Below are 62,126 nucleotides of genomic sequence, written 5' to 3'. Positions count from 1 at the left end.
GGTTGGGGCTGCTTCAGATATGATTGGTACTGAAGCACAACTTATTTTAGAGCCTTGACTACTGGTGCTAAATTGGATGTTTAAAGGGAAGGTCCTCTCCTCGCACTGTGGTACTTGGAGTATGTGGATTGCATTGATTACGTAGTGGGCTTGGATGGGGAACACTAATCATTCAGGAATCTTGGAAGTGATCATGGACTGGCCTGAAAGTAAGAACTTTGAAATACCATCAGGGGAAGAGGTGAGGTGTGGAAGAGGCCCCCACCGTACAACGAATTACCAGAGATTGAAAAAGAGGTATGACTTATTCTCTGATGAGTTTTGCCATATAGTGGGAAAGTATTGAAGGTGGAAAGCTGCTATGTGGAGTCCTTTAAGATGAGGAGACCGTCATCACTATCTGAGCTATAAAAATGGATGAGATTCAAGATGTGAAAGACTGCACAATGTCCAAATGAGAACATTGTCACCTGGACGCTCTGGTGTTGGGATGCTGGGACCAGTAATGTGGATTTAGATTGCAAAGAAGCCCTCTGGCTAGTAGGTATTATTAGGGATCCAGCCAATATCAGAGGAATTAGTAGAAAACAGAATTGAGATTACACCCTCTGAAACTGAATTTTAACAGCCCTAAGGGAGAGAGATCCCTTCAAGGAAGACTTGATGTTTCATCAAAGTAAATGGACATCTATGGAAAGATATATCCACTATCTAAGGGAATTACCCTTCTACCTAAATATAATTGTTAGTCTGAAGAAAACCTAAATCATTAAGTCCTGATGTTAGCACTTTGGTAATAAGACCTAAATTTGTGAGTAACAAAACTTCAAGTTATTAGCAATGCTACATATGTTTACATGAAATGCAACTCCTATGGTTACATACATTTTGAAATACATGACTATCTTGGTCTCAGCTTTTTGATGACATTTTTAGTCTGTTATGCTGAACTTCAGAAATGACATTTAAGAAATAGTAATGCCTTCTTAAGTAGCTCTTTCTTTAGCATGATTAACTTAATGTTCTTGAAAAACTAAAAATCAATTGCTACTAATGTGTGCAAGACAAGGGGAGTCCCTGCACTCAATTTGAATTGACAGCTGCCAGACAATCTGTAAGACTGCGTTAGTTCTGACTCTAGTCAGTTCATTGCAACCAAAAAGATTCAAACTAGTTATAAGCAAGTGATCAAAGTACACTTCCTAGATTTAGAAGGTTGCCTAGTGTGATCACTCTCCTGCTCTGCTTTAAATAATGAATTGAATTCTTCAAAGAAATTAACAGTCTCTGACCTTTCCAGCCTGAAAGCCAAGCCTTTTAAAAATTCTCTTTAATTTCACCATCCACACATAAAAATATGGACATAGAGCTGTACGTGTTTTGAAACTGATAGAGTGACTTAAGAATCCAGAATGTAAAAGAAATTAAAAAATGCGTCCTTTCAAGTTTTGTCAAGTTTTTTTCAAGACAACTGTTTTTTGCTTTACCCATGCTTCAGGCTGCATTAGCATGTCAACATCTGACTGAGATTATTTGGTTGCCTTAAAATGAAGATGAAGCAAGTTGTGTGTTCTGCTGCAATGGTGGACTATGTGAGGTGGAATTTGTGTAATAATAAAGACAATTTCCACATGCCATCTTTATCCTGAGAATGGTGAACCTGTGCTACAGAAGATAAGAAAATCCTTCTTTCCTTCATTGCCATGCTCGTCAGTTTCAGGCCATTGCTTCTATGGCTCGCTTTAATTTATAACAATATATAACAATGATTCATAACAAACCTTTCAACCACTCTTTCCTGGACATTCCAAGTTACAGCTACATGTCTTTTAAGGATGTCTTGCTTTCTTTTGTTATACCTTGTGAAGTCAGAACACTGAAGGGAAGCCTATTAAAACCTGTCTTGTAAGTAACTATTAGGTATCTGATAATATTTGAGAACTTTCATTACTTGCAGGCACAGGCATTGCTTCCAAAGTATGTTAGTGTACCTGTTTACTGTCTGTAGCTAAATAATTAATTGTGGCAAACATTTTTAAAGCATATGTTATTTAGTAACAAGCAGAAAACATTTTTTAAATTTTAATGAGAATCTATAATAAGAATGTAGTTTCTTATCTATACCAACTATATTCATTTCAATTTATGCAATTTTGCTGCTTTTAGATTCTGAAAGTTGTGTTGGCAAAATGAATACAAGGTGATGATGCAGGTTTTGAGTGCAACATAACATGTTTTAGAATTGCATGTTATTCCTAATATATGGATTTAGTGAAGTGGGGGGGGGGAAAAAAAGTAACTCTGATCTCTAACCTATTTCTGCAAGAGTGCAGAGTAGTCAGTTGTCTTAAATGTGTGTCCTTCCTTAAAAGAGTTGTTACACTTTTTATGGACTGTGAAGTGTTTATGTTCAAATGTATGTTTTACCTAAATACAGTTTGTTTGTTACTAAGGTAGCAAGATGTGATATTTGAGCCTCAAGAGAATGACTTGCAGCAGCCACCAAGCCCAGACAGTGTCTAGCTGGGTTTGAACATCTCATAAGAACCTCTTCCTAAATACCAGCGAGAATTAGACTGTCCTGAAAGAGGCATAAGATAAGTAAGTCCCATGAGGTGCCTTACTCACAAACATAGTCCATGGTTGCATATTGCGCGTTTCTCACAGTTTGACATAAAGAGCTCAGTAATAATAATAGGAGATGGATAGTATCTGCATTCCAAGTGCAGTGTTCTTTGCTAGGGTCTGGGCAAGCACAAATACAGACTGCACAGTGAATGGCTTGAAAGCAGCCCTGAGAAGGATTTGGGGATGTCAGTGGATGAAAGACCCAACATGAGCTGGTGATGTGTGCTTGCAGCCTAGGCAGCCAACTGTATCCTCAGTTGCATGAAGAGAAGCATAACCAGCAGCTTGAGAGAGGTGATTCTGCTCTTGTGGGACACCACCTGGAGTACAGCATCCAGTTCTGAAGTCCCCAGCACAAGAAAAACATAGAGTTGTTGAAGCTGGTCCAAAGGAGGGCTGTGAAGATGATCAGAGGGCTGGAGCACCTCCCCTAGGAGGGTGGGCTGAGGGAGCTGGGACAGTCTGGAGAAGAGAAGGCTCAAAGGAGACCTTATAGCAGCCTTCCAGTACCATAGGTTCCTATCTGTCCGTACTGACTTTGAAGTTCACTGGGACGTGAGTTTCTTATTTATCTTTACAGATCTGCTATCAGAGAGGATCTAAGGGAAAGATATGAAGAGGGCAACATGGATGGGGAATGCTGAGGTCCCTGAGTTTCTGCAGCCCAGAGCAGAGGAGCTGAGGGGAGGCCTGACGGCGGCTGCAGCTCCTCACGGGGAGCGGAGGGGCAGCGCTGAGCTCTGTTCTGTGTGACAGCGACAGGGCCCGAGGGAACGGCATGGAGCTGCGTCAGGGGAGGGAGGGTGGCGGTCAGGGACAGGGGCTGCACCGGAGGGCGCTGGGCACGGAACGGGCTGCACGGGGCAGTGGGCACGGCCCCAGTGCCGGAGTTCAGGGAGCGTTTGGGCAGCGCTCTCAGACACCGGGTCTGAATTTTGGGTGGTCCTGCAGGGAGCCAAGAATGGGATTCCATAATTCTCGTGGGTCCCTTCTGACTCAGAATATTATTATTATTATTATTATTATTTTTTTTTTTGTTAATGCTGATAACATTCACATAATAAGGTCAGTGAAGCACAAATTTTTAACTTAATCCATGGAGCAATTTTGTGTTGTAGAGAGTAAATTTGGAATGTCACTCCAGCCCAAGTAAAAATCCCAGTCTTTCTTGTGATAATTTAATGTGCATTAAAATAAAATGATCTTTGGGATTTCAGTGCTTTGCCTGCTTTTAATTGGTGCAGAAGAGCTTCAGTTAATTTCAGAGGGGTTTGGGAATGCTCCACAATACAGAAATTCAGGCCACATATATTTAGGTGCCCATGTATGGATTCTGAACCTTCTTGTTGACATTGCAAGTATGTGTGGATTTTGCTACACCTCAGCTACCAGTGACTACATCTAGCGATTGCAGTGTGGGCTTAATATGAATACACAAGATAACAAATGGAAATTAATCACAAAATGCTAATGTTGCTTAATGGAATAAACAATCCTAGTGAATGCAGAGTTCTAGCAGCAGTGTATTGGTATTCTGTGAGATGAGGGTCATTTTGTGTAAAAGCGCTGCTGGCTCTGATCTCTATTTGACATGTCCACAGTGTGGAATATGCTGCTGAGAACCTTCTGAAACTTGCTAGGGTATTCTTTGCAAAGATGTGTGGTTTCCTAATTTGCGATCTATGGCAATTAGACCACAGCAGTGATGCTATGAATGTGATTTTTTTCAGGATAGAAATGTGCAGCAGAGAAGAAAAGCTAAATCGCTTGCTTCAAAGCCTGTGTTTGTTCTTGACAAAATCATCAGTAAAACTTCTCTTGCTCTTCTCTATAACGGGCAGTGAGTTATATCAAAGCTTCAGTGGTCGATGACTTGCAATCAGGTGAGACACTCTGAGGTGTGCTAATGGGACATCTGGATACTGTTAAAGTTTGCATTAGCAGATGCGGCATTTATAATGTCCAAGGTTTTTTAAAAGGCCAAATGGTTACTGGATTTTTGTTTTCTTTGAGAATTAGGAAACTTTTACTGCCTTCTACTGTAAAATGATTAGAAAATCTGTTTTACTGAATGCTTGCCAGAAGAAAGAAGCTTGCAGTCTTTCTCAGTGTCGCCTCTCTTATTGACCTAATCCTTGTTCAGCCTCAACCCTGGCAGTTCTGAGAGCTCTGTCCTGGATCACTGAAGAGATTTGAAAGCATGGAGACCTTACAGCAGACTTAGCTGTATTTGCTATAAACTTAGCTGTTCGTTGGTAGAATAGTCATCTTTTTTAGAATGGTGTTGTTAAATCATTGTCTTTTATTCACGAGAACATACTGGAAGAAATATTCGCTCTGCAGGTAGCTTTGTTGTATGGAGGGAGAAAATTGCAAACAGTGGTAGGAGCAGCATGGCTTCAGAACAAGCAACTTTGCTCATGCTCAGGAACGCATATCTCAGTTTCTGTGATGACTTTTTGTCAAAACGCTTTACCTTATCTTTCACTGTAATGCTTTCAGCAAACAGTCATGTTACATCATATTTTGCATACAATTTTTTTTTTTAACATTTACACTGTTAAAATGTTAAAATAAGGCAAAATTCAGGATTTCAACTGCACAAGATGAACAATATCAATCATTTATTGTACTGATAGGCAGATAATCTTTTCACTATTCCTTCGCTTTACATATACAATTGTATTTCACATTGCATAGAGTGAACAAGCAGGTGAGAAGTTAAATCACTGTGTGGAGTGGGAGTAAAGCCATGGGAATGAGCTAAATTAATCTCACTTCAGTTTTTGTGCCTTTCTTCAGCAAGGCCCCATCCTGCACTCCATAACATGTCAAGGCTGAGGGAGTCTGGGGCCTTAAGGCTGTTTCTGAAATGGCATTTAGTTGCCTGACTTCACCTGAGGTCACGGATTAATTTCAGTTGGATTTGAGTGCCAAAATAATCTTGGAGGATCTGCTCCTCATTGCTTGAGATACATTTCAAATAAAATGCATTTCCTACTGCTTGTTAAGTAAGTGATGCATTTGAGAAGTTATATAAAGCTAATCAGCTAATCTTCTAACCTGCTTCTGAAACAGCTTTCTGTGTATGGAAGTAACACAGATTTAATGTGTTGCTTTCTTAACTTTAAGACACAGCCCAATTTCCTTCCTACACCAGTATATACTGGCCTGGATGTTCGTAGAGGTGCTGGTACAAAGGTGGTGTAAAGTAAAACAGCCAGGCCAAAAAAGAAAACAAAATAAATAAAAAAAAAAAAAAAAAAAAAAGGAAGAGGAAAGAGCTTGTTCCATATTATATTTCACATTTTAAAAAAATACTTCTCTAGCTTAATAAAAAGCAGAGCATGGGTAAACTGAATTACTAAACTGTTATAAAATCTTTACTAGGTCTTATATTTATTTTAGTGTTAACTTTTATTAGTATTATTACAGATTAATAAGTCAGTGTAAGATCCAAGGAGGCACAATTTTTCAAAATAATTGTTTTGTCCTTTACATGGTACAGAAAAGAACATCCAGGAGAGAGACAAACTAGACAACAGTAGTCTTAGGATATTAAATTTAATCATAGATTACACAGAATATGATGTAAAAACAGCAATTTACTAGAATAATATAACCTGCAAAATGTGAAAATAGTTTAGAAAATGGATTGTCATATTCTCTGACACAGCAATAGTCATGAAAGGTACACTTATAATATCATATGTTAATCTGTGTATTAACTATGCTATCTGTCATTTAATCAGGATTCCAAGACAGATTAAAGGCATTTGTTTCTGAAGTGCCTATGTTTAAATTCAGTAAAGTTAAACAGCAAGATTGAGAACAGCATATTTTTGACAACTACTGTGTGGAGATCTATCACAGATAAATGCTTCCTCTATATACTTGGAGTTCATAATGAGAAGAGTAGTTTTTCAACTGCAGAGAGCACAGACCTGTAAGTGGTGGTTTGACAACTGGAAATATTTCTTGGAGTGTAGTTTTGGAGTGTAGACATGCCTACTTCTTTTTCCTTTTCCAGCCTAAATCATATTTCTTCTGAATTTGTATCTTAAAACAAAACAAAACAAAAAAACAACAACAAAAAAAAACAAAAACAAAAAAACAACAACCCAAACAAAAAACCCAAACGTGTAGTTGTAAGTGGAAGAGAAATTTCTAGACCTTTTGTTATGTAGATCAACAAGGAAAAATGTTGCAAGTGTCAAAGGATATGGTAACCACAACAACATCAGCAGGTGTAATTTTTTTTCAGGCATGTTCATGAAAGCAAAAAAAAAAAAAAAAAAAAAAAAAAAGCCAAAAAAAAAATCCAACCCCAACATGTTTTTTAGTTTCTTTTGAATATACAGACTGGCCCAAACATAGACATTCTCTTTATCAATCTTATTGTTACAAAAACTGTACATTACCAACACTATAGAAACAAACTTAAAGGAATGTGCCACACATCCTGTTTAATTTTCTATATGCAGTTTAAAAATACAGCCTACTCCCTTATAGTGCACAGTTATCGTGTAGATAGAATACATCACTAGTTAAGTGGACATGAGAGAAGAGTTTTAATTTTCCTCAGCACAAAGAATGAGAGCCAGTTCTGCTCGGTAAAGCTTTCCTCCATCAGACAAGGCCATGATGCTTTTCTTGTATGTCGCAAGGTTGTTAATGTCTAATTCCTATTTAAAGAACAGATAATGCTTTATAATCCTGTTTAGTTACCAGCATGAACAAGTTTGCTGCCAATAGCAGAAAATAAGGAGGGGAAAAAAAAAAAAAATGATGTTCTCAGCCTTTCTAACAGTAACACATTGAAAATGTTGTTGTATATTTACATGATCCATGTTATAGGCATATGTTAGACTGCTGCTAGCTGATGCCTAATAAGCAAGCTTTTGACAGTGTTGCTGTGTAATCACAATTCCCTTAGTTAAGGCTTTACACTGCTATGACTTCTGCCAAGATTTTTAGTTTTGCCTTGACTTCAGGAATTATGACTTAGAAGTTCTATATTTATCTTAATTGGGTGGATTAAAGTGTCCTTAAAATCCAAATTAAATCTAATCTCTAAGGGGAAAAAAGCCCTCTGGGATTACCTTTTTGTTCTTTTCACAGAGATCCTTCAGTAGTGCATCAAGTTCATTTTCATCTATATATCCATTGCCATCCTGAAAAATAGCATTAAAGAGAACATCAAGCATTTATTCTTCTTTTCAGAGGTTTTCCCCAAATTCTGAAAACAAGTGCCATTAAACTAATCAATTAATAAAAAGGCTTTCTAAAGACTTACTTGATCATACATCTCGAAGGCTTTATTGAACTCTTTTGCACACATTTTGACACCCTAAACACCAAAAAGAAAAAAAAAATATCCATTTATGACACTGAATATGTGTAATATTAACAGTTTAACCATAAGACAATGAATTCTTACCTGAAATTTAATAAGAAAATTTTCCTGTACTGGGAGTAGCCTTTGGACATAAAAAACAAAGGTCAACATATTTACTGTAATTAGTATATAATATTTGTTCTGAAAGGAGACAGGAGGCATACCTGGCTAGTTCAGTAAGCTCCAACTTTCCATCATTGTTTGCATCAAACATCCTGAGCTGAAAGAGTACATGTTTTTACATTACTAATTGCAATTAATTAACATAGTAAAGAAGACACTTATTTGGAAAACAAACTTAATGAAATTTAGCCTTTGTTTAACACTGAAGTGATGGCCCCAAGTTTTAACTGTCTCATTTACCATGTAATACATGTCTTTAATGTGCGGAAGAAATAATTTATAGTCATTAATTGTACTGCAAAAGCCTGATAAGAAACCAGATGAACAATTTTGATTAACCTACTCAAAGGTAGGTCTTAACCTGCCTAGAGTGATGAATGTCCCATATAAGAAATGTGTGTAAATTATTTATAAGATAGAAATGTTGACATGATAACATTTTACTTTTTACTTCATGTCATATAATAATAGCATCATTATTCTTCCTTCATAGAGCTGGAACAATAGTCAGGTAAAGTTCAACAGAATTCCAGACATTCAATTTCTTAGGAAATTATAGACATTTCATTCAATTGGCTGCTGGGCTTAAATATGTAAAGATTGCATTCTTTTTCTGTGATATATTTCAATAAAAGACTGAAGAGGTGCAGTAGACATTTTATTGGTAGTATAAAAATGGGAAATAAAGTGTCTTCAAATAATTCTAATCAAATTGTAGGAATAAAAATATATAAAATTTGACAAAATAGGCAAATACTACTTCTAATCACTCTTAATCATCATATTGCTTTAGAGTGCTTTCCATTTAGCCCTTGAAAAGATGAGCTCCTGCTGCATATATTTGTTATTAGAAGTAGCTGGAGATATTATCCCTGCATGGAACTTCCTCTCCCATTTTTTCTGTCTATATAGTTCAGTTTTTCTACTTTCAAATAGTATTTTGCCTTTGCTGTATAAGAGACACAAAAGCAGCAAACTGTACAAAGCATTTTTAGGCATTGTACTGAAAACAAATACTACCACCCACACTCATTCCATCACTTTCAATCACAGTAATTCCAGATGTAATTTTTAGCTAAGAGGAAAATTTGAGCTGTGTATCAAGGTAAGTGAACATCCTTTCAAATGCCATGAAAGAAGACTCATTTTCATTTTTCTAAGATACAGCGAATGGCAATGGAGAACAGAAAAGAGACCAATTCTATAAACATTTCTGTATAACACCCTAGCTCCTTCTAACACCTCCCTTCCTTGTGTAAAAGCATCTGCTTTGTGTGCATTTCACATGAAGGAGTTATATTTAGAGGAGGTAAGCAGTGGGAGCTGTAAAGTCAATTGTTTTAACAGGTTGTTAGTAACTGTGCCTGCCTGCAGGTTCTAGATGCTGTGTGTTTTCCATCAGCCTTAGTTCTGAGTTTCTGGGGAGATTATGGAAGTGTTGGCTTTAAAAGTTCTTCCTTATTGCTCTTAATTCTTTGTCAATGTGTCTCTCTGCAGAGGCCCTTTAATACGAAGGTCCAAAACTAAATGAATAGGATATGTGTTTTATCTTCACTGGGGAATAAACAGTGACAATTGCTAAATGTAAATTTAGGTAAATGACTTGTACAACAAACCAGCAGACTTCTGTCAGGAAAGAAACAAGTTTTGATCAACCGTTCTGACTTCAGGCCACTTCGAGTGCTTGCATCAAAAACCTAGCATGTTTTTGATGGCTAAAAATATTTTGGGATGAAACCAAAGTAGGAAAACCAAAGTACAGTGTTAGAAATTTCATGAAAACAAGAGTTCTGAGTCTTTTTCGTCTTGAAATTTCCATTCAGATGCCAGTAGTGTCTATACCATGTAGCACAGTAGTGGTGGATAGAAGGAATGCTCGAAGGAAATAGTTGATTTAAGGCCAGAGAAGGAAATAGTTGATTTAAGGCAAGAGAAATGACAGTTTGGTTATAGTGCATATTAGGAATATTATTCTTTTATAATTACACACAAGAAGTGAGAAGAGTGTGGTGCTTGTAAATCTATTAAGAATTCATCATGCATTGATGGCTTTTAGGACAAGAGACAAACACTGCAAACAGGGAAAATATACAGAGTGATCAAAGTATGATAATGTAATTATGACTAGCACAGTTTTTCTCCTTTGAACTCTGAAGTCTTTGATTTTATCCCTAACTTTGATTTTACCCCTAACGGAATGGGGAAGTAAAACAGGGGAACATTCTTTGCACCACACTATGACAGGATCTACTGTTTAATAAGCACCGTGAAGGTTCAAAATTCCTGATCCACTTTTTGTAGCAGCTCTGAAAAGTACACAGCTACTGGGGTACTTGCAGTGCTTGATGTCATCTCAGCGCTGCAATGACACAGCAGCCTCATTTGGCCTGATTATGACGTAGTGGGGCCCAAGTAATTTGGAACCTTCTAGCAGCTGAAGCTAAACACAGTCTTGACAAAATATGCCGTTATAGATTCTTACCATTATTTCTGTATATTCTGTTAGCTTTGAGTCTTCAATCTGCTTATTTGCTTTCTGTAATAAATCTTTCAAGAAACTCTGTTGAAATAAAGAGAGTGTAACAGGTGAATTTTTATCTATGGTATAAAATGCTTGACTTGCTAACTTCAAATTAAAGTAATGGGAAATACTACTTCCAATTTAATTTTTATTGTTGCAGTTCAAAATAAGTAAGAAAAGGCATAGCAATTAACAGTTATGTCTGTAACAGTTTCTTTATGATCATTTCAACTATACTACACAGTTTCATAAAGCGCTGTACATTGAATGACATTTGTTGTAATGTGAATTTGGAAGAAATGGCTTGACAAACCTCTTCATAATCAGTTCTATCAGTAAATTAAACCAATTAACCTTGAGACTCCTTGGAAAACTTGGATGCCAACACAGGAACAATTTTACAGAAAAGATCAATGATTAATCATTTTCCTCCTTGCCTGTGGCAGTAACTGATGCTAGAAGTGAACATGTTAACCTATGTCACTCCCTCTCTCCTCATACTTTAAATCTGTGTGGCCAATTTTGCTAGATTTATTTATTTATTTTTTTAATGAGAATTGGATGCAGCATCCTGTGGCTTTCTAATCAGATATTTTGAATGACAGCCATTTTTACTTAACAAAAATACTACCGATTCTACCCATGCAGAGGTTGAAATTTCTGTTACAAGACTGTTACAAAATTTCAGCTGTACTCTTTGTAAATGGACATTACTACAGAAATATGTTTAATCTTATGTGCTCTCATGGAAAATAGGGCTAACCTGTCCATCAGAATGTCTTGTGACAAGATAATTTACACTTAAACTTTCCTTTGTCACTGTCTGATCTGAGCTGTTACCAAAACATTTCCAAATATGCAGTGATGGAGTGTCTGACTCCTCCTGAGACAACATATTCCACTGCCAGAATTGTTGATGGAAAGTTTTGCTCACTTCCAACCTAAATTGCTCGCTGAAAGTAATTAAGTAGGTATATTCCTTACTCAGCAAATATTTAAAATGTTTGGGCATGGCAAAAAATATAAATTATTCCTAAAATTAAAATTTCACATTTATGTCTTATTTTCAGAGACTTTTTTCTCTGAGATCTCATAGCACTTGAGAGATAGGACCATTAGGGGTCCAGTTAAAATTTCTTAGTTCTTCAACTATTCCTAAGTTAGCCCTGCCTTTTTAAAGTCTATTTTAAATTATAGCAGCTGGCAACAGTCTGTAAAGAACTGTCTAACAACTGGAGAGTAATCAATAGCTGCATGTTTGGCCTCCTCCTGCTTGTGACAACTTCTGATACATAAATGTGCTGTGAGCAGGCAGCAGAAGAATGGGCTTGTCTGTCTGCGGGCTACATTGAGGAGGATTCCTTGGTAAGTGCCATACACGTACAAAATTCAAAAAAGGGAAAAGGAATAAATTGAAAAAAATAGTCCAAACTAGATGGATAGACACTGCTAAATCTCTTACTACGAATGGTTTTGACTTCTCTGAATATAATCTACAGCAACCGAACTGTGGAAAAAAGCTCCTTTCTACTCAATCTGCTGTATATGGCAGCTCTCCTATGGGGAAAGGCTGAGAGAGCTCAAATTATTCAGCCTGAAAAAGAGGATACACAGGGGAATTTCATCAGTGTCTATAAATATGTGAAGGAAGGGTGCAAAGAGGACAAGAGGCAATGGGCACAAATTGGAGCACAGGAGGTCCCTCTGGGCAGCAGGTAGAACTTCTGTGCTGTGCATTGCTGGAGCACTGGCACAGGTTGCCCAGAGGCTGTGGGTAATCCTCCCTGGAGACCTTCAGAAGCCACCTGGCCATGGGCCTGGGCCCCCTGCTCTGGGTGTCTCTGCTGGAGCACGAGTGGGCCAGATGGACCCAGAGAGCCCTGCCAGCTTCAGCCATTCTGTGATCCTGCAACAATGATTCAGCACCTACAAATTTATGTTAGTTTTATGACAAGAGTAAATCATTCCAGTTTCAAGTTTTGTTAATTCTCTAAGACTGAGATGATTAGTGGAATGATTCTGCCCTTTTTATGCATTTTAAAACTGATAGATACCTCCCACCAAGTTAGCTGAGCATGGGCAAGACAATTCCAGCTGTGTTAACAGTAGTGCAGTGGAAACTGAACAAGTTGATGATACTTGAGAGAGCACAAGCAGCCCAGTAGGATAATGATTAATAGTAATTATGCCCATAGGAAAACAAAAACACACACAAAACAAACAACATCACAAAATCAGCCTCTACCCTAAACAGCCTCTGAGAAGAACAGTGTGTCTTACTCAGAGCTGTCTGGTTTCCCAGGGCAGAAATAATCTTTCCTACTTCTCAGTGAGAGCATCAGCCATCTCAAGTCGCTTGAGACAAATATTCATCTGAGTTAAACCACATTTTTAGAAACATTTATCAGATTAGAGATGCACTTTAAATGATTTACTGGTGATAAAAACACCATCTAATCATATTGCTTTCAGTTGTGTCTGAAATGCAAAAATATGCACCAATGAGTACGAACAAACAGATCCAGTGTCCATAATCCAATCTCGAATCTCATTTTGTGCACACTCATTAGTATCAGCTTACCTTAAGTTCCTCAGAATCAATGAAGCCACTGTGGTCACTGTCATATTTTCTCCATGTCTGCAATCAGATGATTTGATAATGAATTTATGGCAATCAGGTCTCGGATGACTTTACAGAAGGAAAAATTTCACAGTGTACCTGCATGAAATCTTCACTCGACTTTAGCTGCTGGCACCTAAAGAACAACAGGAAATTCTCCTCCGTCGGCAACACCTGAGCAAGCTGTGACAGATTTTAAAAAATTAAATTAAGTTCTGATTTTCCATTAGGCCAGATGAGCTTTTGAATGAGTATGGCACTTTTGAAAGCGTGTGAAATTCTGCATGGTCCTACTGTCTTAGTATACTCTCACAAGAACCTTCATCCCATAAGCCCAAACATCAGGATGATGCCTCTGAAAGGCTTCTGGCTTGCAGCTTTTCCATATTCATCCAAGTCAAACAGAAGTGAGGACTGAGGTAAGGCAATGAAACAGCAGTTTACTGAAGGAAAAAGGAAAAAAGTTGACCTATTCAAAGTCAGGATCTGTAATAAAAACCTCACAATCAGTGAGAAAGGGAAAGCATGAAACAAAGATATTTAATGGATGAGTTTGAAGGACCATGAAAATTAAGAAAATGAGGAAGAAAAATCACTAATAGATACCGAATATGAGGAAGAAGAGGCAAGAACATGTGTGTAAGGAAAGCAGAAAAATAAACCAGAAAAAAAAAAAAAAAAAGAGTATATAAAGGTTGGCAGGGCAAGGAAATGGCAAATAGCTGTCATTTGTCAGATACAGAAACATTTTCAAGAAGAGCTATAACTATCAGAAGGAAATCAAAACTACTTTTAGCCCTACAGAATCAGGGGTGGTGTTTTTTTCCAATGTCTGTGTTACAAAAAGCTTTTTTAAAATCAGACATTATTGTACTGATTTTTTGAAAATGTTCATTTACTATAACTCAATTTTGACAAGTGACAAATGTAGAAGATGGAGAGTATGCTATATAATTAAAAGTAAAATCATGATTTGTTTTTAACAAAAGCCCAATATTTCTTTTTCTGTTCTTAAAATGTATGAAATATTTTTTGATTAGAGAAAACTTTTAACTTGAAGAATAGACCAGCTGTGCTTACTAGGAAGAGAAAACAGGGAAAAAAAGATATCTTAGCTGCATTATTTATGAAAAATGACATCTGCAGACTTCCTGTATCTCCATCTTAAAATTTGTATTCACATTTTTGCTTCATTCATTTCACATGCTCAGATTTCTTGTTTTGCTATTGCCTTATTTAGTGCTTTCACCCAACTGCTCAGGTTTTTTGGGGGGTTCCCATGGTGCTGTAGGTGACTTCAGCTCTCCCTGTCATTGTATAGCCACAACATAGTTTCTCTAAAATTATCTGCTCAAGAAGTCAGTCATATTCATCAAGTGCTTGTACAACTGAAAACACAAGTCAAAGTACTCTTCTTACAGAACAGAGCCACTGATTACAGACTGCCAAGCATCAGTGTTTTGAGTGTTTTTGCTAAATGGCTGAATTGAAAACCTAATCAACTTAAACAATGTGTTTTTGTCAGCAGCTTTTGAAATCTACTCCATTATAAATAGCAAATAATGTGTGGATAAGTATGCATTCATATAGGTGTAGCAGCTAAATGTGTGGAATTTAGTACCAGTTTATGGAAAATTTTCCTTATTTCTCCGATGAGAGGAAGCTCTGACTTTTGGAGTAGACCAGCTGTGCTGCTCAACAGCAAACACTGAATGGAAGAATTGATAAAAAAAAACACAGTCTGGGGAAGAGATTGCTTATCACAATGGGACCTTTCCAAAGAATCATGAACAGCTTACTAGCAGTACCAAACTGTGTATGAGGCACAAATAGCAATAGCAACTTAGTGCTTCTGTGCACCCTACTGCTTTCATGAGTAAGCGAGGACAGCATCAAAGCCCAGGCTCGATTTAACTCTCCCTACTCAGCTGCAGACTGAGGTAGATCTTTGTACGCTACCTAGCAGGAAAAAATACTCTCAGTTATTAAGACAATATAAGAACTATTTTCTAGAAATCATTCTTTAAATAAATGTCGGTAATTAAGATTCCTTTTGTATAATTCAGCGAATTTTCTTCTCAAAATCCTATAATGGAGAATGGGAGTAAAAATCGTTTATAGTAGTCAGTGGTTATTTTTATGGCAGAAGCAATTGTCAAAGGATGTGAATGTGGAATTACTACTGTCCTGAGTCTCAAAAATCCATGTTCCACATCTACATTTTAGTCCAAGCATTAGCCTGAATGAACACAGAAAGTGAAAGAAAGGGCTCTTACAAAATGATAAGCAAGTATAGAGGTCTGGCTCTGCATTTGACTTGTGAATGCTGGCTAAGATCTAGACGACTAAGTGCAGTGTGCTTCCAAAGACAAAGCTGACATTTAATCTGAGCACCAAACTGAAAATCCACTCCTTCCTCTATGAAGCCACCCAGGTCTCCTCTTTATCTCAGCCCACAAAACTTATTATGTGAAAGACATTTTCCTTCAGCTGCTGGGGTATCCGGTCTGATGGCTGGGAATCCAAATGCATTCACATATAAATTTTTTTAAACAACATTCATACTTCTTTATTTCAGAAAAAAAAGTGTTTACTGTATTATGTAAATTGGGAGCAATCTGGAATTACTGGGCATTCTTATTTATAAGGAAGGAGAATCAAGTTCAAATACCAACTTTAAAATCATACTGCTTGTAAAACTTAGGCTGAGTCCCATCAGCACTTTCCAAATCAAGCTTCGTGCTGATGTCAGTGAAATAAAATATAGATCTTGGGTTAGGAAACTGCTATATTAAGGGAGAGTCCCTTCAGTCACTGGACTGAGTGCTGTCATTATTCAGTGGCTTCAGTGGATGCTGAGTATGCTTGGCAGCTCACTGGAGGTGGTAAGCACCTTACCGTATTAGGCCCTGTGGGATTTGCTCACCTTTATGCATTAAGTCAATAGTACAATCAGAAATAGAACTTGAAAGGCAAAACTCTCCTTTATCTTCCCTAAGTAAAGAACAACAGTCACTGCAGGCACTGTCTGCTTATTCTTCTTGCATAATGCTTGCTATTACACAATTCAAAAGTACTGAATTAAGTGGGATTATTCAATAATAAATGAATAAGCAGTTGTTAGCACAAAAATAATTTGTAATGCTAAGTATTGTCAAAAGACGTATTTTAAAATTGCTTACAGCCGCAAGTGAAAGAAACTGTGTTTCCATAATTTAGTCATAGCTAGGTTTTCATATACATAAGTATTTTCAATTCAAACATATGACTGAGGAGGAAAAATATCTTCAAATGATGTATTATATCACTAGTGATACATCCTACTGAGTTTTACAGACTCTAATCACTCTTCTATTTTAAAAATAGCTACTGACCCAAAGTTGGTCACTGTAGAAATTTTGCAGACCTGGCTTGCTTTCAGCTGTTTCTTAATTAGCTATCTTAGATCATATTTCACACTATCAGAAAAAAATAATAATCATATTTAATAATAAAACTGCAGTCTGTACTGCACTCAGTGTGATATAAATGAGTTGTAGATTTAGGCTTGAAATAGTGCTTTCTCAAGCTGTAACCCAATGACCTCTCCTTTCTGATTTGCAGCACTGAACAATGAAAGTATGAGAAAATACAGTGGTTCCCTACTTCCCAGAAAGTCATCTAAATTATACAATTGTTGAGAGTCTGCAAGTGTAGAAAAGGTTGGCTGACTGCACCTTTATCCTCTTTAGAGAGTGGTAGAAAGGAATGGAAATATTCTGCCTCAGGTTTGGTTAAAGAAAAGGCTGGATTACAACTACTCTTAAAATTCTGCTTAAGTTTGCCATGATTAACATCCTATTTTGCCATATATGTGCATTGACTACCTATAGCGACTGCCCAATTACATTCACTTGCAAGTTACCTTACTACAGGAGCGGTGATGGAGTGTTAGTTCAAAATCATATGTAGAGATTAATCATATTTACCTTTCACAATTTAAATTTCTAAAATAGAGTTTTTAGCTGCTTTACAGGAAAACTGCATTGTGTTGATGCTTATTTATACTGAATCAAGTATGCAAATCTAAATGAAGTGTAGTGAAATATCTGGCAAAGGCTAAGGAATATTTTGCTTTTGGGTAAGGAAAAAAATCATTAGTGAAAAAAACACTAAAGATTCTCAGAGAAAGAAATTTTCTGTTTTAGTAAAAATCCAAACTATTTACTATCTTACTATATAACTATCTTACCTCAACAATTCCTATTTTTCCATCAGTAGCCTTGCCATACTGGTCCACGAATGCTTTCATTTCAGGTGTTAAGTCCTGTAAAGTTATAATGAAAGAATCAATATTTTTCAGATGCAGAGAAATGTATGCAAAGTACTTAAATATTCCATCAGTTGTCAATAAATTTACTATATTTGATTAAATATTCACACTTAATTATAGTTAGATTTCTCAAATTGAAGTGAAAATGAGTAATTTTTTTAGGATAGATAACATCACTGTGATAAGTTGTATTTCCTAAGGGGTGATATTATAGTCAACGTTAGTGATTGGTTTCTAAATTTTTAGAACTCCTATTTTAGTTTACAGAATAAAGAAACTGAGAAGACAGATGTGTTGGAAGATACATATAACAGCTCTTCTGTTTGAAGAGGATGACAGTGAAGTTCATTCTTAATCTGTTTTCTCAGTTTTCATTATTAAATGACTAAATTGAAGGCAGCGCAAAATCCTTCAAAATAAGAAACATTTCAGTACAATACCTCTGCATACCAATATGGCCTTTCCGCATCTGTGAGCTGGTTTTACCTGAACAATGGATGCTATTTTAGCTCTGAAAGAACTAACCATAATATCATATTCCTCACTGTCAAGTATATAGTTATCACGAAAACAGAATCCAAATGTCACTGCTGTAATTTAGAGAGAGAAGGCTTGGGAGAGAGATGCTTTGAGCAGCACCTTAAATCTGACATAACAAAGCCAGCAAATTGTTTTTTTGTATAAATTATGCCTCTTACTATACATTTGTACTCAAATACTATCTTCAGCCTAAGTTACAGCAAAGGTGCCAGCCTCAGGATGAATATTTATACACCTGATTTGACACTTCAACTGGACTTGCTTTGCCTTGCTATGAGCTGCCATCAACTTTCATTACTGATTAAACTTCTATTTTTCCTTGTATTTCTTATCAGACCGAGACAGTAAAACCATGCAGCAAGAATCAGGACTACAGCTATATTAAACTAATGGAAAATTCTATGCTTATAGATGAAGATATAGCTGTCATTAGAAATTAAAGTTTTAGTTGCTATAATAGTTCTGGTTATACAGGACCTAGGTGAATTTCTCACTGGAGACATGGGAACTATCAGCTGTACAAAGTCTGTTGAAGTTTGTCCCAAATTTCAACTTCAAATGCTAACTTAAATGTCAGTTCTTTATAGATGATACAATCGTGGCCTAGTATCCTATTTATGTCAAAGTCATCCATGGCAGGTTAGTAATTTGCCACAGCTTTAATTAGAGATGTAGTTATTAATACAGTGCAGTTCAATGTCACCTCTCATCTAATGATCCCAAAGTGGGCACAGATTTGTTTAGCAGTTGGAATGGAGAATTTAGACACCTGGATTTTAATTAGTGCTTGTTAAATATTTTGCTAATTCTTCTAGTATCACCTCCACAGTGCCAAACAGTGGTCAACCACTACAGGAGACATAGCTGCTTAGAGGCTACATGAAACAGGATGCTCATGCTAGTCCAGAAAGAGTCTTTTTTCTTTTTCTTGGTGCTTACTTCAGCTGCTTCTGAGGTAGCTGACAAGTCATGTTATTCAAATACATGTTCAGTCAAAAAACTTGTTTAAACTTAATCAAGTGTAGTTGCTTAATGCTTGAAATTAAGAAACTTCGCACCTTCATCTCCCCTCCTAAAGCTTAAGAGTCACTTACTCAACCAAGAGGAGTTGTAGAAAAAACAGCTCTGTTTTGGGATGATTTTTGAAATGTAAGGATAGATGGCACTACAGAAGCGCTTACATGACTGCATTGATAAACATCTATTAAATATTGGAATTAATGTTGGAATATTGAGAAATACTGTCCTCATCTGTATATGCAGAGCAAGTGAGTTAACAAATGTGGAGTAACTTTCCAAGATCCACTCTACTGACCTCTGTGTCACTCATTTACACTCCACAGGTTCTTCTCGTAACTTGCACACTTAGAGAACATATTGCATAAAAAGTAGGGCACAGCAAATGGAAGCTCTGTCTATACATTTATACAGTTTTTATCTTTAAAAAACTGTCAGTTCTTTCATAATGTCTGAAAGTATGCTAGGTCAAATCATTATCTATCACAATGCATGAAGTGAAAACACATAGTGTGACCAGAGAAAAGCCCAGGCCCTTAAACCCAGTACACGTCTATCCTTTGGAGCACTGGCAGTTCCAGCAATGGGGCTAACAGCAACCAAGCTGCATGCTATAGCTCCATCTTAGGAAAAGCAACTGTGAAAGTAGTACAGGCTTATTGTGTGGATTAATAAAAAGATTAGAATTAGAACATAATTAGAACAGCTCTCTGTAGCTGGGAATAATACTTAGAAATCTTAAACCATCCTGTTCAGTGACAGAATCAATGTGATTCTTTAATGCATACGGCATGACTGATGTAAAATCCAGCTATGAAGAATGCATAATTGAATATTTCAAAAATAGTGAGCAGGAAAGTGACTTGAAATGCAAAAGTTAATGATGACAAAGAAGCTTTGGCGTGTTAAGGGAAGGACAGATGAGGAAATGACATATAACTTACACTAGTTTCTCAATGTGTCCCTTCTGGCAAAAGAAAAGAAATTTAAAGCTACTGAACTAGCATCCCACGAGACAAGACTTGAACTAATGAGATGCTTGTTTGGCAAATGAACCTTCAAATCCAAGAATCAGCTTAGATTTGAAAGCTAAAATGACATACATCCATAATCCAGAAAAAAAAAAATCAAAGGTCAAGGTAACATCTACCAAAGGCAGAGTCAATAAACCATGTACCAAATTTGATGTTGCTACCGTGAATTGTTCTTCTCAAAAGAACACCCCAAAACCAGGCTTGATTCAGAGAAATGGCAAAAGAAAGCTTAATTAAGCTCCTGAGTGTTTTCAAAACAGAATGTGAGATACAAGGAAAGGTTACTCAAAAAATAGAATGAATGGTGAAGTGAAGCAGATAAGAAGAGTTCTGCAAAGTTCTTCTGTGTTACTTTGAGCAAGCTCTATTTTTAAGAGATGCACACTTCTTTTGAGAGAGAAAAGATTCTGATTTTGAAGTAACTAGCGTTTTTCTTTCAAGCTTCTAATTCGTTTTTCAAATTCCTAAATATCATCAGCACTTCTACTGACAATGTCATTGATACTAAATATAAACAGGCTTTAGTATCTTCTTTCTAACAAACAAACAGGAGTTTCCTTCACTTCTCCACAGAAAAGAGATATTTTCTGTTATAATATCTGACAGGCACAGAAGTTGTACTTATTTTTTTCTGTGCAAAAAAAGAAAGAACAAAACCACCTATTCTCTCTGAAAACCAATTTTTTGTATGGGTTTTTGAGGCTTTTTGAAATTTTAGTTTGTTCTTATTAACACTCATGAAAATGAGTGTCTACAGCAATTGCTATAAGAATTGACTGATACTTAGACTTAAAAATGAGGCATTGCTGGGAGACAGATTTTCAAGTGTGTGAAGTCTGCACTCATAGGATTACTAAGAAGCTAACCACAAGAAGATTTTCCACAAAATTTAAGAGTATGATTGTTTTTTTCTTTTTTTAAATTTGCTTCTAAAATCTACAGCAATATTAAAGTAAGTTATAGAAAGGTTATTGCTCAGTTCAGAGTTTGTTTTGTTTTGTTTTTAATGTTAAGTAATAACTTATTTCCACAAAGCACACATGCTAATTGGCTTTTTTTTTTTTTTTTTCCTTTCTGTTACTTTGGAAGTGTTTTAGCATAGATTGACTTGAGTAGACTTGGTAATGTTAGATATTTGAACATGGTGCTAAGTAGCCTGTTTTAGAAACTGATGACCCATAATTTATTTGTTAAAAAGATTCACTGCTATTTAAATTCAGATCTTTTCACGGAACCGTTCCTCTCTCTTTCTCCCTCTCTCCTTCTCTCCACACTCTCTTTTTTTTTTTTTTCTTTTTTTTTTTTTTTTTTTTTTTTCCCCAAGTGGGAATAGTTTGGAGGAAATTTGTAATTAAAAAATTAATAGCTGGCATTTGACAACAGCGTCAAAAACGTTGATGTCTCTGCTAGCAATCTGAACTACCAGGATTTGGTACTCATATTCCTGGTGTGCAACATTGGCAAAGGGCAAAAAGTGTTTAGCAGTCATCTGCAGATCTATTTACTGACCACCAAGGGGCAGGAATGCATTTCAGCCCATACTGTCCATTAAGCATGATATTAAAAGAGCCCAACTAACTTGAAGAGTTGGGTTTTCTTTTCTATTTTCTCTCTCTTTTTAAAATAAATTTATTTATTTTTTTAAGTATCAGTGCATATCTGGATCAGGTTGCAACAGGACAAAGTCTACCCATGAAAAAAGGATAATGTCCACGCATTTCTGAATTTTCTTGTTAAGCCCTTTGAGAAGTCCCAGCTCACAGACTGGTGAGATGTGAACAAGACTTGCTCACCAGCTGAATGGACACCCCTGACACCACCCTTCCAAATCAGAGGGCATGTTTCATTTAAAACCTGCTTATTTCTAACCCATCTACTTCTCTGCCTCGTGAGGCTGCTGGATGAACTGTGTGAAAGCAACAAGGAACAGAAGGAACAAAGGCACTGGGGTTTGCTCAAGAAAACTCTTCTTTCCCAGAGGGGATGGAAAAAGTGGGGCAAAAGGTTAACCTACCAAGCCTGCCTTCTTCCGTGCCTGCTGCAGCTCCTGGATGAAGTTTTGTAGCTCCTTCCCATCCATGTACCCATTGCCTACAACAAAAAGAGTTAGGCTTGTGGTCACCGCTCCCTCCAAACTCTCTCCGCTCTTCAGCGCTGCCAGGGATGTCTCTAGCCCGCGTTCTCCCTGCGGAGCTGCTCCCGCACTCCTTGCCCGACCTCCACCCCAGCCGTGCTGTCGTGCCAGCTGCGGGATGGCGGCCAGGGAGTGGTGGGACCCCCAGCCTCCCCCTCGCACACCCCCCGCCGGCCGCCCCCCGCCAACCCGGGAAGGGGAAAGGAGTCACCGTCGGAGTCGTAGTGGTGCCAGATCTCGAAGAACTGGGCGGCCGAGATCTCCACGCCCTGCAGGTGCGTCTCCGCCGTCATGGTGGGGGTGCGGAGGGGCTCAGTGGGGGCGCTGTCCGCGGTGCTGACTGTGCCCGCTGCCGGAGCGGCGACGGCGGCAGCTGCGGCGGCGACGACTCCGAGGGCTCCTCCCGCCGCCGCCCCGCCGAGGGCTATTTATGGGGCTGGCCCGGCACGGCCACTCCCCCCCCCCAGCGCTCCCCTCCCTCTCCGTGGGCCTCGGCGCTGCCTCCCGCCCTGGGCGGGGGTAGCCGGAGTTCTCCCGCCGGTGGCAGGGGCCCCGAGTTCTCGCCAAACATCCCTGCCCCCAGGCAGCTGCCTCTCAGTGCGAGGTGAGGGGTACTCGTTTGGGGCCCCGGGCAGAGACAGAAGTTGTTATGGGCCCCTCACCGTGGTAGAGTGCTCATGAGATGCAGAGGATCTCCCTGTTCAGCCATTGGGCTTCTGCCTGGGTAAGAGTCCTGTGTGTCCGAGCTCTGCAGGATGTCCCAGTGCAACAAAAAAACCCACATGAAACAGTATGTGGAAGCAAGGAATCTGCTTTGATCACACCATTTTTGGCTCCATAGTCTGGGAACAGAGATGGTGTATTTAAATATTTGGTCCTAATGTCATCCTAGCAGGTAGGAATGGAATACCACATAAGCTTACTCTTTCTCACTGCAGATGCTACCACAGCCTCTTCTAAATGCTAAGAGTTATTTTGGTACACAATCTTTGAATATTTACCCTCCTCTAGCAGTCGATTGGCGTGAGGAGACGGAGTAACTTATCAAAGATCTTCCTTCTATCACAGGATAGCATGGTGTTCGACCAGTAATAATGATTAGGTTCCCTTTGGGATGGATCATTTCAGTCTTTAGATTTACTTGGGTGCTCTTAGATGCTAAACCTGCCTTTCTTTCTCCTACAGTGTCCCTCGCACGCTACATTGAGTTAGCAGAGTTGAATGGCCAAGAGGGTTGGCTGACAGAACATTGCCAAATACGATAGGTAGCAGTTAAGATGGGGGATGAGAACAGCTGGGAAGCTTGGGAATCTCCTTGTGTTAAGTAACTGACATAAGCAGCAGTAAGTAGTATGTTAAGTCTCATATGTAATGTGAGGACCAAAACTGATGGGATAATGCATAACAGAAGATGGCAAAAAGCCAAGGGGAATGGATAACCCAGCAGGATGAGAGGAGGATGCTTAGTTAAAGTCTGACATGTCCTGAGAGAGATTTCAGTAGATTGGGTGGCTGAAATCTTGTATGCATTATGGAACAAGGTGTGGGCATAGCAATTAAGTAATCATGAGACCTTGTACTTGATTCCCTTCATCTTTCCATTCTCCTGTTTCTCCACCTGTTATGTGCAGCTTTCACTCATTCTCTTGCTATTTGGCTCTTCAAGGAGATATATCATGTAGGTCTGTGTTTTGTGATCTGCTGAACAAAGCATAGGTAAAATGAAGGGCACAAGTATTTGATAATTCATCTCTTTAGTTCGAAATATTTGTAAGTATTAGTGAAAAATGTTCACAAGGACTTTACAGCCACAAATACCTTTATGCACTTTTGAAATGGCTACAGTAACTTTAAATATTTACTTTCTATCTGTTTTTGTGCTGCCTTGTAAGAAATAAATAAATAAAAAATCATGGCTATATCAATTTCCCATATAGGTATTCTTTTTCAGAAACAGCTTTCTCAGAGAAGTAGACTTCAATGGGAGCCAGATCCTGAAACTTCTGTGCCTCTACATCTTGCCTTGAAATGAAAAATCGCATGCTAATGCATTTCAAGAAAGTAACAGTGATGACAAGAAAACAGAGCATTCATGAGGCTTTTTTTTTTCTTTGCTTTTTTTTTTTTTTTTTAACAAGAGCAAGTACCTGGCAGGGCCCTGGCCATGACAGCGGAAGTACAGAGAATTGAGCCTGGGACTATCCTTTTACCTGGGAAAGACAACAGGGTGCTAGTGACGCAAGGACACTGGAAGGAGACAAAGGTGGAATTGGCATTTCCATCATTTTTACACAGAAGAGATCTGTGCCAATGAGGCAACCTCTTGTATTTGCCAAGCATATTGAATTACTAAGTTCAGTGCAGAATTTCAGCTTCCAACAGCATGCTCAAATGGAAAGTGAGTGTTTCAACAGTTCTTTGACTTGCATTTTATGTTGATTTGCTCCTTGCTGTGCACCATTTTCAAATGGTGCATCAAACCTTGTCCTTGTTACCTGTCACTGACCCAGAAGTCTGTTTCTGGATGATAGAGAAGAATTCAGCATTGTTTGGAGCCAGCCCAACCTTTCTTATCTGATTTCTCAGACTTTTAAGAGAAAAGGAGCTGTAATATTTACATTTTCAAAAGTTCTCAGAATAAAATATTTTGCATAGGTCACATGTGGCCAAGATGGCTTGGAAAGGTCTCATAGAAACTTTGAAAATACTCTGCTTCCTCTGACCAGGAACGTGCATAATCATATGCTGGTAGGATACTTGGATGCACTGTTGTGCTAACAACTACAAAATCACTGCTGTCTACAGAGCATTTATGTATTATTGTGCATTGTGTCTGAAATAGTGTATTGAAATGAGTGGGTTTGTATGTTCCTGCTTCAGCACTTGAAGTGATTCTGCACAGACATAAAAGTAGCAGACATTTCCATGCAAAAATAACCACTTATATAACTAACTGCACATCATATTTTCATGATTAATGAATTACCAAGCCACCATTCATATTTAATCCTACTGGACTCTGCTTCTTATGCAAAACTAAATCAGAAACTGGTCATTTCAATTCCATGAAGCTATTAATTTCCATTGGAAGAGAAAGCACTAGAAAAGGTCTAAAAATGCAGATATATACAGGATGTGATCCATAACCCAATGAAGTCCATGCAAATTTTTGCAATGACTCTAGAGGGCTTTATACAAGGACAAAGTTCTTCATATTTTCAGAAATTATATGTGTGGTAATGTGCATATTCCACACACTAATTAATGAATTACTTCACCAAGGAGCATAAGCTTTGTCATTCATTTTAGCTAGAGCTACTTGAAGTTCTCATTACAAAAAAATGAGCCAGATCCATATCCAGCAGAAATCATGGAAGCTACAGTGAAGCCAGCTGGGAACTTAACCCAGAATCTAAGTGGATATGATTTTCTTTGAAAGCATTTGTTGTTCATAGATGTTCATCAAATGCTTTTAATTAATATATTTTGCATTTAGACTTTCTGAAACTTTCTAGTTATAACTACCAGACTTCTGTCTTCAGTCTCTGAAGAGGTTCTAGATATAATATCCCAACGGTTTCTCAAGATGTGTAGAAATCAAATACACTACTCACAACAGCAACTCAATCTAAAATATGCCCAAATAAAAAGCAAGGAATGGCAAGGTCAGACATTTAGAACAAGAAGCATCAATGGAGAAGGAGAAAAACACAAAAATATTTCATCATGGCTTGAAGCATCACAAATTTGAATTTTGACAAGCATACAGTACAAGAGACACCCAAATTTAAGTATTTTCAAATGAGAATATCCTACATGAGAAATGCACCTTTTCATCAGAGAAAAAGGATATAAATGATGTCAATACTGAACAAAGACAAATACTTCTATGTGTACAAAGTCTTGCTAATGCTAGTCTTAATGGTGACAGATGCACAGATAGATAACTTTATCCTGGGAAACCAATACATTGGGAAAACTTCTTTCTCTGGCAGATCTTTGATCCAGATACTCAGATAAAATTTCCAAGCTTACTTGTGACACATCGACCAGACAGAAAAGCTGGAACAGTGTTGGTACCTGGTTTGGACTGTGGCAGAGTTTGCCAAGTAGCACTGTGCTCAGAAAGGCAGCTAGTTGCCAGCACATGTGGCTTGCCATGGGTTGAGGAATGTGTTATTCTCACAATATTTCCATAATACTACTGGACAGTGTATCTCTTACCTAAGTGAGATCACATCTGGAGTACTGGGTTCCAGTTCTGGGGTCCAATTTGAGAAAGACACAGAATGGCTGGAGACAGTTCATCTGCTATCCTGTATGATCCTTGAGGCCATCGGAGCATTTCTTTCTTTTCAACTCACTTCCTTCAAGGACAACATGGATGTTCAATACGGCTCCATCCAGCACAGCTCCTTCCAGCCCAACAAATGCCAAGGGCAGGGAATGTGAGCCCACAGCTCCTGCCCTGGGGGTACAGCCTGTTGATTGAAGGAATCCATCAATATGTTAGCTCTACAAATGCACAAAAAGCTGTAATGGAGAGCTGGCATCCCAGTGCCACCAGGAAAGGACCCTGAGGTAGGTGAGATCAGTTTGATGCTCAATACTATAGAAAATCTGGGAAACGACAGCAATTCTTCACAGTGAAACTTAAATTATACTCCTGAATCAAATCTTATCTGTTCCAAGGTGATGTTTACTGGTGTTTTTTCTTTTACTCTGTAGGCCTAATTATGAAATTTAAAAGATGCTCCAAGATGACCCAACCCTTGCTCTCTCTTATCTCCCACGGTATCTTAATACTGAGGGAGTGTGTGGTCTTTTATATTTGCAAGGAAAGCTACCCCTGGCATTAATAAATCTTCAGCTGGTGCCTTGAGTTCCCTGCACCAGGGAGCACTTCTAAGGGGAGATGGGCTGTTGCTCATGGACAGAGTGCTTTTCTGCTAGTCAGATTCAATACTTATTAAAATCAGTATCTGTCTTTTTCTTGATTTCATAGAATCATAGAATCAGAAAACTGCTCAGGTTGGAAAAGACCTTCAAGATCATCACATCCAACCAGTATATAACCGTACTGCCCTAGGTCTAACAACTCTACACTAAATCATGTCCGTGAGCACCACATCCAAAGGATTTTTAAACACATTCAGGGATGGTGATTCAACCACCTTTCCAGCAAGTTTCTGCAGGATTTTTTTTTTTTTTTTTGTGGCTTATGTTGCATTATGCAAGACTGTATTTTTATTATCTTTTACTTCATTATGGATAATGTGTACTTTCACATAATCCCAAGCAAATATGGCACAATGTAATAGTCCAGCAAACAGTTAACTGGAGAGTTTGTGCTACTAACCTGCTACGTGGTTGGTTACTGAATCTTTCAGAGCCTCATCTTTGTGAATGATCTTACCAGGAGACTGCTAGAAACTTAGTTACCTGATTTTGGAGGGTTTCCTCTGTGGAGGATTTTGCAGTGCCTTTTGAATACTTAGGACTGTGTGCAGTTCACAGCACAGTATGCTTGCTCTGGCTTAGCAATTAGGCTCTGCAATGGGAAACAGAGTGGGATGTGTGTCACTGTCTGCTATTCCCAGAGTCCTTGGCTTCTGAGCACCAATTTTTGGGGAAAAGAAACATTAAACGGTATTTGGGATCAGTCCCCAACAAACAGAAGGGGATTGGAAAGCTTCTCCTCTCTGTATGTTCCCTTAACTAAAGTTAATGTGAAGAGAACGAATCAAGAGAAACACAAACTGTCCTAGAGCAGCTGTGTAGGATAAAAGCATACTGTTAATTTGTAACTAGGAAATGCAATGTTCTCTGGAAAAACTGAATTAAAAATAATAAACTGGAATATTTTCTTGCTTGTGCTCAGAAGCTCACAATTTCTGTCCTGTCCAGTCTTTGTGCTGTAAGGGTCTATCACAACCTTGTTGCTGCTTGAAAATTTAGACATTTTAACAGGACTATGGACTGTGGAAGTGTTCAATAGGCAACCTCAACCTTTTGTAAATAATGGAAAAACTTGCATTATCTCATTCCAAATTCTTTTATTATAGTTATAACTCAACCCATGCAACTTCAAAGTCATAAAATTACATGACGAGAGTCTCAAAGTGTAATATGGAAAAAACAATAAGTAAAGCAAACAATATTATAAGGTGAACAAGTTCATCTTTCAGGTCTAGTGAACTCAAAACTAGCTCAGCAAAAATGTCATAAGTGCCACTGTAATAAAGATCTCAGTAACTGCATGCTGATACACAGCAGTGTGAGTTCTTGGTATTGGCAGAAATCGATTCAGCCTCTGGCTGTAAGGCTGCAGAAATAGGCACGTAACTATTTATTTATTTTCTGTGCAAACTGCCAACTGTAGTTCTGCTGCATGGTCCATTCTTACAGTTCTCACTGAAGATCAATGGCTGCTAAACTTGCATATCAAAGGGAAAACAACTCTTCCACATGCTACTATTTATCTCCCAAATGATGTGAACTCTTTTTACAAAGATTGATGAATTCTTTTTTTTTTTTTCTTTCATGTTTTTACCAGCTTCTCTCCCTTCTTTCTCCCAGACTGGGAAAAAAAAATGTGGTTTTATCAACATTACATTGGGAACTCAGACTTGCTGAGTATTTTCCATCTCTCTGATGTACAAAAATGTTTAGTGTTCTTTAAAAATGTAAATAATTTTCTTTGTAGATGAGTTCAATATCAGAAAAGAGAAGTTTAGTAAGTAATCTCTGTATTAAATCTCCAAGGCGTTTTGATGAGAATTGACAGCTATTTCTTAGTAACTCATGGATATTATATCAGTGTCTGGTAAGTATAGCTGCTTCTTGGAAGCTTGTAAAAGATACTTTAAAAAGCATTTATTTTACTTTATTTTGTCTACCTGCTTTCTCTAGGGTTCAAGATTAGAAGCTTTCCTTCCAACACTTCAAAATATAAACACTTAAAAAAACCGTCCAAGGTTTGCAGCAATTATTTGTTTTGATGGAGGAGCTAGAGTCATTTCTGAGCAAAGATCAGGGCCTCTCCTCATGATCATGGAAAGAAATGCCATTTACAACAGCCAGAGAATGGAAAATGTTAGCAAGTCAGAGCAAACAGAAGATAAACACTAGGCTTTCACAACACAACAGTGCAGTGTGTCCAACTTGTTATCAGTTTACAACTTCAGACTCAAAACCCTCTTTCCGAACTGACGAAGTTCTTTGTTCCTCCTTTATTGAGCTGTGCCTGTGCTGCTGTACTGTTCCCACAGTGCCTCCTGCAACACTGGTGCTGTGCAGCTAGCAGCTAGCAGAAGTTTAAAAGCTGTACAGTCCAACTTATGCTGAGTGAGGGGTTTTAGTACCTACCAACATTACATTAATGACAAAGTTCTTTCTGTCTTTTCAGGCATGGAAGTAGCTACAGGTGAGGCTGCTGGTTAGACTGGATGGAAGCAATGATTCCAAGTGAAAGCAATGTAAATTGGGAAGAGTTCATCCTATATTTAAATAGCTATAAACTAACCAGATCAATGAAATGTGATGGTTCACATTGCAAACATACCAATTCACCAGGTTTAGCATTCAGACATGAGAACATGTGTCACGAAAACAACCACTCTCCTGCCACAACACAAACTTACTTGTCTGTGCTTTTCCCTCAGTCTCTCCTAATTGCAGCGCAAGACTGATCTCAGCTCCATGTTCCTAGTCCCCCATTTGTTTGTGAGAGTGGCACAGGGGCACTTACAAAAGACTTTTGTCTTCCAGAGTCCCACAGGCAGGATTTTTCACAGTTTTTCCTTGTTATCCTCTATTAGCTGCAGTAGTGTTCTTCACCTGGGGCATGGAAACCCCACATCTTCAGGTGCTGGGCTGGCTGCCAGGTGCCAGCTGGTCTGCAGTGAGCATGGCCCAGAGGCACTGGAAGGAGTGCAATAGCCCGAGGTCCCTACAATGTTTCAGCAATGCCTTGCTGGCTAAATAAGTTGCTCAGTGTCAGAATGGCTCTGTTTTGAAATGTCTATCCCTCTGCTTCTCATCATGTCCCTACTCTTCCCACAACCTGGAAGAGGGTAAGAAAGAAGTTGGCTCCATGCCATGGAAAAGCATAGAGGGCAAAAGTGACTGATAAAAGCTATCCCCTCTAAACCAGGTCCTCCACGACCTGAAATGAAGTGCAAATTGTTGACCATGATGTTCAGAGGTAAGTCTCTCAGAAAGCTACAAATAATTGAGTAAACCACCCAAAAAAGAGCAAAACATTAGCTTAACACCAGCTGTGGTGTGCCTTTGTGAAACGTAGGGGAGGCTCTGAGATTAACCTTATTCCTCCCCCTGCTTCTCCATGACCTGAGCTCCTATCATCTGTGAGAAGACAAACTACCCCTGTTTTGTTGTAGACAGAGCTCTAGTAACAATTCTGGAAATCATTCTGCAAGTGGAAGGACAGACATGCCAGGAGACATGCTATATTTGTGCCAACACTATGACTTGCCCAGCTCCGCTCAAGTCCTGCAGTTACCCTAAGTAGCTATACTCCCCTAACTAAAATCTTGCTCTCACTCTCTCTCTTTTTCTTTTAAAGATGCACTTTTCTCTTTACTTTAGGAATAGCCTACGCGCCTTTTGGACTGACTTGCCCTTTTCTTTGTGGTGTTATCAAAGACATAAACAAGCCTTTCCAGCACTTGTCTAGTGACAGACAACAATCTTTTTCACATTACAAAACATTTTCCATTGAGAAGCCAATTGCATATAGCTGTATTAGTCCTTATAATTAATGTTTCAAGTCAGCTGAGGATGTGTTATGTGGAAGCTGGAGTGTGGCTTCTTTTAATTCAGAGTGACAGTAAACATATGTATATGTCTGCCTTGTTGATGCTTTGCAAATTGATATAAAAGCTGTAGCACAAAGATCTTCTCCAGTTTCTTACACAGGACTCACTTTCTTCCCTTTTGCTACCCATAAATCTTCAGGGTCATCTGTTCCTAAAAGTGATGTACAAAGCAGATACAATTCAAGAAAGTGGGAGGAGGCTTTGATTTCACAGGATAGCATAGTGGGCTGTCTGGATTCTTTAGGTGAAAAAGTCAGCGGAAGCTTCTCAATGGTGAATTCTTCAAGGGCAGATCACCGGTAATTATGACTCATATCCACATATTTAAAAGACACAAGCACACAGCAACACCTTTCTCTTAAAATCATGATGATCAAAACATATCTGAGACTAGTGTGTGGAAGTTGTGTCTCATTAAGTCCCATCCATAGTGATCCCCCTTTCCTTAACCAAAGTTCAAGCAGAATTTTTGCATTTATCCTCTGTGCAGGGCATAGTGAAAAGCTGCCTCAGTCTGGAAAAGTCTGCAGACAGTCTCGAATGTTTTTTGAAAGTCTTTAAATCTTGAGAACAGGTCTTTTTCGTTAACTAATATGGTTGTAATGTACCCAGTCCCATAGCTCTTGGGAAGTCATTCATCCTTTCCCTGTCAAATGGTCACGAAGTAGGCATATTATGTCTGTGTGAAAAACAAAAAACATGCTTTTGGGAGGCAGAATGATTCATTTGATCAAACCAGCTTGACTGCTGCTTTTCACACTCACAGGCAACCCATACCACCCGGGGTGTGCAGCAACCTATGAGCACATCCACTCGTGTGCTGTGCTGGGGAAGAGTGGGCTCAGCCATTGGTGGCAGGAGCTGGAAGGACCAATACCCACTTCATTCCACCTCAGCAAGCAGGGAGATATTCTCACTGCTGTGAGAATATCTTATGAGAATTTTTTTTTTTTTTTTTTTTTTTTTTTTTAAAGTTTATTTAAAGAAAAAAGAAACTCAAAGATGCTTGTGTTAAGAAGGAAATATCTTAAGGCTTCTTCTGGATGAGCTATATTTTTTGTCTGAATTCCATCTAACAACCTTACGTCTTTGGTATTTGAAATCTCCTCTAGAGAAAAAGTTTGGGTCTTCTGAATCCTACTGTTGTGATACAGAAAACTTTGAAACTTTGATGGTCTCTTGAGGTTGAGTAAATTTATTAATAATGTAAGCTAAATGAAAGCCTAATGTGATTTTTTTTTTTTTTTTTTTTTTTTTTTTTTTTTTGTGCTTTGAACCGAAGTTGTTAACAAGTGCTAAAAACAAGTTAAAATGTAACACTTTGTTGCTCAGTTTTTCAAATGCCTCTTTCTTTTACCTAAGAGCAGGAATGTCTGGCAAGAGATTAATTTGTATTGTTTTGTCAGCTGACTGGTACTCTCCAATTTAGAGATTTATATCAAACTCTGAGGTCTGTATTGAGGTGTCTATGAACACACTGTATGTCTTTCCAAAACTCAAGTTCACAGAAATCCTATTAAATAAAAAAAAATAAATAATAATAAAAAAAGCTGCAGATATTCACTGGTACTTCATGAAGGCTTTTGTCCTGCAGGCAAAAGATTATCATTATCGTCAATTTTATGGCCCTTTATGGTATGGACTGTAGCTTCAAGATGGGAGAAGGTGAACTTTTCCTAAATCTCATCAGTGGGTTAAACCAATTTTTCGATGAAAGCCACAGCTAACATGATTTCAGCTTCAAGAGCCACCAAAACAGACACATTTCTGGGCCCAAAATGTCTTTGAATTTAGATGTGTGATGTTTCATTTAACTCTCCTGAGCTCAAGATGCTAGTCTGAAGAGTCTAAATGTTCCATGTCTCTACAATTCGGTGTAGGCTGAGTAATCATCAAGAAATAGCATCAAATTAGGGTCAAGTCTTCCCAGCACTGAAAGAGAAGAGATGAAATGAACAGTCTAAGATAAAACTAGTTGGGTCAAACATAGTTAACTTGACTTACTGGTGGAGATCTATTTTAAACTTAACAACTTCGTATTGTTGCAGGCATTGCACTATCAGACTGGTTAGCACCAGTTGCTCTCCCGGATATGCACTCCAGATTAACCAGGCATGAAGTAACAGCTCCTTAATATAGGTTTCTATTTTTGTTAGCAGGTGTAATCCTCACCAGGTAAAATTTCTCTTTCTTTCCCCTGATACATGCAAGGTTTTAATAACATCAGTTGCTTTAAAACAGAGACAAAGCAGTTGAGAGTAGTCATTTGTGAGTGTTTTACACTGGTGCATAAAAGTATATGGAACCATGAATTTAGGTGCACTTGTTTTATTGCTTTTCCTTGACAATGCTGAAGTCTTTCCACTGCCTTTAAGTATATGATGTTTGTAAAGCGTGAGTTAAATCACCGCTCAGCCAAAGATACCAGCTGTTGGAGACTACTAGCTAGAGATGTACCTCTGCTTTGGTCTCCATTATCAACTTTTCTGTTCTTTTTTCATCCCCTTGTGGACTCAAAAACAGTCGAGAATTATTCAGAATATTCTGTCTTTGGTAGGAGACTCCAAATCATCTTTTTTTTATGAAATCAGAAAAGCCAACAATAACGGAAACAAACAACTAAAACAAAATATGTCAGTTTTGGTAGTTGTTATAAAACAAGAAAGTCAATTACTCCCTGTTTTTTCAAAACAAGGATTTAATTAGGAGGGTGGTAAGGAAAAAGGACCATAAGCTTTTAGCTAGAAATACTCATATTTTATCCAACTCCTGCAGCCTTGCCTCAGTAAGGCACCTTCATGCCGGTATCAGGTCACCCTGCTCAGGGAATCTCATGCTCCTGGAAGGAGTCCCAAATACCAGAGCCCTAGCACTCCCCCAGCTTGGCTCTGTATCATACACACGCAGCAGCCCTAATGCAGCTGAGCTGGATGCTGGTCAACCCCAGTTCAGGGAGACCCAGTGGCTGGGCAAAATGAGTTTAACAGCTGATAGCATCCCTTTGTGCTGCCCACGAGGGAGGCTGGACTGGGTGAGCAAACAGCTCTCAGTAATTAAGAAATCCTTTATTAACTCTAACGCCTGCTAGGAGAAGTAGGGGAGGCTGGAGAGACGATGAAACTCCAAGTCAGGGAAGAACAATAGCCACTTAGGAACCCTTCATTATGCTGACAGCAGTGCCAGGAGGTCTCTGACTTACAGCTAGCAATACATTTGTCACAACGACTTGAAATCTAAGCTTGTTTATTGCATTGTTGTCTGCGATTGCTGTCAGATGTGTGGGTAACCCATTTGTGAATGGGCTGTCCAGTTTTGTGTTCCCACTTGTGTTAACACAGTGTGCATCTGGGAAGGAAGCATTTTATCTGCAGAACATATACTTTAATAATAAAGGAAGGAAATTAAAAAATAGAGATAAGGAGGAATCACTTCTATTTGTAATCAGTTCTATTTGTAATTTCCTTGTGTTTCTAGATTCAAGAGCTGCAGGACAAATATTTTGGCACCTGCAAGTGCCCTGTGCTCATCTTTGTGGCCCTTCTCTGAATCTGCTCCACATCTTCCCTGTGCTGAGGGCTCCAGGCCTGGACATAATACTCCAGATCTCCATGAGGGGCTTTAAAAGGGCAGAATAGAGGGGGAAAATCACCTCCCTAACCCTGCTGGCCACTGCACCAAAAGTGCAGTCCAGGATTCTGTTGGCCTTCAGGGCTGCAAGAGCACATTGCTGGATAATGTCCAGCTTTTTGTCCATCGGACTTCCAAGTCCTTCTCCACAGGGTGGTTCTCAATGAATTATTCTCCCAGTTTGTATACATATCTGGGATTGCCTTGACCCAAGTGCAACACCTTGCACTTGACCTTGTTAAACCTCACTGGGTTCTCTTGTACCCACTTTTCAAACTTGTCCAGGTCCCTCTGGATGGCACCCTTTCCTTACATTGTGTAAACTGCATCATTCAGCTTGGTGTCATCTGCAGACTTGCTGAGGGTACACTCAATCCCACAATCTTGGTTGTTGATGAAGTTGTTGAAGAGCACAGGCCCCAAGACCAACCCCCAGAAGACACCATTCAACAACAGCCTCCACGTAGGCTTGGAGCGACTGCCCACAATCCTCTGGCTGTGATTATCCAACCAGTTCTTTAACCATTGAGTATTCCACCCTTTTAAACCATGTCTCCAATTCAGAGATAAAGATGTAATGTGGGGCCATGTACAAGACATTGCACAAGCCCAGGTAGGAAACACCTGTTGCCCTTCCTTTGTCTACCAAAATCCTCACTCCATCATAGAAAGCCACCAGATTGGTCTGGCATGATCTGTTGGCTGCCTTGGATCACCTTGCACATACCTTAACATAGCTTGCAGATTTGTCTCGGTGTTTCGAAATGTATCTAATAAAGCCATCCAAGACACTATTTATACTAAGCACACTAGGATAATTTGAAATAGAAGAATCATGTTCTCTCATACATTAGATAAATGTAATAAATCTATGCACTATATAGTAATAGTTCCAGTACAGTTGCTTAATATAGTTGCATTCTTCTTATTATTATTTTTTATAGGGGAGCTTCTTGCTGATGGTCTGGATCTGATGAAGGACAGGAGAGCTCTTTCTGCACTGATTCTGCCTATTCATAACACTGTTGTCAGGGCTGCCATAGATGTGACAACTGGAAATTCTCATTATCCTCTGGAATTTTGTGTCTTCCATTACTTCTGTGTAACCAATGGACCTAAGGACTTGGAATTCATTTGGCTTTTTGATTTATTTTTGAAAACTAGATTATAAATAGCACAGGTAAATTTGGGGAGGGTATTTTCCTATTTTCATGGGTGATTCAGGGCTAAATATCCAAAGAAAAAGGTGATGTTTTTTGTAATGTCTAGGGTGGACCATCATGTGATGAGTAAGCTGAGGCTCATAGAACACCTTCTCTGAACCTCCAACCAAAGTCATGAGGTTTGCTGACGACTGCCAGATCTAAGACACCAAAGCTGCTTATCTCAGGCTCAGGAAACCTGTTAGCACAGCCCTAAATGCCACTACTCCTTTTGTTTGTCTCCCTCAAATTCCTTTTTCTTTAGTGAGGGGCATGCTGAGCTGGCAAGTTGAGCGTGATTCTCAGATTCCCTGCAAAACTCCAATAGCTCTCCAATAGTACTCCAGCTACTCTGATCTCCAGTTACTCTGGACTATGATGAAGCATCTGTCTTACTTCAGAATTTATGTCTCCTTGTGCTTCAAACAAAAGCTGAATCAGCAGGTTTGCCCTCTCTTTTCTGCTTGTATATACTGTTGTAGGGGTGGTGGCTATACTGGCAAGCAGTGGAGTACCACAGGGTGGGGTTCTCCTGGGTCCCCTTGTAGTAAGCATTTGGATATGCATTGTGAAAATACATGTTCAGAGACATAAAGAGCATAGTTCCAGCAGCTGAGCACTGACCTGAGCAAGAGGAGAGAAAATAGGCATGCTTTCCTGTCTCTTCTCCTCAGCTACTTGGGTGATACCGGGAGACAGAAATGAAACACTAATGCTCCCTTCCCAGTGAGCACCTGGAGAGTAATTCTAATTCTGGCCAATTTAATATTTAATTGTTCTACACAAAATGGGAAGCACCAATAGGAAAAGTTAGGAGAAACTTTTTAGGGGAAATGGCCTTAAGTTGCACCAGAGGAGGTTTAGGTTGGATATCAGGAAAAAGTTCACAAAAACAGCTGTTAAGCACTGGAATAGGCTCCCCAGGGAGGTGGTTGAGTCACCATCCCTGCATGTGTTTGAAAACCATTTGGATGTGGTGCTCAGGGACATGATTTAGCAGAGAGCTGTTAGAGTTATGGTAGTATGGTTAGGTTGCAGTTGGACTTGATGATCTTTAAAGTCTTTTCCAACCTGAGCAATTCTATAATTCTAAGTTACAAGTGACCTTTCTTCCTGTTCACCTGGAAAATGTTTTAGCCTGAAAGTGAGAGTTTTTCCCCGTGTCAAGTGAGGCACTCTCAGTCATCATGGGCAGTGCAAAAGGGTACCATCCAAGTTCCACACCCCAGGGGATACTTCACACAAGCCATCAGGTAAAGACTACGGAATGAACTCCCCTCTTCCTGGATGCATGTGTCTGTCATTGTGCCTTGAAAAATTTTACAAAAAGGCCCTTTGGTTGCCCCCTTTGTGCCCCTTGAATTCAGTGGCTGCCCCATTCTTAAGTCTCTTGTACATTATATTCACATACATATTCTCATGTGAATGCTCCACCGTTGTCTTTAGGGGCTGTGGTGTGAAGCTCTTGGGAATGAAATGCTCCCCACCAGCCAGAGCACTTTGAAATATTCCATTTGGGTTACAAGAGCCTCTTGTCTCCAGATCAATTCATAATTCTGGAAGGAAAGGTATATAAATGACACCAAAAGTCATGGGAACACCTAAAAACATTTTCAGAACAAGGCTCCGGAATTGCTGACGTCATTTCTGAAAACAGACCTTTGTGAATTTGCAGGCTAATATTACCAGCTCTTACACGGTCAGGATATTTACTGGTGCAATGGCTGGGTTTTACAATGTTTGAGGAGAGGACTGGTTTTAAGTAACGTACTAACCCATCTTGAGACAATTAAAAATAGTACACTTACTGAATGGAAAACTTAGAAATCTACTGCCTCAAAGTATTTTGCTGCCTAAGTAGTAGAATGATAGGACACATTGTTTACTTTTATGGACAATAAAGTAAAGCCTGTTCTCAGGTGCAATGCTCTTAAGTGGCTGCCAACTGCTAATGTGAGACTTTAGACTGATTTTATCCTTCTGACGTTCTATGGAACAAATATCCCCTAGATTGCAGATAAGGATCACTTCAGTATCAGTTTCAGTTTGACACAGTTGTTTCAAAATTCACCTTGGGTATATTTTTTCCCTTCTTCTTTATCTAAAAAACTAATCTGCCTGGCTAATGAATTAAATAGGTTAAAGGAATCAACGGTCCTTATTTGCATTCATTCAAATTAATATACCTGTTTTATGGAATAAGAAGTTACAGCTCTGGTATTCCTTAGACATCTGGAGTAGAATGAGCATAATTCAATACATATATTCAGGTTTTCTTGTTATGAATTAACATACACTGAATAGAAGTATTTTTATGATTAAGAAGATTTATCATGTGAAAGTGATCTCCAGGCTGGTAAAATGTTGCTATTGAAAGGGAGGATGATTGAATAGCTGAGGTCCTGCTGTTAGAAGGTCTGGGCTCAGGTCTCTCAAAGTGTCTCCATGAATGACTCAGATCTACAGCACTAGTGCTTCAGTTTCCCACTCATGAATTTTCTTTCTTACAGTAGTTTGGTGGAAATGAATACTGTACAAACTAAGGATGTCAGATCTTTCAGTTGTGAAATACAGTAAGAATAGAAGATCAATCCAAAAGAAAAAAAGGTCAAGTTCTTTTAAATGGGCTAAAGAAACGTAGTGGGAAAGCTGGAAGGACTGACCAGGCTTTTTTGTCAAGGTCCATCTAGTTTTCCATGACATGCTAACCTAGCTCCAGCTCTAATACAGCAGGCTATGAGGCCTGATTTGAAAGTGCACTGGGCTGTGCTCAAAACCGTGAAATCTCTAATCATTCTTGAGACCAGTGGAAAACTGCACTCCATTCCTCTGGAAATTATTGCGTGCATTTTAAGTATTGAAGTAACCTTTCTGACTGCAGGTTGCAGAGTGAAAAGTCTCCTGCCTATTCCTGCAGTATTTACTGAGAAGAAAAATTCTTTGACTGCAATCCAAGGAAATGCCAGTGCTGTATAGAGAAACCTGAACTACTTCTGCTGCTGGGCACAGAGAAACCAAGGATGCCAAGGAAGTTAACTGATGTAGACACAGCCACACTGAGACAAAATGGTCTTATTTGCCGCCATTGCTAAATGGAAAACCACTTGGGAAGTTTAATTTAAATTCCTAGACAGTTATAAAATTGTGCAGGACTCATCAGATTAGTTGTGGCAATTTTCTATTGAAAATTACTTGATACAAGCCTCACAGTCATTGCACTAAGTATCTCCTCCTTCAAATGAATATCAGCAACCACTAGCCAGTCCGCAGTGCCTGTCCCATTTCCATGCAAAACTGAATGGCTTTTATCACAGGGAGGAGAGCTGAGCTCTTCATTCTGTGACACAACAGAGACCAAGGGAATGGCATGAAGCTGCATCAGGGAAGAGTGGGGTGGGGGTGAGGGACAGATTCTGCAACAGAGGGTGGTGGGCACAGCCCTGAGCTGTTGAAGTTCAAGGAGCATTTGGACAATGCCTTCTGATATCTGGTTTGATTTTGGGCAGTCTTTCGTGGAGCTAGGAGTGGGATGGTCCTTGTGGGTCCCTTCCAACTCAGGATATTCTATGATTCCACATCTGCAGGCACTGTAAGGGAGAACAGATGCCCATCAGATCTCTGAATGAAAGCACGGTTTCCTGGCCTCTTCAGAAATGAAGAGATGAACTTGGAGCAGGATTCAGGAATGAGGACTTATGACACCAATACAAGTTTAATCCATCTTCAGTGTAACACACAGAGGCAGCAGAAGATTGCCTAGAACAGCACCTACTCCTGAAATGTGACCTTCATCTCCCTGTGGACATTGCTGCTTACCTGCATGGGAAAGGATTTTGAGCAAAGAATCACAAACAGGGAGAATTTTAAGATGTCTTTTTCAGGGCCATTCTGCTTTGCTGGCTGAGGTGGTTTTCCCCCAGAGTACCTTGTTTTCTCTATCTCTTTCAGCAATGCTGCGTTACTGCCAGCCTTGTGTAAGGCATTCAAGTTCCCTCCATGGGGAAATGGATCAGCAGGATGGGTGGCTGCTGCTGAGGATCCCTTGTGCATCTGACCTCCTATCAGTATTACTAACAATTGCCTAGAACTCAAGGTTTTCCAGTGCTGTTTGTTTATAGAAAAAAAATGAAATAAATGTAGAAGCAGAATGTAGAAGTGAGCTGAGCTCCATGAGTTTCCTTTTGGCTTTCTCTCTGCATCATGTCTTTAAATTTCTTCCTACTTAATGGGTGAGGATTTGAGAACAAGGCTCCTTAAGCTCTTTTTGTCTCTGTAACAAGCTGTGGTTTTAGCTGGAGTCATTTTGGAGGTGCTGGAGAAGGAAGAGGGAACACTGGACTCTGGGGACACATTTCCATAGGGCAATGCTATTGAGCTGCTTGATTTGTGCACACCATTGTGCCTGGGGATGAAAGCCAGGGAGGTGTTTGGAGAGCTACCTACTCACTCAAGTCATTTGATTGAAGTTTGCCATTACCTGCATCTTCACACAAAGTACTCATTTGTGTTTATAACTGCTCTGCACAGCTTTTTGGTGGATGTTGTGTTGTTACTCTGAAATATAGCTCTTTGTTCTCCTAAATGAGCAAGGGCTGTTAATATCATGCTGTGTTTCTGATGTCTTTTTGCTGGTCAGCACTCACTGCCCTTTTTTTTTTCTTTTGTTTCCCAGCAGAAAGAGCAATAGAAGCAGTTATAGCAGACCACTGCATCTTTACTTACCTGATGTTGCAGAGAGGCCAAATGAGATCTCTGGGTGTAAGAGCCCATTTTTCTTAATTGATTATTCACTGCTAAGTTATTCCAGTCAGTCTTTTCTCAGCAGTTGAGTGAAACTTGTGAACAGGATTTTAAGGAAACCAGGCTTTGCTGAGTGCAGGTGAAGAGGATATTTTTTCCAAGCCTAATGAAAAATCAAGCAGGTGGCAAACTGTGGAGAAAAATGTGAATTAGCGAATTTTCCTTACAAAATGTCTTGTCCTAAGTACCTCAAAGCTTTTCAGAAACCTAGAAGTAGTACTGTGTACACTCTTTCTTCTTCCCCTTAGAAGCAATAAGTGAATGAGAGGCCTTCTTAAAACAGTACGTAGTAATGCTGCAGTGAAGTGTACTCTGGCTAACATTGAGATTTGTGTTAGCCTCAGATAACTGCCTACTACAAGCTCAGTGCAGTGTTGTTACAAATGCAGATGTTTTTGCTGAGCATGATACAGCACTTGTAGCTAGCATATGTAGTCAAAACACTGATGATATCTTCATCTTCACAGTATCCTTTACAATGAAGGAATGCACAGATGCAGTACACAAAGAAATCCCCTGTTAAAATCCTTTCTTATTTGGGAAAAAAAAAGGTGAAGCTACTCAATTGCTGCTACTTTTCTCTCAGTGAAACCCTTGTATTAATCTAGATGTTTCCAGGTTAGTAGTGAAACCAGCTAGATATGCTGTCAAGGATCAACAAAAGATACGTGCCATTTCAGGACACAACATCAAGTGTTTGGATTAGCCATGAGATTGGCTGCTAAGCAAAGCTCATCATACTAAATCTCCCACATGGCTTGCTGGGAAAAGGAATTCCCATAGGTTCCCTGTGGAAGAGATGATATAAGACCCTAAGTGACGTGGCATTCAGCACTGACCACTGTTGATCATTTGGAGGACATTTTATGGCTCTGCAATGATAGCATTCTTAGAAGAAACCCTCTGGGACTTCAGATTGAAAGTCCCCCTGCAAGTATATGCTGCAAAGTTTAAATGGGGACCTGTTGTAAACAAATACTAAACATTTGCTTAAGGTAATTAATTGTTTTCAGAACAGTAGATTCTGAAAAAATACAGCTGTGTATAATTGCTACGGTTGTCTTCAGAAGAGAATTTACTATATATTAACCAAGGTGTTCTGTTAATGAGCAGCAAATTAATCAAAACATTCTTCTGATAACATGCTTGTTTTCAACTTACGTAAGCATCACTTTCTGCAAAGAATTTGCTAATGAGCTTCCTGCTGCACTACAAGTTATTCAACAGAGAAAAATGAGATGCAGAGAGGTAACTGTGTAAGGGTGTATTGCTTCTAATTCATCAGAGTTGTTCAAATGCGGTGCTCTGAGAAGCTCCAATGTGAAGCTGTCTTTTCCATACATAACAGATCTTCTTTATATAGTTTTATCCTCTTCAGTTCTGTATTTTTCATGAGAATTATGATTTGAAACAACTCTTGTTTCTGCCGACCGTGTTTTGGTATCCATTGTGGAGCAGTTTTTGAACATAGGAACTGAATTACTTTCAGATGAAACAAAACTCCAGTTCTCCAGTAGCAAAACTAATGTGCTTCAGCCACAGTTCGTCTATGGGACAGAGTTGGAGCTGTTAGATTGGCCTCCATCATTTCCAGCTTGGGATGGGTGCATTCTTGGGATGGGTGCATTCTCTCTGCTAGGTTCTCATTGTTTACTCTGTAGATCTGCTCCTATTGATCTGTGCTAACTAGATAATGCAGCCATTTTTAGTCCTGATCCCAGGCTGAGTTCTTCAGACCGTGGCACGTGTTCTTTTTGAGTGCAAATGATCCAGACAGTGCAGCTGGATCCCAGCAGATCTGGAGAGAAGAAATGTACTTAACAGGAAGAAAAAGCCTAAGCTAAGACTGGATATGGATATTTTAATGCAATTAATGGACCAAGAAACTGAATAGAGGGATCATAATAGTAAAAGAACAAGGCTATTCTGTAACTGAGTTCTGTGTTTACTTTCAGTATCAGTCTCGGTCAAAGACTTTTTCTGCTGAAATTGATAAAAATATTTCATGTGGCATCAGGATACAGCCAAGGACCACTGGAAAATGCACAGCCCCTCTAAAGTGCATCTACTGTTGTGTCCATAAATTCTGATGCACTCTTTATTGCCTTTGGGCATGTATATCTGTATGTCATGTTTATATGTATCTGTATACCTATGTATAAATGAAAGTGAAATCAGTATACATTTCAGTGGTAGTAGTATCACAATACTTTAGTAGAAATATCCCAAGTCTGTGTATGCCTTTGCAAGTAAAATTCTTCATACTCTCTGTAAAATAATCTCTGGCTAATACCACTTTGTCATGCTCTTATGTTCCTTAGGAAACAGCCTGGTTTTTCAAACTGCAGATTGAGCTGAAAAAAAAAAAAAATGTCTCTTTATAAGTTAATTTTACTTCCAAGCCATCTCAGTAATGCTAATAATGAATTTCTGTCTCTCTACATATGATATTTCTGAGATGTCTATCACCAGGGTATCTAAATGTCATTATAAATTTAATGAACAGCTGCTGCCCATTAAAAGTAAGTGTAACTTCTATTGCTTAAATTAAACTAGTTTAAAGTAAAATGAGCATTTAGGTTAGGCAGGTGTTGCTGCTATTTATATCCAAAAGTCAAATTCTAGACTGAGGGTTAGTTTCAAAATTACACTTTTTCTGCCACTTATTTTGCCAGAAAATGTTTTGTGAGTTGATATTTTAACTGCAAAGACAATAAAGGAGGTTCCTACATCACTGTTCTGGATATCTCTAAAATTTGGGTATTTGTGCCAAAGGGTTGGTCACGTTTTCTCACATGAGGAAATTTTAGCTTTTTCTTTCCATATTGTCAGTTGATTGTACTATGCTGAGGTTAATTGGACCATTAAATCGTGTTCTGCCATCCTATCTTTCCTTAAAGGACTTAATAAGATTGCCTGCTAAAATCCCTGTAACAAATCTTAGTTTTACCACCGCTGGTCTAAGAGTGAAGGAAAAGGATTGGAGCAGCTCCACAGCAGAATCAATTAGCATCTTCAATGCTTTTTTGAATAGTCAATTATCAGAAGTCTCGGGGGAGTCCAGAAACCAGCTTGGCCACGGTGGGTATGCTGGGACAACTGTAACCTCTCTGCCAGGTAATTAATAGCAGCAAGGGCCAGCTTCAGTGCATCTAGGACTGCTCTTCACAAGCAGCTGAGCAAGTCCATTCCCCACTCATGGAGCAGTGCCCTGCAGAGGCAGAACAGCCCCCCTGCTGGCTGCCTCTAATTGTAGGAAATCTGTTCATTAAGGCATAGAAAATGGCCATAATTGAAGGGAACTAGAGAAGCATATCACGCATGCACAAATATTGATAGTATCTGCGAGTCAAGAGGAAATGGTGTTGTAAATAAGTCATTAACATGCTTCCTATTCACCACTGAGTATCTTGCATAGCACCACTTAAGGCATCCATTCCACCTCTCCTCAGCTTAGCTCTGCAAAGAGCAGCTCTGTGAAGGTCTCATTGCTTGTCCCAGGTCCTGAGAGCTTTTCTGACCCATCTGTGAACTGCAGAACCTTAGTACATATGGAGCTGCTGAGGAGGCGGGTCTTTATGTCAGAATCCACTGAGCAATGCTTATCACCTCATGTCTGCTCATCCAAAGGGTTTCCTGCAGGGTTTCCTATCATACAATCCACAGACCCCTTTGTACTTATGACAACTTCCCTAATGCTAGTGGAGGACATGTTAGCCCGAGCCCACCCTAAGGGAGCTGCCCCTGCCCAGGTCTCGGGGCTCTGCTGGGAGGGTGGGGTGGTATGGGTCCAGGCTACCTAGCCTTGCCAGCTCCCTGTTGAGCCTCATGTCACCCACGGGGAGCCCCCAGGCCATTGGATGTTGCACTGCATGTTTATGAACTTTTCCAGGTTGATTCAGCACATAACTTAATTATCAGAAGCCTGAAAAGGCTTGGCATATCTGACTGAGCAGATCTGCAATCAAATTTCCTCTGAAATTTGAATGAAGAAAAGAGTCTAAGTTTTCCATCATCTGCCTACAGTGAGAGCCCACATGCATTTTTATTGAAACCTTGTCTAAGATAAGAATCAGAGGACAAGCAGAAGTCATATGGAAGAGCTCCTTTAGATCCCAACTGGCTGGGGCTATCCCAGATGGCAGCAGATCCAGCACAGCTGTCCTCCGTAGTTTCTCAAAGGAATAGATGCACATCAACTTCACCTCCTTATTCAGATGGGGAAATGCAATCCTCCCTTCTGACAGCACTGCCACCTCCCCCCATTTTCTCCTGCTCTAGGTATCGGGCTATCTCTGGCCTCATTAATACACTTACTCCTTTCTGCAGATCCTCTTTACATTTGACCTAATATATCCCGGTTTTATTTTGAGGAGACACAAATACACTGTGTTTCTTTATCAGCCTGGTGAATTGTTGCTTTTGGGTAGCTTGTATGCCATACTCCTCTAATATTATGGTCAACTAGGAAAACGTATTTTTATCCTTGTGAACTTTAAAGTTAGCATTTGCCATTTCACAAGGGAGAGACGATGGCTCTGTGAGGCGGTGCCTGATATCTGACCACGGTGTAACAGAGCAGGTGCAGATCTTGGTAATGAGATTTGCAGAGACTGGACTCAGCAGCCAGGATACTTCTCCAGCATTGCGTTGATCTTGTATTGTTGTGTTGATCTTGTATTGTTGTTCAACAGGTTGGAAAGATCCTCTCACAGAGCAAGTTACGTAAAACAGGAAAGAGGGCTTCTGTACACTGCAGCCTTTGTATCAGCTACTGTGATGATCTCACAGATTTTATTTTTAATTGCAAGTAATTCAGAAACAGATGGGTTTGATTCATCCTTTACATGGACTTCAAATGAATAAAGGAAGTGATACAATAATTTGTGGCAGCAGTCTGCCTATTTTAACCCCAGGCCTTGTCAGGCACCAAAGGACTAGAAACAGAAGTTGTTTTATTTACCACATTCAAACATCTATCCACAATCTGAGAGAAAAAAATCCAAATCTTTTACAATTCCCAAAGTCATGAAAATACGTGACTGCCTCAGAGTAAAAATGTTGAGGCATACTATTGCTGATGAATGAGAGACTTTGGTGCAAGAGCAAGCCATGCTGAAGGGAGCCCACAGCTACTGTTGTGTGACTTGGAGCCTGGAACTTGGAGGTTTTGCTTAAGTGTGGGGAAGCTGAGGGAGTTACTCCAGAGTCTTTGGCACTCCTAAATCATCCCCGAGAAAAGCAGGAGGCCGTTATTCAAATGTCCTATTTAAGGCTTATTAGCCATTGTGTAAATGGGTCTTTTCAGGTGGTTTCCTATTTGTTACCTTTATTAGGAATGATGAGCTGCCTTCATTTGGCTGAATTCTGAATATGAAGACCCTGAACTCTATTCCAGTTGCCACATGCAGCAGGACTGACATTTAAAATCATTATATATATACAGTGCATACATATACAGCACATTTCAGTTCATTAGCCACACTGAAAAGTTTTGCTTCAATGGAAGCAGTCATGCAGGTGTATATCCTCTCCAGGCACTGTATTATTGTCAGCATGACCTTGGCAATGTTAATGCAGTGTCAAAGTGGCAGATCTCAGTGCCAACTGCAAAACTACTGGAGATGTCAATAAAAAAAGATGGAAATTACAGTAGAAATGATAAGCAGCTCTGTTCACTCCTCTCCCTACTAAAGTACTCCCATGCTTCCAACTACCATTTGGTTTATTAATGGACAAGAGAGGAACAAAATTCTGTGCAAAACCACTTCCTCCATGAAGAATGGTTTGAGAAAAATACTTAATGGACACAGGTAATGTCAAGGAGAGAGCAAGTGTTTTTTTTTTTCCTTCTTTGCAAAAAAGGACATGTTCCTAATGACAAGGAATTGATTATGAGCAAAATGCTAGTCAGAGAATCCCAGGAAACTCACAGAATGCTGTTTAATGATAACCTTGGAGTGCTGCAAATACATGTTAGGCACTTCAGAGCGTTGAATACATTTTGCAGCCTCAGATTGAAAAATATCGTGGTGATTTTTTTCCCATTGCAGTGATGCACTGGTGTGAAACGCTAATCAATTCTGCATGATTTTTAATTAATAGTCTTCAGTCTGCAGAAGTGTTGTACATCAGGAGCGATTTTAGTTTGCACTCTTCTATTGTATTTGTCCTTCTGCAAGAAAACATATACAGTCTAAGCCAGGAACATTGCTCAGTATGAGAATCTTGAATTTGAAAAGCAAAATGAGCACCACGGTTTTGTCAGGTGATTTGCAAACCTTCAGTAAGGACTGTGGCATTGGGAAATTTGTATCTTAAGTTCAATCCGTTGTGCTTCCTGCTTCAAAAAAATTAAAAATTACAGAAGATTTACCAAGCATAGGACCACTCCCTCCCCCCTCATCCTCCAAAAGTGCAAGTGGTGTGATAAAGAAGACACCAAGGGGAGCAAAAACTGTTACAACATCAGAATTCATCTTAAAAACATAATACGGTGAGCTGCGAGCACATGTGAATTGCTTCGTGTTGAGTACATGAGGCATTGGAAAACCCTCTGACGCTCTGTTAGGGATATCAAGTTTTATCTTGAACATGTGTATTGCTGCAATTAGATTGTTTGCTTTTAAACTTGGAGGCATAGCATGCCCAGGCATTAGTAACAGTAGCATTAGAACTAGTTGTATTTTCAAGTCCCTGTAGCACCGTCAGCAGGAATCATTTTTCCATGCTCCTTTATGAGACTTTGGACAATAAATAACCCACCAGTTTTCTGTTTGGAGCTATGTAACAGTGGCAACTGGAGGAGCAGTGAGTTCATTGGCAGTTCGGTTACACAGAAGGAACTGAAGCAATTGCACTCCTCTGGAAAACTAACATTGGTGCAGCCTTTCAACAAGGACTGTGTTGAAAGGCTGTGTTCTCCATGTGAGAAATTTGAGGAAGATGAGAGAGAGGAAAAAAGCAGAATAGACCTACATTTTTTCTCCCACTTGTAATGTATATGGACTTGCATGCATTAAACCTTCTGTTCCTCTATGAGAGGTCAATAGCCAGAACTTATTGGAAATATTAAAACTGCAAGACAATGCTTGGATTTTATGTAAGGTGTTCATTCCCATGTAGATGAAGACCGACATTTCAGACTCGATGGTCACAGCTGACCCCAAAACTGACAGCCTCAACTGGGGCCCCGAACTGCAACCAAATCTCTTAGTTTGGGGACAGATATTTCCACATTGTGTTTAATGGTAAATTGCAGGTCCACCTGTACAGAGAGCTTATCCTTAATCTCCAAAGGATAAGCAAAAGATTTTGGTCTTCTCCATCACCTTTTCTTTTTGAGTTTTGCATTCACTTTAAAAAATGTACTTTGAAGAACTGAATGTTTTACATTTTCAGTTCTGCAAAGCTGTGGGATAATATGATGAACTGTGGACTACACGTTCGTGGAAACAGATCTTTACATCTTGATAACAGCTGTGATACCCCAGCAAGAGTGTGGTGGGAGGGAGAAGCACAGTTCTTTCTAAATCAAATTTCTGATGAAGAGATGAGCTTGTGATCTAAGATGTGTACTTTTAGTATTCCTGATGTAAATCTGACATAGCCCATTTATAATGGAAACTTGAGCAGGGAAACACATACCTTTGCTATGTGACTGTGCAGCTAGCTTCCCTCAAATGCCACCTTTCTTTCTTCATTCATACATTCATGAGCATCTCATGGTGACATGGAAAAGAATTATTCAGCATTGGTCATAAAAGGATAAGGGAAGTATTCCTCCTATTGTACTGGACAGATACGGTTGAGCAATTTTCAAATATAGTGGATTAAAATCAAATTGGTTCTCCTCACAATCTTTTGGAGGAGAGAGATGGGAAAAAAAGAAAAAAAACAACCACCATGTGAGAAAGAATTCCCAGTTATTTAGCTGTCAGGGAGATACAGTTTGGCCTTGGCTTTCATGGCTTTGGTCCTCCATTGGCCAGCAGCTGTTGGAGCTTCCTGGGGTGTCTGCACTGTCAGGGGGTGTCAAGGAATGTCTCTGGAAGACAGCATTTGATAATCCACTAGTCTGATGTGCTAAAACTACCCTCAGTGCTGCCCAGGCTGAGTGGTGCTCTTCCAACTCGTCTCCAAGAGTATTGGTAGTAAATGAAAGCTGGGGACTGTTGCTGGTACATAATCTTAGATGCTTACTGAATCTAATGAAGGCCACAGGCTGTTAGTCCTGGAGAAAATGTTTAATGACAGTATAAATGTAGCTGTCTGGAAAGCCAGGTTGGCCTCTTTCCCTATCAGGGTATGGGTTGAAAAGCTCTGAACTACATGTACTCTGTTCCTTGTGCAGTAAGCTCTGCTCCTACTGCTAAAGAAATAGCAGCTTATCACTTGGAACAGTTTTGTGGAGGATATTACAGGCAGTGAGCTCAGCTGGCCAGAGGGTATATGCAGATGAGACAGGGGGACTGCAGACCTGAGCCTAAGGGGATGATGGAAGAATTACTTCACAGAGGAATTAAGGCAAAAGCTGTTAGCAGAGAGGTCAGCAGGAGTCCAGAAGGAGGATGAAAATGCAGGGACAACTGGCTTTGCTGAAGCAGCAAAAGTCCTGTGACCTGTTTGTTTTACATTACCTTATTTTCCACCAGACCTGGCTGATTAACTCATCTGTTGGGTCGGTTGTGTGACTCAGAGCCTGAGGAGAGCACGGGGAGGGTTGTACTGAGCAGCTTTCCCCAGAATTCTTAGCATGGGTGCACCTGTATCCTGGGCTGGATTACTTCAAACTAAGTGAGAGGTATAGGCAATACAGCCAGACCCTTGCTTTCAGTCTTTTCCTCTCAGGAAAGCACCCCTTCCCAGAGCTCATTTTCTGAACAAACCTTTTAAGGAAGCAGCCATGCATATTCTGGAAGAGATGTGTGAAACAGCAGAGTGAGACAGAATAGGATCTCTGAGGCATGAAGTTCTCTTGGAAGAGGTAAACATCAGGTTCAGCATAATACATATCCCGGCACCGGCTCACAGCAAGCGTTGTTCAGATAAGACTTCAGAAAGCTGCTATATTATAATATAAAAAAAAATAAAAAAAATGAAGTGGCATCTCATCTTGGCCTTCTACACTGGTGTTTGCTGAACACTGAAGCTCCTTCTGACGATTTAGAAAGTTAGGATGGCATTGCAAAGAGCTTCTCCTCCCAGATTTTCAGAATGCAAGTAGTGATGTAGCTAAAACTAGGTGTAAGTTGTGCGGGCAGTACTAGAAGAAGAAAGTGGTGGGTGACTGGGAATTACATTTGCACTGGGAGTTTTGTGTAGGATACTATGTATCATCAGCAGAATGCAAATGATTACGAATACATCAGAAGCATGTGAATTTCTGAATACTTTTTATTAGGAAAAAAAACATTGATACCACACAACAAATGGCAGAGAAAAAAATAAATAAAAAGAGAAAATAAGATTAAATTGCCCTTTTATGTTCCCAGTTCTCTTCTGAAGCCAAAACACTTGCAATCGTGATGGGTGGCAAGGAGAGACAAGGTGCTAGAGACTGAAATGTCTTATTATAGGATTTGTGAGTGAAATACTGTAACCTTTCACAATCTACACACATGCACTCAGTGTGAAATAATTGTTACATCCTCAAAATAAATCAACACAAAGAGATATGGAAGCTGAGTACTCAGTTATTTATGCCCCTTCTAGATGTAAGATTTTGGGAGTTCAACAGCTGTTAGAAAAGATAACTCCTTCATTCCTTTTAATCTTCACAGTTAGAGCTGACTTATATCTCACCTTCTATACACAAAGTTTCATACTGCACACCAAAGAAAGTTTGCAAGGTTTATGTAGGAAAACTGATGTGTCTGCCCACTCTGCTATCTCTTTTTAGAGAGAAAATCAGCTGCTATGTTTACAGAGGAGTTACAGACACTGCAAGTAATAATACGTGGACATTGGACATAACGTCCAAAGTTAGGGTTAGCACTAACACCAGAAATATGATGTGGGAAGGGTAGGTGAGAGGGATTACATGTGCAGTGTAATGCAATAACAGAAGCCATTCTGGACAGTGGTCAAAGCTGTACTCTTCCCAGGGAATGAATGTCTATTCATTTTCTATTTATTTATTCATTCATTTGATTATAGAAAAATCCTTAATTGTGATCACTACATACTTTGGTTTTTTTTCAAGGCAAGAATGCACAGAAGAGAATTATTTTAAGTTCCTGCTCTTTGTTAATGTCATGTATCTTCTTCAAGGAGCAACTTGGATACTAAACCTGTCAGTTTTTCTTTCTAACCTGCTAACTTAACAATAAAATATATAGCAGATTGCCAAATGCTTCATGAATTTTTTTGGGTTATGGTTAAAGCAAAAGATTTCTTGTGTCTGTCAGGTTTACATCAGTTTGACTCCCAGCCTGAAATACTGAGATTATGAGCAGTTTTCCAGGTCTGTACTGACTGTCTCCCAAAACTGCTGCATAGCTGACCTGCTATGGTTTATGGGAGTACAAAGCTTCTCAAAAGCACAGTGTAGTGAAAACCATGCTCTTGGACCTGGTGACTGAAATCTGTTTGCCATAAGTCCTAGCTTGGCAGGAGGGCAATGTGCAAATCAAATTGGCTTGTGCCCTTGTTCACTCTCACATTATGACGATTTTCACAGCAAAAAACCTCTTTATGGACAGGAATAAATAATTCCCAGTATGGTAGAGACAGCATTTTTTTCTGAAAGATGAAGAAAGAGGAGCTAATCATGATTGTTTCTCTTCCTGCATTTCTCTCGTCATGCAGAAATAATATCTCCTTGATTACTTTTAATCAATAAATAAGAGATACAGTGGACTTTGTTTTTACCTTGATCTTCAAACCATTATCCTTCCTTTTCACTTTCATAAGGCTCCAGACAATCCCTTTGATGTAAAATGAAGCTGGTATTCAAGTATTCTGAAACTTGAATGTTCAGTGAACTTCAATGTTTCAGTTTTCAAGGAGCCGAATTTGACCTGGATTGGTCACAATCAGACTTTTCTGTCTTCTAGAACTTATCTGGAGAGCAGTGTTAAATACACTCAGTTTATTTCCTAGTAGGGAGGGTCTCAGCACAGGAATCTCTGATGTTATAATTAGTGCTTTTGTTGGCAGTTTCAATAGAGAGACCAAAGCCATAGAGAAAAAGAAACCTCTGCCTTAGTAGCAGTGATCCACTAATCTGTGGGACACTCAGCTTTCCAGAAGAGATGAGATGGGCTTTGCTCAAAAGTACCGAATACTTGGGTATCCATGTGGTATCTGAATCCAGGGGCAGACCACCTGCTATTCAACACTACCAAACTTGCTTTCTCTGTGCAGTGAAGAGAAATGGGAGCTGGATTCAGGCTGCCCTCTACAGCTATAACATAGAAGTGTTTCCATGCATTGGAGAACTTGCCATGATCACAAGACAGTAGCTCTTTGTGCAGTCAGCACTTACAGCAACCAGGAAGACTGAAATTAAGCAAACATTATTCCAGTGGCAGTCCAGATGGCCACAGAGCTGGATGTCATAGAGCTGCATTGCCCCTCTAGGGGTTCAGCCAGTGACTGAGGGCATGGTTAGTCTCTCTCTATGTGCCCAGATGCAACCTGGCTGCTGCTGTATTCAGCCTCAGGGGCCTCTTTCCAAAGGGAAGTCAGTATTTGGGACCAAGGAGGTGTTCTGTAGAGAGGATAGTTACCGAAATCTACCCTTGTCTTTAGCTCAGGCTTAGATTTATTTTATAACTTTGATCATTTGGACATCTCCATTAAATTCCTTAAGACAGGATGAACATAGGCTGGAACAATATACTCTGAAAAACCCTGCCAAACCAGACAGCTGTTGTTTTTAAGTGATACACCTGATGTTGATCAACCCTTAATCATAGTATCATAGAATGTTTTGGGTTGGAAGGGACCTTTGAAATAATTTACTTACAAACAGCGTATCATGGAGCAGGGACATCTCCCACAAGCTCAGGCTGCCCAGGGCTTGGCCTTCAATACCTCCAGGGATGGAGCATCCACAGCTTTTCTGGGCAGCCTGTGCCAAGGCCTCACCACCCCGAGTAAAGAATTCAAATATCTAAACTAAATCTACCCTCTTCTCATTTAAAATCATTGCCCTTTGTCACTACAGCCCTAGTAGAAAGTCCTTCTCCTGCTGTCTTGTAAGCCTCCTGCAAGTACTGGAAGGCTGCTGTGAGGTCTTCTTGGAGTCTTCTCTTCTCCAGGCAGAACAACCCCAGCTCTCTCAGTTTATCTTCATAGGACAGGTGCTCCAGCCCTCTGGTCGTCCTTGTGGATGTCAGAATCCAAGACCCTTCTTCAATATATTAGCCACTTCATCATTAGCGACTTCAAGGGAAATCAGCAATGAGTATTTCCACTAAAGAAGTCTAAAATCTGTGCATTTTCCTTCACACAGGAACATTGTTATCATCCCTTCTTACACACAATAGCAAAGTAGGACAGAGTGGGAAGGTGCAGGTGTTAGTCTTTTCTTCATGCCATTCACTGGAGAGCTTGAATTTATCCATTTTCATACTTCCTGACATATTAAGATAAAGCCAACATCAGCTGTTGAAAATGGTTGTTCTTTGACAAAAAATGAGTCATTTGTGGCTGAGAAGAGTACAATTATCTTTTAAATTATTTCTCCTAACAACAAATATGCACAGAAGCAGTACTGATTTCTCCGTTCTGTGTTTTGCTCTCTTTGCTTTGTTTCAATATACACAGCTCAGGGCTGATAACACGCATTCACAATTCTTACAGCAGTTCATGCAATTTGTGGAACATCAACATATTTTTTGGCTTAGGTCCTGTTAGAGAGCTTCAATAGGAAGTTCAGAAAATGTCTTTCCTTCATATAAGCCCCAGAGGAAGGTTTTCATTCATCGTTTGAGATGAGTCTATCACAATTGCACTTCAAGTTGTGAACATTAGTCTTTATGCAGTAAGTTTGGTTTACAATGCTGTCTTTACTAAAGACAACCTGTAAGCAAGCAGACCTCAGTTCTGGGTGGTTTGATCTCCTAGGTTCAGTTTAAGCTTTGATAAGAGCATCTGGATATGTCCCAATATTTATGCCTATAACAAAAAATCCAACTTCATTTAAAACATGAAAAAACTTTTTGGTTCCACAGCAAAACAGTAAAATAATCAAATATTTGTGAGCTGACTTCTATTTCTTGATATATTAAAATAAAATTGAAATAATTTTGGATCAGCATAATTTTAAGTTGGCTTCAGAATGGCTTACCAGATCTGCATGTAAAGAAGGTTTCCTATCAAGCCTTTCACACCTTTTGTAAATGTAGCCTTTTTGTGTAGCTGATTTTATTTTTTTAAATTCATTTGGAATTTCAGCCATCTTCAAAAACTTTATTTCTGAGTGAATAAATTGTTTTCCTTAAAAGTTCACCTAGCTCTGTGTTAGCTGGTCACCACAGTGACCTGTGTTAGCATTCACCACAGTTAATTGTTTGATCACATTCACTATTTCTGAGTACAGGCCAACTAAGTTTTGAATGCAAACACACACCTTATAGCTTCAAGAATTTTCTCTGAATAAGATTTGATGCTATTACTGTCAAACTTCACTGTGAAATGAAGCTATTACTGAACCCAGAGATCAATTAAACATCTATATGGATTTTCAATGCTACAGCAGTATGAATGGAATTAAGCCAAAATTGGCTTTGCTGGGATCTGCCAGTTCTAAATAAAACTTGTAACAGGAAAATCCCTACTGCACACTGCATCAACTGAAAGTCAATCAACTGAATTTGCAAGAAACTCAATAAAAACATAAATATCTCCCTGGGTTCTTACCAGCATCCCTTGACAAGAGACTCTTAATACTTAATGTCTTTAACCTTCACTGTAGCCGCTACATTTTCTGTGATATGATGTCAATGGGACAAAGATATTTAAAATAAATTTGGGTAGGATTTGAAGACTTTTTTTTCTGATTACTTTGTATGATGAGTAAGTAGGGAACAAGAAACTTGACTACAAATCTAGATAAGACATCTTTGGGTAAAATTGTTAACTAGAACACTCATTTAAAAGCGATCCATGCTTTAGAAAATGAGGAACAATATATATTCACTCTCCAAGCTGACTGATTCTGGCTCTTAGAAGTCTTCAAAAAGAGGCAAGTTGAACATTCAGATTAGACTGGTTTGTGTGGCAACTGGAACTCCTCGTGGATGCTGTAGGAGAAGACTCTGGGTTCCTCAACATCTTAGTTGAGCAAATAGTTGACAGTCAGCAAAAAATATCATAATTTGAGTCACATCACAAAGCTACATAACACTAAAAACAGTTTACTGAAGGGACAGAAATATCTTACATGTCTCCCATGATCTTTCCAACTTTCTGAAATTCAAGACTCAAATATTTCCTAGCCTAAGTTACTTAGGTACTTCCAACAGATTCCTAAACTGATATTGTGTTGAAATAGAAGCCAAAGACTTGAGAAAGCACCAGAAGCAGGCAATCTATTTAAAACCACCCAGCTGTATAACCCCCATTGAAACCCATGGCTATGTCCAGACTACTTGTAACAGTGCTCTGCTTTCCACAGTTTTCCTTTATGAGCAGACACCTCAAAGGCAGGCAGTCTAAGAGTCTAGTACTCTCAGTGTGCAGTTCTTGGATGCATAGGAATTTAGCTTTGTGAGCTTTTAGCTTTGGTTTTCCAAGGTTATACAAGGGGTGGGCATTAATCTGCAAATCTAGAAATATCCTTGAAAACTGTATTGCTCATACTAAATTTATTCTCTGCAAAGAGGAGATTCTTCCCTTTATACTTGCAGTATCATAAATGGATGTAATATTATTGAGAAAGCATACAGCTTGTATAGTGACAGGGCAACACAGAATGGAAAAGCTAGATTAAAAAAAAAAAAGTAAAAAAGATACCAATTTGTACCCAACAGCATTATAGATTCTTTTTTTAGCAAAAATTAATTTATCTCCTAGATGAGATAAACAGTTATTTTTAAATCTCATTTATAACTAATTTGAGAGTTTCTGCACAGTTCTTTGTATGATACAGAGAAACCTCCTGATTCTCTGCATCTTTCAATCTTTAAAAAAAAAAAAAAAGAGGAAATCTAATCTTTCTAGCACCTTCCTTATCTCCCAGTTTGGTTTGGACACAAGATTCATCAATGCAAGCACTCCTGGAATTAAGATGTTGACAGTTTGTATTGTATTTTTCTGTTACCAATTAACACATTATAAAGTCAAACACAATTCCCTCGAGTCCAACCCCCCCACTGTCTGGTTCCTCATCTCTGCATCATAAAATATTACCATTGGGTCATTATGGCTGTCTCTTACTAGTCTATTTTCGTGCAGGTTATTTAGGGACATCCCAAGTCTTCGATTGATCTGATTTAGCCCCAGCTTCACCAGTGAAAATTCTAAGTGCCAGGGAGGGTTTTTTTTTTTTTTTTTTTTTTTTTTTCACACTTAACAGCATGAAACATGCAATTTTCATCAAACCTAATTCAAAAGGAAATGCAAAATATGCCCATTACCAAACATCTTCAATCTGTGAAGGTATGTTCAATTTCACAAGAAAAGGAGCCGACACCCATAAGACTTTGAATGAGTATCCAGACTAGCAGTGATTCTCAGCAAACAAATCATGCCACTATAAGACAATCAGAATTACATTTTTTAAGTAGTTTGTGGATTTCTCTGCTCTAGACGGTTCTAAGGTCCCTTATAACTGTTACTTTAAAGTATTCAACACCATACATTCAGTTACTTTTGTAGGAGCATGTAGGAGTAGCTGAATTTTAAAGACCTCTCTCAGACACATGGGAACAAACTAGCCTGTGGAAATAATTATTAAATATTGGTTCAAACAAACATTTAATGTGAAACAATAGAACACTGGCTATTAATATTTAATGCAAAGACATGTCGTTTTGACTGGTGTCAGCAAAACCATGAGAAGGCACAGAACGACCAAGGAGAAAATTCATTTAGCTATATTTAGATCCCCTCAAAATGACAGAAACTCCCATTAACTTCAGTAGTGCCAAGATTTCATGCAGAGCTCCTAAATTTAGTACAGAACTTGAAACATTCATAATTAGCAAAATAGGAATTCTGAATTGGTGAGAATTGTTTTATTTGTCTGCCTGCTCACTCTTATTCCCCTGTAATTTGAACAATCACTCATTAGTGGAATCGTTCATCTATTTCCCAAATTATTTTCTTTAATATCGAGAGTCTTCTGAGGGAAGATTCCCCAAGGCTTGTATTCTGATGTGATTTTAGCATTCTTCTTGAATCAATACATGGTAAGTCTCCTTCAAAAACGTTCCAATTCTCAAACAGCTGACTACAGCCTCTTTCCTGCACCAAAGTAGAGAAAAAGACATCCATCATTTGTCAGTGTGAGAAAAATGTAGATCTACATTTTCATTCATTCCTGTCTGGCTTCCACCCAAATGTAAGAAGGGATTTTTTATTTCCTCCTTCAACTGTAAACCAGAAAGAACTTGTATCTTCTTCCTCTTGAAAAGGCAGCTGTTGGGCAAATGTTTTCATAAAGAATAATGCTTGTGCATGCTCTGCAGTCAGCTAATCTGCACAACTGCAAACTGTGAATTGTGCAGAACTGGATCTCTATCAGCTAACCTCTTGCAGGCAAAACTGTTAGCTTCAATGAAGAAAGCACAAACACAAGCATTAAACCTGCTGACAGGCCTGTATGTAATTTCACCTTCTTTGGGGATTTCTGTGGGGAGGAAAAGAATTCAATATGAAGGCCATGGATGAGTCTCTGAATCTTTGTGTTTTCGGGGTCAAGACAAGCCATATGAAAAGCTGAATAGGTAACTGTGGTAAGTACTAATATGCTAAACCTAATGCAGGCATATAAACCTAAAGAGATGCTCAAAGGGCAAATACTCTTACTTTGTGGATAAGGGTCTTTAATAGTAGAGTTGTGATGGTTCCTTATGGCTGTCAGTATTACACTGGTAGTGATCTCTATTAACTGAGTGCATCCTTGCTGACCATACTGGAAGTGAAAGAAGCCTTTGGTGGAATATATACAAGCCACGTATAAAAATTGAAAGCATATGCACACACAAATTTTGAATCAGCGGTGTACCCTAGATACCAAGGTGGCTAAAAATATTCTTTGTTACATTAGGAAAAATGTTGACACCAGGCCAAGAGAGGTGATCCTTCCATTCTATTCAGCACTGGAGAGGCCAGCTCTTTAGTGATGGGTCTACTTTTGGGCCTCCAGGTGCAAGGAAGTTCTGGACATACCTGAGAGAGTCCAACAGAGGGTCACAAAGATGATCAAGGGCCTGGAGCACCTCTTCTATGAGAAGAGGCTGACAGAGCCAGGACTCCCTGGAGGAGAGGAGGCTTGAAATAGAAGATTGCCCATAGAGTTCTGTTTCTGGCAACGTCTAGTAATGGGAAACTTGAAGAATATGTGTGAGAAGGAGGCAAGACTAGCTGGTGATTCTATACTTCTGCTGTCTCTCTCTGACTAATATTCCTGAATTTATCTTAACTTCTCCATGTCCAGAAAATAGATGTTTAGAGATCTGTGGAGTAGAAAGTTGTATGTTGTCGGTTGCTTATTCATTCTCTGGCAGTATACTGAATCTGATTGCACTGATATTTTATCCTCATGGAACACTCCTCTGGTAGGATTCCACAGTTCAATATATTCCACATGGAAGAGAAATTCTTTTTGCCTCGACTCTGCTTCTTGGTAACACCATCATTTTCTGAAAATCTTGAAAGTTGTACCACATCTCAAACTAGTTCTTTGTCATAACGAAGGCAGTAAGTGACTGCCAAATGGCATACAAGCTTGATATCGAACCAGTTTCATCCTCATTCCAATTTAATGCCTGGCTTCCACCAAGATTCACTTAATCTGGGGTATCATGTGTGAGCAAAATAGAGCTTGATAGAGAACTATCCCATAAATAACTGAGGTTACCTTACATTGCTGTTCACTGTGCATGCCTATTTTGGGTGTTCAGAAGCTGCTGAATGACTGCTTCCTTTGCCATGGTAAGCCGAGAAGAGGAGCCTATGGCAAGGTCTGCCATATGCTGGTGGGGAAAACAAGGCTTCCAGAGTTCCTTTTTTCCTTCACTTGCCACCCATCAACCCCACATTTTAGAGAGCAGCAAACATTTCTTTTTATGGCAAAGTGATAAAGCAGATATACCATCCTGTCCTTCTCCATTTGCTTCTAGAATAACCTAGAAGGAGTAACAAAGCTTTGCTTGTGTGAGAGAGCCCTGCATTCATCTGGAGAAGAGGAGTCTCAGGGGTGACCTCATTGCACTGTACAATTTCCTGAAGGGAGGTTGTGGTGCAAAAGGGTCTGGCCTCTTCTCCCAGGCAAATAGGAGGACCTGAGGAAACGGCCAGAAGTTATACCAGAGGAGGTTTAGGTTGGATATTAGGAGAAACTTTTTCTCTCAGAGAGTGGTCAGGCACTGGAATGGCTGCCCAGGGAGGTGGTGGAGTCGCCGTCTCTGGCAGTGTTCAAGAGGCGCCTGGATGAGGAGCTACAAGATATGGTTTAGTAGCTTGTGGTACTAATAGGAATGGGAGGGTGGTTGGACTAGATGATCTTGCAGGTCGTTTCCAACTTTGTGATTCTGTGATTCTGTGATTCTGTGACTGTATTAAAGATAACTCAGCAGTTATCTGATAGTAGTTCCTATTTGGGGTGACTAGAAAGAACTAAATTTGATGGCAACGTCTCTATTCTGTTCTTTGCACGATCCAGGATGATTGGATAGGGACAAAGTTGGATGTAATTTTAGGTCTAACTTTTCCTCTCCTATGAAATTCGAGTTCATGTGGACACCAAAAGTGATGTGACCTGACCTTGTGGTTAGTGGCTTTCTGCTGTGGTGGGTCCGAACCCTTACTAGCTTCAGAACCAATGGAAAGGCAGGGAAAAGATAGAGTGTATGTTTATGATGCAGACTGTCATTTTCTGGAAATGCAGCTCTCTCTACCTGTGTCCATGCTAAGCAGTTCAAGGACTATATCACAGAACTGTAGAATCACAGAATTGTAGGGGTTGGAAGGGACCTCCAGAGATCATCGAGTCCAACCCCCCCCATATGAGTCCAGTACGCATCTGCCTTCTTTGCTAAGAAATCAGAGGCAGCATTTACCCATAGATAACTGTTCATGAGTAGAATACATTACCACTCACCCCGCAGAAGAGTGTGGAACAGGTTTCTTAGTGGTTGTGCAAGTCTTATATAAATTTTGATGTAGGTAGGATTGCCTGGAATACTGTGAAGACTGTAAAGACTTTTCAAGGAAAGCTAGAGGAATATCCTTGCCTGTTTTTAAGGTCTGTCTGCTTGCTCACTTGGCCCAAGGACATAATCTCAAGTAGTTTTGGGTTACCAGCGAGCCTCACAAGTGCCTTTCAGGGGGAATCTCCCACCAAGATGAAAGGAGCACATCACTAATTAGGATCGATTGCTGGCTCATCCTCACCTGTGAATCATGTACAGGTGTTTTCTTCAGAGGTCCTGGTTCCTTCAGACCAAACTAGTGTTGGGCAGTGAAAGAGTGGACAGGCCACAGCCTTGTGAAAGAGCTAAGACAGAAGATATGAAAGAAGAAGTCAAGCGATGCTCAGCTACTAGACCAGCAGCTTTAACCCTTAAGTAGGCGTACGATTCCAGTAATTATGTTCATATTTTAAACACTACTATGCAGAGCTCTCAATTCACTGACCAGTTCCAAGAAGGGAGCCTTCCTCTATGAATCTATTCCAGTTCTGCTTTTGGATCGCCTCAGCTGGTTTCCTAGAAAGCTCTGCAGAAGTGACTGAAAACAAAGATTTGGACAATTATGATACTGTCATCTTGCCACAGATGGGCCAAATAGATACTATCTTACCCGTGTCTGTCCTTTCAGTTGTTTGATTTGTATCCCAAAAACATTCCTACATCATTGCTGAAGACAGTTACCGAGAAGATGACAGCTCTGACTCAAAAACAGCAATATGTTTCAGGCTTTGCACTTCTGTGAGATCTCAGACCTTTTCTGATTAAGCATCTGATACATTTGCTGTTGCTGGTGCTCTTATTGTTAGGGTGAGGCATCGCACATCAAAGCATCTTTTCTCCTTTCTGCGGTTACTATATATGCTGTTACTAAGTCAGTGTCTTGCTGCATAACCAAGTATCTCTTTGTGGGTGTACCTGGAATTCACATCCTACACCCAGAAGTTTGCTTTGGGAGTGAGCCTGGTGGACCAGAATGACTCCCCACATAAGGAGTTATGTACTGTAGAAGATTATACTGCAATGATGAATATCTCTGACACGCATGCAAGTTTTAACGATCCAATTGTACCAGCAGAGCCACACACAGACTCTGAAGTTTGCTTGCTGTCTTTAAAGAAGAAACAGCACAAATTACCCATTGCAGACTTGAGAACTCAGTTTATTTGGAGATCCCTTAATCTCTAGGTACATTTTGGAGCAACTGGAAATTTTTTTTGGAACTAAGCACGTGATGATAAGCATTCAGAACCGCAGATGAACATCTTACCTTCCTAAGATTTCAGCTGGAAAACTAAACAGCTGCTCTTTCCCTCTGTCCCTTATGTTTCTGTTAATCCTTCCTAGTCCCCTAGAAGGTTAGCTCCACAACCTGCCTACTCTGCCAGCCCATGCACTCTTTCTCAGAAATGGCCCAGAGACTTCCTTGACTTACAGAACAATTCAACCTTCCAGTGCCAAGGAGAGTCTTTCATATGCTTCTACACAGGAAAAGAACACTCCAGTTGTTTCTTTTGCAGGAACATTTTTAGCAAAATGTCCTTTGAGTCCCCAGTACTCCTCAGGCCCAAGGAAAACTCACTAATGCATTCACCTTGTTCCTCTCCTGGGGAATGGAAAATGATCTGCTGCTATCCATATATTACCCAGGAACTCATTGCCCTGTGAGGTGTGATTAGCTTTTTCCAAGGACAGAGAGTAGATGAAGAGATAAACTACTTGTTGGGTTCTTGTTGGGAGTTTCTGGAGAAATACTCTTCTCCCAACTACAATTTCTCAGGTTTATTTTCTTTTTCTTTCTCATCATGTTTGAACAATAAATAAATAAATAGATAAAATGAATTAAAGGCATTTGGGCTGCTGTGCTTTCTATATAGAGTTGATGGAAAAATTCACTGTTACCAAACTGAACAGTGGAGATAAATATTCTTCTGCAACCTTTAGTAGGAGTTCTGTTTTGGGTAAA

General features: G+C 39.4%; 1 protein-coding gene and 2 long non-coding RNA genes across 5 annotated transcripts; 1 reads left to right on the top strand and 2 right to left on the bottom strand.

The window, feature by feature from the left end:
* Positions 1–6,908: 6,908 nt before the first annotated feature.
* CALB1 (calbindin 1) lies at positions 6,909–22,706 on the bottom strand. Its single transcript, XM_052703382.1, has 11 exons — positions 22,539–22,706; positions 22,208–22,284; positions 17,522–17,596; positions 13,390–13,473; positions 13,252–13,308; positions 10,632–10,709; positions 8,191–8,246; positions 8,069–8,108; positions 7,925–7,978; positions 7,731–7,802; positions 6,909–7,313 (listed from the first exon to the last, which is right to left on the bottom strand). The coding sequence occupies exons 1-11, from the start codon at positions 22,618–22,620 to the stop codon at positions 7,200–7,202; spliced, it is 789 nt and encodes a 262-aa protein (XP_052559342.1). The 5' UTR covers positions 22,621–22,706; the 3' UTR covers positions 6,909–7,199.
* Positions 22,707–23,134: 428 nt separating this feature from the next.
* LOC128090789 (uncharacterized) lies at positions 23,135–29,983 on the top strand. Of its 2 annotated transcripts, XR_008211091.1 has the most exons (4): positions 23,135–23,222; positions 24,466–24,725; positions 24,983–25,075; positions 27,333–29,983. It is a non-coding gene; the product is annotated as an uncharacterized LOC128090789 (long non-coding RNA). The 2 variants fall into 2 exon arrangements; XR_008211090.1 differs by having other exon boundaries at positions 24,466–25,075.
* LOC128090790 (uncharacterized) lies at positions 23,209–30,063 on the bottom strand. 2 transcript variants are annotated; one of them, XR_008211092.1, is made up of 3 exons: positions 29,971–30,063; positions 26,552–26,808; positions 23,209–24,028 (listed from the first exon to the last, which is right to left on the bottom strand). It is a non-coding gene; the product is annotated as an uncharacterized LOC128090790 (long non-coding RNA). The 2 variants fall into 2 exon arrangements; XR_008211093.1 differs by having other exon boundaries at positions 23,209–24,025.
* Between the last annotated feature and the right edge of the window lie 32,063 nt (positions 30,064–62,126).

The sequence above is a fragment of the Tympanuchus pallidicinctus genome, unplaced genomic scaffold (assembly GCF_026119805.1).
Source record: "Tympanuchus pallidicinctus isolate F22 unplaced genomic scaffold, pur_lepc_1.0 scaffold5, whole genome shotgun sequence".
Classification (NCBI taxonomy): Eukaryota; Metazoa; Chordata; class Aves; order Galliformes; family Phasianidae; genus Tympanuchus; species Tympanuchus pallidicinctus.
The sequence above is the reverse complement of the archived record's forward strand: the minus strand, read 5'-3'. Positions and strand labels throughout refer to the sequence as shown.

Bases quoted from the DNA above. Each gene is read 5' to 3' on its own strand.
- CALB1 (XM_052703382.1), bottom strand. From the start codon at position 22,620: ATGACGGCGGAGACGCACCTGCAGGGCGTGGAGATCTCGGCCGCCCAG. The intron at 7,979-8,068 runs GTAAGAATTCAT...TTTGGTGTTTAG, and splicing joins ATTTTCTTATTAAATTTCAG to GGTGTCAAAATGTGTGCAAA. The intron at 7,314-7,730 runs GTAATCCCAGAG...TTCTTTAAATAG, and splicing joins TCTGTGAAAAGAACAAAAAG to GAATTAGACATTAACAACCT.